Genomic DNA, 72089 nt, shown 5'->3' with positions numbered 1-72089 from the left:
ACCAGAGAATTCCGAACTGACTAGTTAAAACTACATTCTGGGGGGAGATTGAATCTGCAACTAGGTTAGGTATTAAGTTTCAGTTTGATGATGTAGGCTTAGCACAGGTGACTCAATTTGTGGCCTGTTGCCTCTTTTTTTAACAATCATATATAGTATATTTTTCATTAAAATTATTTCATAAGGTTTTTGCTCTTGTCTTCATAATCATGATTTTTAATGTCTCTCTAACAAACTAAACAGTAACTGCATCAAATTTCACAAAGCAATTGTTGCACACTGAGGCTGCTTTCTTTTTTGTTTTTGCTAAACAATAATGTTAAGTAATGATGTGATGTACATCTCTGAGATATAAGCTTTTTTCCACGTTTTATGTTATTTCTTTAGGATCTACATCTCCAAGAATGAGAATATTGAGGCAAAGAATATGAACATTTTTGTGTCTCTAAATACATATTCCTAAACTGCATTGCTAAAGAGCTGTGCCAATGTATAGTGCCACCAATAATGCATAAGAGAGCTGGAATCACAAAACCCTTATGTACATTGAATATTTTCACTTGCAACTTTTATTTTGCTAACTTAACAGGTAAGCACACTCCTCATTTTTATTTGATCTGTTCTTCTTTGATTACTATTACAGTTTCTATGTTTTACCGTACATTTGTTTACTAGTTGTACTTGCTGCCCAATTTCTGGCTTTCTAGTGAATCAGCTACTGGTCCCTAAAACTGCTGCTGAAATTGACCCTTAGGGGAATCCCTACTGAAACAGTTGAGCGTCATGGTGAAAAGACAGCGATATCAAAGGATAGAGGCTAATGAATTTCAAGCTAAGGGTTATTGTCTTAACAGCTACCTTTGGGGTAACTCTATCAGATTATAAGATTTATCCACCCCTCCCCTAGTATCCTCCTTGCCCTGTGTTCCACCATTTAAAAGAACTTTTTTTGCAAAACTAAATTCAGCCTGAATGACTGCAGTAATTAATCATGTTACTTTCTGGTTTTATTGGCAATATGATGATCCAGCATCTCTCCTGGGAGATATTGGGGGTAGCTGGCCTTGACTGACTGAGATACATGTGGGTCTATTATGGTATAGACCATCATCATAATCAATCATCATCATCTTCTCTCTTTCCTTACTTTACAGGCTATTTGAGGAAGTATCTTCCTTGACCCACCAAAATCCAGGGCAGTGAGGGGTTCTTTTTATGTCAGAGATTCTCAAACATTAGAAGAATCACCTATGACAGATCAGTAAAAACACAATCCCTTGCACCTCAATGTTGGAGATTCAGATTCAATAAATATGAGGTGAGCCCAGGAATCTACACTTTTTTAAATGATTGAGATGCAGGGGTGTCTAAGGACCACACTTTGTAAATAAAACACTGGTACAGATCCTTGGGATAGGAAGTGTATCTGTACTGAAAATAGTCAAGATAGAGGCAGAAACGAGTCTGGAAATGGGGAGGAGGGGGAATGTAGTCCAGTAAGAGGTCCTTCTGGGTCCATTCTCCAAAAGTGTCATTGTGGAGGAAACAGTTCAAATAAGACCAGAATTGGGTGGAGAAGGTAGTCAAAGTGTGGCAACTTTTTTATATTCAAGGGATTCAGTGGTCAACAAAACAACCTGTCCCTATCCTGTTGAAGGTTACCATACAGTGACACTTAATTCATTATTAACATCATTTGGTGATATTTAATTATATTTTCAGTATTACTCCTCCCTACACCCTATTTCCTAACATGCTAAAATGTATCTCTAAGCTTCTGCATCAATCCTACCTATGATCACAAAGTTTCAGATAACCAGTGGTCCTTGGTGTGCGCGCGCGCGCACACACACACACACACACACACACATTCCCTTTGTGAACAAAGTGTTTCTCTTCCACACAGCATTGACATCAGCATACTGGCCTGAGCAACTTTCAGAATTGCTGGATTGCTTAAGATTTCTTCTAGGTTTTATTCATGAAATGTCTGTGGTGGACAAGGATACCAGCCGACCACACTGTAGAGGTGCAGAGGCAAAGAAACAACCAGATCTGGATTCTTTTTGCAACATCACAGCAACTAACAAGTGCTTTTTTGGGGGGGGGGGGGGAACCCTTCTCCTACTACTAAGCCAAGGCTGCCATCTTGTGGCCATCTGAGGAATGGTGACACAAGCTTGCAGATTTTAAGAACTTTTTTTAAGGGAACCATGTGAATATATTGATGGAAGAAAAGTCTTAACACTTTCTTGTCATACCTTCCATCAATTTTTAGCTTAGATAGAACTTACTTTGGATAATTTTGAAAATAGAATAGAAAAAAATTCTACTCAGAGACGCACAGAAATTTAGAAAAGATCTTAGAAATCACCTTATAAAGAAATAGCCACACTTTTTGTAAAACTAGTTCACCAAAATGCCAAAGTCTTGACGTATCTACCACTCAGCCAAAATTGCTAGAAACCAGATTACACATTTTTCACACAGTAACTGTGCACTGTGAAATTCCCCTTTATCCTGAAATGAAACCACTCCTAAAGAAAGATCTCATTTGATACTCATTGCAGAAACCAACCTGCCTGTGTTTGAAGTGCTCTCCCTGACTCATTTTTCTTCAGGGCTTCAACAATACGTGCATATCTGCAGTTCTGATGTCTTCCGTTAAGCAAACAAACGTCCTTCTTTCCAAGCCCTTGTTAAACACCTACAGTACTGTGTCACTTTCTTGTTTCCTCTCTGAAACTAGTTGTAAGGCTTAACTCTCATCATTGAAAAGCACAAAACTTCAACCCAAAAAATATCTACCCTGGTGGCACAGTGGTTAAGAATCTGTCTGCCAATGCAGGGGACGCGGGTTTGATCCCTGGTCCGGGAAGATCCAACATGCCGCGGAGCAACTAAGCCCGTGTGCCACAACTACTGAGCCTGCGCGCCTAGAGCCCGTGCTCCGCAACAAGAGAAGCCACCGCAATGAGAAGCCCGTGCACCGCAACGAAGAGTAGCCCCTGCTCTCTGCAACTAGAGAAAGCCTGCATGTAGCAACAAAGACCCAGCGTAACCAAAAATTCAAAAAAAAAAAAAAAATCTACCCTGGGCAAGCACTTTAGTTGTCCTCAGCACAGTTTTGGGCATTGTACCAAATGCACAAGCAATGTCAGAGCTCAGTGAGGTGGAAGCCCCGGTGGGGAGGGAGGCTCTCAGAGACTGACTGCCAAATAGAAAATAGAAGATCAGTCCAGTCCCTAGCAGAACTCAGAGTAAAGAGTTAAAGAGTTACATGCAAACAAATGGCTTTTTCTCTAGTTCTCTGAAAGAGAATTTTTATCAGAGATTTGTATAAGATTATCACAAATACAGTGTCGTTGTACCAAGCTACTTTTGTTGGTCTACTGTGCATGAGGTCAGGGACTCAGTGAGGGGATCCAGTGGTGAACAAGACAGATCCTGTTTCAAGAAGTTCACAATCTTGTAGTAGCGATAGACAGTAACCAATAACAAGCAGGTGATGCACGCTACAGTAGGCACAGATTGGTTCAGATGATGTAGGAGCACCTGAGCCAATGTAGGGCAAGCAAGGAAGGCTTCCTGGTGTAACCCAACCCCCTCACTTTACTGAGAAGAAAATAAATCTTTTGTATTGAATGGCTCGCCCAATGTCTCTGAGTTAGAAAATGGCAGATCCAAGACCAAAAGCCAAGTCTGTGACCCCAGGAAGGAACTAACAGAGGCCCAGAGGACCTTGGCTTATTCAGGAAATTCTAGGGGTCTTGTGGGGCTGTGTAGTTTTGTGCGGTGGTTTATGCCTTTGTCTAGTTTTCTTCTAATCCCACCTTCCTTACTTCTACCTCAACCTCTCCCTCTTATTTAGATTTTCAGTTCTCTGTCATTGTCCTTATTCAAAGTAACAGAATATCATGTCCAAGATGGACCTATCTGAAGATGTTTAGATTATGATGTGGCAGAAGAGGAAGCAAAGAAGAAAAGAAGAGTTTAAGTTATGTAGTTACTATTTTAACTTTTTATTATGGAGTGCATTAGTTTCCTAGGGCTGCTAAAACAAAGAACTACAAACTGGGTAACTTGACCAACAAACATTTATTGCCCCATAGTTTCGGAGGCCAGAAATCAAGGTCTTGTTAGGATCATGTTCCCTGTGAAGACTCAAGAGGAGAATCCTTCCTCGCCTCTTACTAGTCTGGCGGTAGCCATCAATCCTTGGGTTTCTTGGCATCTAACCACTCTAGTCTCTGCCTCCGCCAGTCACATGGAACTTCCCCAGTGTGTCTCCGTCCAAATTCCCCCCTTCCTGTTTTATTCTACCTTCAGTGATATATAACTGACATATAACACTATGAAAGTTTAAGGTGTACAACATGTTGATTTGATACACTTATCTGCTGCAAAATGATTACCACCACACCATTAGCTAATATTGATACCTCCATTGCCTCACATACTAGCCATTTCTTTTCTGTGGTGAGAACATTTAAGATCTACTTTTGTATACTTTCAAGTATATAATACAGTATTATTAACTATAATCACCACGCTATACCTTGGGTCCTCAGAACTTATTTGTCGTATAGCTGGAAGTTTGTACCCTTTGACCAACATTTCCCTATTTCCCCTATCCTGGTAAACCACTATTCTATTCTCTGTTCTATGATTTTTGGCTTTTGGGGATTCCATGTAAAAGTGATACCATACAGCATTTGTCTTCCTCTGATTTATTTCGCTTAGCATAATGCCCTCAAGATGCATCCATGTTGACACAAATGACAGGACTTCCTTCTTTCTCGTGGCTGAATAGTATTCCACTGTGTATATATACCACATCTACTTTATCCATTCATCTGTTGACAGACACTTAGATTGTTTCCACATCTTGGCTATTATGAATAAATAGGTAATGAACATGGGAGTGCAGATATCTCTTCAAGATCCTGTTTTCGTTTCCTTTGGATATATACCCAGAAGTGCGATTGCTAGATTATATAGCAGTTCTATTTTTAATTTTTTGAGGAACCCCATACTGTTTTCCATAGTGGCTGCACAAATTTGCATTCCATTTACAGTGCACAAGCGTTCCCTTTTCTCTGCATCTTCACCAACACGTGTTATCTCGGGGTTTTGTTTGTTTTTTGATGATACTCATTCTAAAAGGTGTAAGGGTTGGCCATCTTTATGTCTTCTTTGGAAAAATGTCTATTCTGATCATCTGACCATTTTTTAATGGGATTATTTGGTTTTCTGCTGTAGAGTTGTATGAATTTTTTATATATTTTGGATATTAACCCCTTATCAGGTATATTATTTACAAATATTTTTCACCCACTCCATAGGTTGCCTTTTAATCTTGTTGATTGTTTCTTTTGCTGTGCATAAGCTTTTAAGTTTGTTTTTGTCCCACTTACTAATATTTGCTTTTGTTGCTTGTTCTTTTGGTGTCATATTCAAAAAATTATTGCCAAGACCAATGTCAAGGAGCTTACCACCTATGTTTTCTCCTAGGAGTTTTATGGTTTCAGGTCTTATGTTTTAGTCTTTAATCCATTTTAAATTAATCGTTTAAGCAGTATAAAATACAGGTCCAACTGTATTCTGCATGTGGTTAGCTAGTTTTCCCAACACGATTTATTTCAATAGATAAGACTATCCTTTTTCTGTTGAGTATTCTTGGCTCCCTTGTCAAATATTAGTTGACTGTTTAAATTTCCCCCTTCTTATAAAAACACCAGTCATACTGGATTAGGGCCCACCCTAATAACCTCATCTTAACTTGATTACATTTGAAAAGACCCTATTTCCAAATAAGGTCACATTCAGAGGTACCAGGAGTTAGGACTTCAGCATATCTTTTTGAAAGACACAATTCAACAAATAGCATGGAGTATTTTGAATATTATATATATGCAAGCATACAGAGAATTAGAGAGTCTAATATAATGAACCCTTATGTACCTATCACCCAGGTTCAACAATAACCAATTCATAGCCAATCTTGTTTCATCTGTACCTCAATTCCCCTCACTCCTATGTAATTTTGAAGCAAATCCCAGACTTCATATCAATTCATCTATAAATATCCGATGCATCTCTAAAGATGAAGACTTTCATTTTAACATGACCACAATACCATTATTACACCTAAAAATGTCAATCATTAATATCCAGTTAGTGTTCAAATTTCCAATCATCTCATAAATTGTCTCAGGTTGGATAAGCAACAAGGTCCTACTGTACAGCACAGAAAACTATATTCAATATCCTGAGATAAGCCATAATGGAAAAGAATATAAAAAAGAACATATATATATATGTGTATAATTGAGTCAATTTTCTATACAGCAGAAATTAACTCAACATCGTAAATCAACTATACTTCAAAAAAAATGTCTTAGGTTTCTAACACTTTGTTTAATCAGGATCCAAATAAAAACCTCAGAGTCATTGACATTTAAATGGATTAACAATCTCAGCATCTTTATTCTCCCTCTGGTTGGTTGAGCACCAGATGGTTTTGAATATGTAAAGGGCACTCTGAATTTTAAGTGGATGGAGAAAGATGTTGGCAGGAGGAAGAAGGGAGTAGAAAGACAGCAGGGGAGGGGAAAGGTGGAGGGTGAGGTTCTAGAAGCAGGTTGTAGATTCAGGGGTACAAGGCTGGGGTGAAAGGAGCCTGGGGGGTAGGAGGAAGTGGCTCAAATAGTGGCAGAGAGTGGCTAGCAGACAAACTTTTAAGAACAAGGAGGTCTAGTAAATCACTTTATATATAATACTTTACACATCAGCCACCCAGAAATTTTCTCGCTAAACACACAAAGTACTGTCAAGCCTCCAAGCTGTTTCTTCCACTAAAAATACCCTCTCCCACTTCTATCCCAGCCCTTCAACCTGGAAAACTCCTGCACATCCTTCAACACTCAGCTCAGATATCCCACATGTGTGAAGACCTCTCTGATCCCTCCCCCTCAAAGTTGGCTTACTCCATTATTTACCACTCCATAAGGCTTTGGACATACCTCTACTACAACACTCCTCAAATTGCACTCTCATTATCTATGCTCATAGCTGAGTCTCCCACGAAACTGTGGGCTCTTTGAGTGGACTGGCAATGTTGATTCATCTTTGTATCCTGAGTCTCTAACACCATGCCTGGCACAAAGACAGCATTCAATAAATGCTTACTGAATGAAAGAAAAATTAAAGGAGGAGAGAGAAAAGAAAAAAGGGAAGGGAAAGCAAAGAAAAGATCAAAAGAAGAGAAGAAAGAAGAAACAGGCAAGAAAGGAGGACATACACAAGGCAAACAACTGACCTTGAAAGGCAGAACTAGACAGCTTGATTTCAAGGTCACAACATCAAGGCCAAACGAGGCTTTCATGAATGTTTCCTTGGCTAGCACAGCATTTTTTAAATTTTGACTTAGTAATCAAAATTTAAGAATCACATAAAAATCCAGATGTCTAGCTTCTTAAACAAAAATAGAACAATCTATCCTAGGCTGGGCTTAGCCTCCTCCATGGTAACATTGGCTGTATCTAAACATGCTTTTCTCAGATTACCACAGTCACCAGCACTCCCAGTTGTCGTCCCAGCATGGACATGGAGTATCACTGGCCACTTACCATTGCCCTCGTGCTTTTGATTCTCTTATAACTGGTCTACTTCATTCACTTACTTCGCCTGCTTGCCTCATTTAAACGTTAGAGTCTATCAACCTTGTCCTAGGTAATCTGCTTCATCTAGATGCTCTGTGGTCACAAAAAAATAATTATAGTAATAATTATTCTAGAGCTGTACTGTCCAATAGAACCTTCTGAGATGGTAGAAATGTTCTGTAATCTGCAGTGTCCAATACTGTAACCACTAGGCACATGTGACTCTTGAGCTCTTGAAATACGGCTAGTGTGACTGAAGAACTGAATTTCTAATGTTATTTCATTTTAACTAATTTAGTTTTAATTTTAATAGCCACACATGGCTAGTGGCTACTAAATTAAAGATGCAGTTCTAGGGCAGTGCTTCTCAAGATTTAACGTACATAGAAATACCTGGGGATCTTGTTAAAACACAGATTACAATTTAGCACATCCAGAGTGAGGCCCAAGATTCTGAATGTCTAACAAATTCCCAGGAGATGCTGATGATTCTGGGGTTTGGACCACACTTTGGGGAGGAAGATTCTAGAACGGTGCTGCTCAAACTTTAGCATGCATAAGAATCCCCTAGAGATTCCAGAAAGATTCCAAAACAGATTCCTGGGCCTTGCCCCTCACAGTTTCTGATTGAGTAGGTTTGGGGTGGGGTCCAATAATTTGTAACAAGCACCTGGGTGATGCTGGAGTACCATTTTAGAGAATGGGATGCTGTTGGAAAAAAATCTTTTTATTCACCCTCTGATTTTCTTTCCCAATCGTTACTATTAATAGTTAATATTTGTGTCCTTTAATAAAGGTAGTTACTATCCCATTTTACTGATGAGGAAACTGAGGCACAGGGAGATTAATGAACTTACCTAAGGTTACCCTGATGGTAATTGCTGTCTCCAGAGCCACCTTCTTAACCACACACTTCACACCATGGAAGATGTCACCATGGATGTCTGCCAGTGTACTGTCCTTGCCTTGATGCAAAGACTCCCTAATTCCTTGAATTTAAACCAGAAGAGAAGAATCAAATCCAGAGCAGTCTGCTTTTCAGTCCCAATTTTCCTGCTTTTGTTTCACATCTCATTTTACAAGGCAGGAAATGGGTTCTGAAAAGTAGAAGTAAAGGACTTGCCTGAGGCCACATAGCTAATCATTTCACTTTAAGTATTATCTGGTAAACGACCTTCATGTGGGCTTCTTCCCCTCCCCCCCCCCAGCAAAAAGCTTTATTGTTTCCATTTGGTCGAAGGCTTGGGAGATGGCTGCAGGGTGTTTGAAAAGCTGTCTAGTGGTTGCAGAGAGGGGCTTCAGAGAGAAGCTCTGACACCAGAGGGACTCCTCAAAGGCCGCTGGGCTTCGGAGGCTCCTAGTGGTGCTTGAGGGTGAGCCTTTGGAAGAGATACTCGCCTAGCCCCGCCTGGAGACCAGCCACCCTGCAGAGGCTGGTCAGGTGGCTGCCATCTTCTTGATGAGTTTCACTTGCCCATCTAAGAGGCGGCTCTCCAAGAAGTCACAGAGGTGGAAGTCTGCGCGGGCAGACCATGAGTATGGTGGCTTCCATAGCGTCCTGGGTTTTACCCCATTCGTCTTGAGATGGCTTCTGCACATCCTGGAAGGGCTTGCGGCAGCCGCACTAGTTTTGTATTTTCAAGAGAGGCTTGACACCTCGCGCTTGTCCTCAGCCAATTCCTGGAAAAGGTGTCCCACGCCCTCCAGAGCCACATGGTGGAGGTGGAAATAGAAGCCCAGAGAGAGGTAGGTGTAGGAGGCACGCAGATGCATGTTGACCAGGCGGTTGACGACAGCCTCTACCTCCGCGGAATAATTCTGAAGAATATGGGCGCTCATGGTTGACAAGTAATAAAGAGTTAAGCTCAAAAAATGGTGTTGGCCAATCCCGGTGGCCGAGGATAGCTGAGGGCTGATTCTGAAGGTTGCAACTGGAAAAAAGTTTAGAGGATGGTTGGGGCCTGGAGCAAGGGGCGTCACCGGGTCGGTTCAGTCCAAACGCTGTTGAAGCAACCGACACATCCGCGGGACCTCAGAGCCCACTGCTGGGCTTCTATTTCTAAACGTCTCTATACCACATTTCTATTGCTTTAACACAGATGGAATTCCTAAAACTGAGCACTTTTAGCTAGTCGCTACTGGTGGAGACACATCACCCCCCTCCACACACTCAATCCCCAGAATCCTGTGCGTCATCAGTCCATGCGTTCCTCCGCAGCCCCGCCCCTCCAACCCGCCCCCAGTTGGCAGAAGAAAGGCGTTGGGGTGAGGCCAAAGTGAGAGAGGAGGTGGACGGGAGGAGAGAGGGAGGTCGGTGCTCCCAGTCAAGCCGGGAAGTCAGGATCTTTGACCACTAGGTTAGGGGGCGAGTCCTAGCCGCTGGGGAACTGTTGAAAACCGTGAAAACCAGCCTCGGAAACAGGACCCGGAAGAGGCCTTTCTTCCCGCCGACAGACGCTCAGCGCCCGTCAGCGGCAGCAGGGGGCGCTCCAAGCGGCCTCGTGGGCTGGAGATGAGAGCCAGAGAGAACGCTGGCGAAGGCAAGGCGGTGGCTGCCACTCATAGACCTGTTTGGGAGCCCAAATGAAGTTCTTCTGGGGCCGTGGGGAGCCCCAGAAATAACTGGTGGCACGGAAGGGAGAGCTCTGGTCTCCTGTATACAGGTAGAGACATCAAGACGTTAACCGTTTCACGTATAACCTATTTGTTTAAGCCACGTGGTCCTCAACCACATGGCACTTTAGTGTTACCTGGAGCTGTGAAAACCCAACGCCCTTGGGATTGACACAGAGGCCAATTAAATCAGAACCTCTGGGTTTGGGACCCAGTATCAGGGGTTTCATGTTCCCCAGGTGGATTCCAAGATTGAGAACACTGGTTTTAAAAAAGTGTTTTTTTTTAAATTAAATTTTAAAATCTGTTTTCCATTCTATTGTGGGTTTTAGGATGTAGCAAAAGGTACAAATTCCTCAAGAAAATGGAGTTAGTTGTGACAACAAGACAACAAGATACATGAGAAAATGCTTTGGACAACAAGATACATGAGAAAATCCTTTGGAAACTGGTAAAGGTAGGAGTTGTTGTTGTTATTATTTATTATCCCTGTTTTAGAGCCTCCCCTGATAGTCTAACAAGCTGGAAAGTATTTAAATATTGTACTATACTCCGAAAACAAATCGCCATTGTCGTCAGAGGCGGGATGCTATCAAGAATGATATCGAACTCAGCTGAATGTAAAAAAGATAATTGAGGTGTTTAAGGCTGTGCATCTAGTTATACATACTTAATTGTAATCTCTCGTTTTCTATCTCAGCCCTTTTACTTAAAAGAACAGTAAGAAAGGAAGAGTTATTAGAAAGAATGATGGGAAAATACACGTCTGCTTTCTCTGCCTTCTCTGTCGTCACTAACCCTTGACTTCTACTTCTGGACTACATACTCCTTATCAGTTTCCATGCTCTCCTGGCTCCCACCCAAGGCCCTAAACAGGCCAACTCTGGACCTGGTCCTGAGCCAAGAGCCTTTGTTCTATGAAGAGAAGATTCTTAATTTCAGCCACAGGTACAAGAAAGGGAATCAGAGAATTCAAGTGATTTGCCCTAAATCCCACCATCAGTTAGAACTGGAAAAAAAACCAGAAAAAACAGAAAAAGATCTAGTTCTCCATAAACCTAACCTAGATTCCACTGTGAAAACATTTACTCTTGGCTGCTAATTAATAAAAGAAATCATCATAGCAAAAAACATTGGAAGAAATGAAAGAGCCAGGGTGGGAGGAGAAAGGGTGAGGATGATCTTCCTGTTACAAAATGTTCTCCCACCATGAGGGTAAGAAGACACAGGGAGCTGAGAATAATACTAGAGACACAGCCACACTGATGCATATCACAAAACCTGAAATTGAAGGAAATTGAAGCCTTTCTTTGTGAGACATTTCATCATTTTCTCAGTAATTGCATCAGTTTTGTAATTTCTTCCATCACTGACTCCCCAGTAGCCCTGGCATCTTCTCGTCTGTGATATGGACGTGGCGGGTGATGGTGTTTGCCTCCAGGAAATTAAAGACCCCTCTCAATAACTGCATTAGTCATTGACACTTGCCACTGTGATTGGTCTTGTAACCACCATCAGAACTGGGCACGGAAAGGATATGAAAATTCACAAGCGGGAAAACAACCTTATCTTCCCCTGATGCAGCCTTCTCTTTACAAGAAATATCTGCAAAGTCTTTTTTGCATTTCTAATTTGCTCGTTAAAGGACATGTTTTTGACAGGCTGGTATATGTCCATGGGAGACTGGAAACTGTTTGGGATCATAGGAAATTGTGAATTCTGCCTGGGTTTTCCAGAGTTTCTCTACTGAGTTGCCCTTAACTTAAAAGAGCAAAAAATGTTTTAGAATTGTGTTTCAACATTTCGGGACACCCAGAAGACAAGAAGCCATAACACTGAAAAAACACCCTGATCTCGTCCTGTCTCTGTGGAAGGTACCAGAAGAAAAGTATACTCTGATTTTATTATTGCTTTATATCTTGGGCACTCCCTGGGATGACGGCAGTGGGGGCCAGCTGGGTAAATTTTTCCATAAGCATAGTGCTTCAAACTGAGCCACTCAACGGAGTCTATCCTAGAGTGAAAAAGACTAAAGACAAGAATCCCAATGAACGCACACTGTTTTCTGGGTTTTCCAATCCAATGGCCCTAAGATCTCTGAAACTTGCCAAATTGCATCTGTTGTTTGCTTAAGAATATGGTAATCAAATTCTAAATGTACATACATGCTCTTTGATTCATTCCAGTAAGAGGTATTTATCTTACAGGTATACTTCATATATAAGAATACTGTGTGTAAAGCTATTCACTACATTGCTATTTGTGTTTGAAAAAAAAATGCCTGTAAATAACCTGGAAAGGCTTCAATAGAAGACAAATTAAGTAAATTATGGTTCATCCACACAATGGAAAGCCATGTAGCAGATAAAAAGAACAAGGTAGCACTTCCATATTAAAAATGGAAAAATCTCCAGTACATAGTAACTGAATAAATGGGCGATGCGCAGCAGGGTACTGTTCCCATTTGGGTAAAGAAAAGAACAGAAACACATGTACGTGTGTAAAGCACAGGATATCTATGGAAGGATAGGCAAGAAACAGTGCCTCTGAGATGGAGAACTGGAGGAAAGGGATTGAGGAGGGAGGGAGGCCACAATTCTGTTAATTGATTATCACAAAGTTTAACACATAAGAATAGTAACTAGTACACGTAGTGCTTACTATGTGCCCAGCATGTTCTAAGCACATTACGTACTTAAACTAATGCAAAGTGCTCCTTTTAAACTATAAGATATTCAGATACCTGTCTTATTAAACTAAATTATCAACTACTTGAGAGCATAAACTTGACTTAAGCATTTTTTATATCCTACACAAACACTGGTACGATACATATCACATAATAATGTTCTCAAGAAGTATATGCTTCATTCATTCATTCAATATCAAATATGAGAGAAACTAATTATCTTTACCATTTAGAGCTGACTCAAGAGCTTAATCACCTTTATATAAAATTGTCTTTTCATAATCAGTTTGCTATGCCATGAAGTCAAGCCATAATCCAAAAATAAATGGCTTTGAAAATGTGCTATTACACATACATACAATTGTGGTTGTGCTGGACACACTGGGGCATTCAAACAAATTACTTAAGAAAAGTCCAGTTTTCTTCTTTCTTTTCATTCAAAGAGAAACACTATTTATCAAAGCACAGTCCCCTCCCTTTTTAAACTTTGAGTTCAGGAGAGTATTTAAGAATGAAAGGTCTGCTAAGTTAGACGGGATCAAGCAAATAAAGTGCTTAGCACAAGCCTGACCCATCAGAAACCCCTATTCAAGTGACACTATTTCTCATTTCTTATGTGTAGGCTTCAAACATCATGGGAGAGGAAAGTAAACAAGAGCAAGCGCTCAGTCTTGTCAACAATTGGGAAATATGTCTGCGACAAAAGCAGAGCAGATCATGGGAGTGGGAGTGTTTTTCCCCTTGACAAGTCATTAGAAGTCATCAGTGCTGTAAATCAGACAGACTGGGGAAAAAAAGAGAAAAAAATTAAAACCTTGATTCTTAGATTGAAAAATTCACTTATTCGATCTGGCATTTATTTGAGTGCCCGCTTGGGTCAGGCAGGCATTATGACAGGCAACTGTAGTCCTAAAGCTCATTTGATTCATTTAATGTGCTATCTCTTTTGCATTTACTTTCTATCTTTGAAATAAAATTTGCAGATATAGTAACAAATCCCATTTTACTGAAGTAGTAAAATGGTGGTAGAAAAATTCTCTAAATGTCTGGCCCTGACTTTTGGATTTGACAAAACAGCAGAACTTCAAATAATATTAAGGGGGCCTTCCCTGGTGGTGCAGTGGTTGAGAGTCCGCCTGCCAATGCAGGGGACACGAGTTTGTGTCCTGGTCTGGGAAGATCCCACATGCCGCGGAGCAGCTAGGCCTGTGAGCCATGGCCGCTGAGCCTGTGCGTCCGGAGCCTGTGCTCCGCAACGGGAGAGGCCACAACAGTGAGAAGCCCGCGTACCGCAAAAATAATAATAATAATAATAATAATATTAAGGGAACCAATACAGGGTTGTATTTGTTAAAAAAAAAAAAATGGTTTCATCTATTTTATGGACTGAATTGTGTTCCCCCAAAATTCATTTATTGAAGTCCCAACTCCCAGTACCTCAGAATGTAACCTTATTTGGAGATAAGGTCTTTAAAGAGATGAAGTTAAAGGAGCCTTTTAGGGTGGGGGCCTAATCCAATGTGACTGCTGTCCTTATAAGAAGAAAGGACTTTATGAGGAAAAAGTGGCCATCTGCAAAGCAAGGAGAGAGGCCTCAAAATAAACCAAATATGCACACACCTTGATCTTGGACTTCTAGCCTCCAGAACTATGAGAAGTATTGTTTAAGGCACCCAGTCTGTGGTATTTTGTTATGGCAGCCCAACAAACCAATACAATCTACTATGATACTCTTTCATAAAAGGAAGCACATTTTGGGGGACTTCCCTGGTGGCAAAGTGGTTAAGAATCTGCCTGCCAGTGCAGGGAACACAGGTTCGAGCCCTGGTCCAGGAAGATCCCACATGCCGCGGGGCAACTAAGCTCGTGCGCCACAACTACTAAGCCCATGTGCCACAACTACTGAAGCCCGCGCACCTAGAGCGTGTGCTCTGCAACAAGAGAAGCCACCGCAATGAGAAGCACATGCACTGCGATGAAGAGTAGCCCCTGCTCGCTGCAACTAGAGAAAGCCCACACGCAGCAATGAAGACCCGACAAAGCCAAAAATAAATAAATAGTTTTTTTTTTTTAAAAAAGGGACTTCCCTGGTGGTGCAGAGGTTAAGAATCTGCCTGCTAATGCAGGGGACACGAGTTCGAGCCCTGGTCCGGGAAGATCCCACATGCCGCGGAGCAACTAAGCCCGTGTGCCACAAGTACTGAGCCTATGCTCTAGAGCCCATGAGCCACAACTACTGAGCCGACAAGCCACAACTACTGAAGCCCACGTGCCTAGAGCCCGTGCTCCGCAACAAGAGAGGCCACCGCAATGAGAAGCCTGTGCACCACAACAAAGAGTAGCCACCGCTCACTGCAACTAAAGAAAGCCCATGCACAGCAACAAAGACCCAACACAGCCAAAAATAAATAAATAAATAATTTTTTTAAAAAAGCACATTTTAAACCACAAAGGTAGGAAGGACATAATTTTTGAATAATTTTGCTTTTTAAAGAAACTTCCTGGGACTTCACTGGTGGCGCAGTGGTTGAGAATCCGCCTGCCAGTGCAGGGGACACGAATTCGAGCCCTGGTCCGGGAAGATCCCACATGCCGTGGAGCAACTAAGCCCATACGCCACAGCTACTGACGCCTGCACTCCTAAAGCCCGTGCTCTGCAACAAAAGAAGCCACCGCAATGAGAAGCCCGCACACCACAACAGAGTAGCCCACGCTCGCCGCAACTAGAGAAAGCCCACGCACAGCAACGAAGACCCAACGCAGCCAATAAATAAATAAATAAATAGATTTATTTAAAAAAAAAAAACTTCCTATATTTGTATTTTTTTCATTTTGCTATAGGCCAGTGAAAACTCTGTTTTGACCAAGGAACCCCTGCTCTAAAATCATCTTTCTTCTTAATTTTTCATTCACTTGTTTCCAAACAAAAAATAACCATAGACTACACATGGCAAACCTAGTAATTCCAACCTAAAAAGGATGTGTTATGTAACAGGCCCATTTTCATAGTTAGAACATAGTTTATAAGTTTATCACCTGCTATATAATAAATCTTGTAAAAACATTTTCTCAAATGAATAATAACCTTTTAAATTTATAATTATTAAGATTGAAGTAGAAATACTTATTCAAATTATTTTCAAAATACAGTTGAATTATAAATTCATTATGAAGTTTGGGAAAATTATTTATTTTATTCAATGGAGTTTAGACAAGTAATTTCACATTTCATTTTAAATCCAGAGTCAGAAAACATTTCTTGTACATCTAGCACTCATAAAGATCATGGTATATCAATGAAATATTTAAATATAGAGATCGATTTTTAATGGATTTCTATAAATAACATTAACAGGAAAACGCACATAATACAATCTACTCTGGATCTAAGAGCCGTAATTTACTCAAATATTGAAAGAAACTAGTCTGAAAATTTTCTTGTTTAGAAAACATATTGAGAGAACAGGATCAAGGGTGGAGGAATTAATTTGTACTCAGCAATTCACAAACATGACATTTTTAAGATTTGAACAAAGGCTGTATGTTGGCAGCGCAGGGAATGATCTCTCTCTCTCTCTCTTTGTCTCTCTCCCTCCCTCCTTCTCCCTCTCCCCCCTGTGGAGCAGGGACATTTCATATTTCATAGTTTCTGAATTTCCTCAGGAGTTCTGAAGGAGCATCCCCAGACCAGCGGAAACGAAGGTGCCAACAGTTCACATCTGAAAAACCTGTAGAAGAGAGAAGAGAATATTTTAAAATCAGAGGTAGGAAAAGTCAAGCTTATTTATAATAGTAAAACAGCTTGTTGATTAGATTTCATTGCAATAAGTGAAATGTAAGGGTAAGTCTTTGGTATGAATTAGTAATATCTTACAGAAATGGATAAGCAGACTATTGAATCCTTATGAACAGGAATTGGTTTATATGGATGAGAGGGCCTTACGTGTTTAAATGCTTATTAATAAAAAGATATTTATAGATACTTCCAGTGGTGGGAATTTTGACAATTCATCTGCAAGCAAATTAGAAACTACTTTCAAACAGCTGTCAAAAGTAGCAGGTCAATGGAAAGGATCCCTGGAAATACAAATAATTTATTCCACAGTAGTAAGATTTTTTTTTTAATTCTAATAAACAACTTTGTGGAAAATTAGAGGAAAGGTCATTTTCATTCTCTACTGGAGGAAGTGTAAACTGGCAAAACTTCTAGCAGGCAATTTGGCAATATTTATCAAACTCATTAAAATATATAAACCTTTAAGCCAATAATTCTACTTCTAGAAATGTATCCTAATGAAATAATCATGATGTGCTCAAGGACTTAACTCTAAGGATGTTTATTATGATACCATTTGTAAATGTTTAAAAAATAAAGAAATAGTCTAAATCTTCAGTAATAGAAAATTGGTTAAAAGGCTTTGATATAATCATTAACAATGTTTTAATATTTATCATCATAGAAAAATGTTCGTAACATATTGCTAAGTAACTGGTAGTTACGAAACAGTTTAGACAGCATGATCTCATTCATAAATTCATATTTACATGGGTATTTATATAAAATTTTTTTAAGTCTCTAAGTAATTACCCCTAAATGTTAACAGTAACTATTCCTGAAGAGTTGGAATAGATATGATTTTCATTTTTTATACTCTTTTTTTGTTTATCTGTATTTTCCTATTTTTCTGCGATGAACAAGTATGCCTTGTATCATTTTTTACTTTTATAATATTGCTGATGTAAAAGCAGGTTACAGAATAATATATTAAATATGCCTCCATCGATATTTGAAATATTATCTAAATATGTAGTAGGAAAAATATACACAGAATAGTTGACAGTGATTCTCCCAGGAAAATAGGATCTGCACTTTCTTTAGAACTATCAGAGAAAAAAAATCTGAAGAATTGCCATTTGGGGAAAAAGCAAAAAGGAAATTGTTTCTGACAACCTGTAATTGAAACACACACACAAAATATGTACAGTAATATCCTTTTCATTTTAGGTATACTAACATATCTTAAAATATACCAAAATAACAATAATACATATTTCCCTAAGTGGTAAGACTACAAGTTATTGTATTTTCTTCCTTTTGCTTGACCATATTTTCTCACATTTCTACACTAAATACATGTTATTTCTGTAGTTTGAAAAGATGTTTTCGAGTTTGGGTCCACCTAGAAGTAGACCCCAGACAAGAACTTGAATTCAAGTGGCTAACTTGGGGAGTTAGTTGATCCCAGGAGACCCTGGTAGGGAAAGGAACCAAGTTTGTAAAGACCCCTGAGAGTTATTCCACTTGAGGGGTGAAGGCGCTGGGGAATTTAGCCTCCCACTCCCATTCATTACCATCCGATGGCTACACCCAGAGCGTGTTTACTCCCTGGTACTTAACTGCCCGCTCACTGCTGCCAAGCCGGACTCACTGCCGGAGAAAGCACTCTGGTGGGAGCCGTAGGGTTGGCAATGCCCAGAGGATATGTTAGCACATCAACAGCATCTGCTACATTTGTTTTTATTTTACTCCAGGATGTTTGATTCTAGAATTGTATTCATCAGAAGGCACATTTATTGCATATTTAAATGAAAAGAAAGTAAAAGTAAGATTGTCTCGCACATGGGTTTTCAGATGCCATGCTCCTTATTTTCCTGGTTGCAATGAAGAATCAGAAAATCATGGGGACTATTTAATAGAAGCTCATCACAGAAGAGGCATCAAAAGGCAAACTTCAAAGTAAATATCAAGCACTGCTTGAGGAAATTAACAAAAATGCTGAAAAGTTATGTGGGAAGCCACTCAGGGCTTGGTAAAGCTGACATGAATAATATTTCTTAAATGCTGATGTTATAAAAATTTACAGTGCAGTCAAATGAAATTATAAATAATCAGGCAACTGTGCTTTGGCATATGAAACCCTAACTTTAAGGCACTACTCAGAACAGCCAATAATCTCTTAAACAACATTAAGAAAATACTGGTAAATGCAGCTTTCAGCAAAATTGCGTAATTCTTATTCTCCAACAACAGCTTTCAAAACAGTGATCCTCCCTCCTCTCACCCCCTCTGCTTCATTCCTCAACCACAGTAAGAGAATACATTTCACAATGTGAGGGTATCAAAACTGGCATCACAATTTGTTCTGAGTAAATTACAATATATCTACACTGTGGAATATTTATCAGCTGTTCATTCTAATGAGTTCATTCTAAATATAAGGGTCTAAGGAGGAGTCCCATAGTAATAAAAGCTAACGTTAAAAAAGCAATGGCCAGGCTTCCCTGGTGGCACAGTGGTTGAGAGTCCGCCTGCCGATGCAGGGGACACGGGTTCGTGCCCCGGTCTGAGAAGATCCCACGTGCCACGGAGAGGCTGGGCCCGTGAGCCATGGCTGCTGAGCCTGCGCGTTCGGAGCCTGTGCTCCACAACGGGAGAGGCCACAGCAGTGAAAGGCCTACATACCGCAAAAAAAAAAAAAAAAAAAAGCAATGGCCATGTACCAGGTCTAAATATTTTACATATGTTATTTACTTCTCAGAAAGACCTTACAAAAAAAAAAAAAGGCTTCCCTGGTGGCGCAGTGGTTAAGAATCCACCTGCCAATGCAGGGCACACGGGTTCAATTCCTGGTCCGGGAAGACCCCACATGCCGCCAAGCAACTAATCCCATGCGCCACAACTACTGAGCCTGCGCTCTAGAGCCCGTGAGCCACAACTACTGAAGCCCGCACACCACAACTACTGAAGGCAGCATGCCTAGAGGCCGTGCTCTACAAGAGAAGACACCGCAATGAGAAGCCCCCGCACCGCAACCAGAGAAAGCCCACACGCAGCAACAAAGATCCAGCGCAGCCAAAAAAAAAAAAAAAAAGACTTTACAAGGTAGAGGTAGACACAAACATTTTAACTAATATATAGAGATAAGAAAATGCAAATACAGAGAGGTTATCTCACTTGCCCAAGGTCACACAACTCATCAGTGGGAAAAGCTAGGCTCTGGTTCCAGAGTCTGTGCTCTTAGCTACTGTATAACAGAGAGGAATGTGCACAGTATAACCCCATTCTTTATTTGTAAAGCCCTCACAAACGAACATATGCTTATACATGCCTTTGTTAGCATAGACAAACAAAGGCTATGGAAGGAGACACACCTGGGCATCTGCATTGGTTACTTCAGGAAGTAGAAGGAGAGAGGGATGAGACTAGGGTAGACACTAAATTGTTGTCTATATGTGATTCTTTGAATTTTTAATGATAAGCTCATATTACTTTGGGGTTTTTAAATATCTAAACAACTGTTTTTGAAAAGAAAGAGAATTTTATAGAATCTTATGAAAGGGATTTAAGTGGGGCCTCAGTGTGAGAATCTGACGTGATCAACCCCCTCAACTCTGGTGAACTCAGAATAGGTCTGAATCTGAAACATATAGTCACAGGGAGGCCCGAAGGGTTCCAGAAGCCCAGATCTGAACATTCCAAGGCTAAATGGAGAAACATTCACGTGTTTGCCTGTGAATGCCTGTGGGTGGGTGTTTGTATGTGTATGTTTGCCTAAAACACTGTTTTTAGGACATTCGAGCTTCTGCTTTGATTGGTTTGTTATATTATAACCACTGCCAGTTATGCGGCTGATGCAGTCAACTGCAGGCTCTATGAAAGGATCTCTTGGGTAACCAGCAGAGGCACCTGAAGGAAGCTCTAAGAATCTTTATTCCCAACAAGTAGTGAGCATGTAAAAGTTCTCCTCAGAGAGAGTTTTGAAGTGACTGTCTCTAGAAAGACTATAGTTCACCACAAACTATCGAATTATCTTCTTTTTTGTAAGAAGTGTTCGAGAACATTCAGGAACCTTTTACTTAAAGGCTAAATTCTAGTGGGGTGTTGTATCACAACCATGAGAATCAAGAATTTGGAGGACAGTTAACGTGTGTGTACATAACACACCTGTACAAGATAAATACAGTGGGATGGCCAGATAGACAAAGAAATGATAACAATAGCTAACAATTATCCAGGGCCTGCCGTAGGCAAATCACTGTGCTAAGCATTTTGCATGGATCGTCTCATTTAATCCTCATGGTAACTTTATGAGAAGGTACCATTCTGATCTCTATTTTGTAGATGAGAAAACTGACGTGTAGAGAAGTTAAGTAACTTTTACCCAGTAATACAGATAATAAATGGTAGAGCTAGGATATGAACCCAGGTAGTATAGCTGGGGAGCCAAGAGTTTAACCTCTGTAATACCCTGCTTCAATGGATATATACATGGGTCAGATGTCTATAAATCTACTTACAGGTAAGGTATCTTCTCAGGATAGTGCAATGCCTTAGAATGCAGACTCTGCAACCAAACTGCCTCAGTTCAGACCTCTCCCCTGCCACATACAAGCTGGATAACCTTGAGAACATTATTCAACCTCTCTAGGCTTCAGTTTTCTCATCTATACAATGAGAATAATATTGGTACCAACCTGGGCTTCCCTGCTGGTGCAGTGGTTGGGAGTCTGCCTGCCAATGCAGGGGACATGGGTTTGATCCCTGGCCCGGGAAAATCCCACATGCCATGGAGCAACTGGGCCCGTGCGCTATGGCTACTGAGCCTGCGCCCTAGAACCTGCGTGCCACAACTGCTGAGGCCCGCACGCCTGGAGCCCGTGCTCCGCAACAAGAGAGGCCACCGCAGTGAGGGGCCCGCTCACCACAACGAAGAGTGGCCACCACTGGCCGCAACTGGAGAGGGCCCGCGCACAGTAACGAAGACCCAACACAGCCAAAAATAAAAACAAATAAATAAATTTATAATATTGGTACCAACTTCACAAACTTGTAATGAGGATTAAATAAATTAATATATGTAAAATTAATATTAAACAAGATAATAGATGTAAAGTAATATATGTAAAGAACTACACATAGTAAATTCCTAACACGTGTTAGCTAGTACTGTTTTAGTAAAGCGATGACGATCCCAGAAATGTCTCAAGTTTTCCCTTGCAAGGAATGTGTTAAGGAATATATCTTCTAGTTTCTGTGTCAATGCTAGGTAAGTATCTTTTAAGGTGCTAAACCAGCCCTTATATTTGGCACTACTATGTAGCTGGAAAGGTTGAGAATAAATACAATATAAAATGAGCCTTTTAATTTCACACCTTCTCTGTTCTGCAAAGCTACATGACATGACTTACCTGGAGAATCTGGATTTTGTGAGGAGAATGATTTCTCCATGGATTTGGATTCTTTTTGCTCCATTTTCTCTGTGGTTGGACCGAACTCCTCATTCTTTATCTCTTTTTGCTCATTCAGTTCCTCATTTTCAATTTTATCGGTATGAGTCTGGTCAGATTCTTCCAACATCAGATCTTTTTTACCTCTGGTAGCCCAGTGCATTGACTACATTAATTGAAAGCAGATGTATAATATAAAATCAATATTATATAGTTTCTATATTTAAAGTTCAATATGTGGTAACACCTAACCTACTAGTATAGTGCTGATTAACAAAATGTTAGACTTGACTATTAGCCAGATATTAATTCAGATGTTAATCAATTAATCCTCACTGATTTGGAAAACTAATGATATAAGGAGAAATCCATATCCTGGTAGAAAGCAAAGGGACCAACATCAGAGAGATTCCAAGAATGAGATGTTTTCTTAGAAAGTTAGGCATAAAATTACCATATGACCCAGTAATTCAATTCCTAGACACAAAAGAATTGAAAACAAGTGTTCAAAGAAAAACTTAAACTCAAGTGTTCATAGCAGCACTAGTCACAAGAGCCAAAAGGTGGAAACAATCCAAATGTCCATCAATTCGTGAATGAATAAACAAAAATGTGGCATATTCATACAATGGAATATTATTTGGCCATAAAAAAGGAGGAAAGTACTACAAAGTGGATAAACCTTGAAAACACTATGCTTAGTAAAAGAAGCCAGAAATAAAATGCACATATTGTATAATTCCAGAATAGACAAATCCATACAGATAGAAAGCAGATTAGTGATTACCAGAAGCTGGAGAGAGGGGAATAGGGAGTGATGCTAACAGGTACAGGGTTTCCTTTTGGGGTGATGAAAAAGTTCTGGAACTAGATAGTGATGATGGGTAAACAACATTGGGAAGGTACTTAATGCCACTGAAATGTACACTTTAAAATGGTTAAAATGGTAAGTTTTCTGTGTATTTTACTATCAAAAAACAGACAATTGGGCTGTGTACCTTGAGCCATGCCAGAGATTAAACCTAACTACTGTTGTAACTACTATCCCCACTCTACTATTGTGACCTTCCATCCAGCCATGATCAATGAAGAGTTGGCAAATATTAGAATTCTGGGTTATACATCTTCTCTTTAAGAAAACTCATGGCACAAAGCAGAAAGTCAATCAATATTTACTGTGAAATATTTGTCCTAATTTTAAGTGGATTCACTTAAAGTCCAGTTATCATCAAAATAATGAGAACTTTCTAAATATCTTTCCATTTTTTAATAATAATATGAATGTGTATGTGTATACTGTATGGAAGGTTTCTGGAAGGAAACACAAGAAGCTGCAATGGTGGCTTTCTGAGAGAGGGGAGTAGAACTGGAGTCTGGAATAAGGATGGACTCACTTTTTATTACATATCCTATTGTACTATTTTGATTTTTTTTAACAAAAGTGTTGTTTTATTATATTTTTTTAATTTACAATTTTAAAAAATCAGGGACCATAAATCAAGTGTTGGGCATTGCCCACTAACTTCTGGTAAAACTTTTATATTTTTAGACAAACACAATATCCAAAACACTTGAAAACACCCCCCAGAAACCTGACATCCTAGAACTGCGTCCAATATACTTGGGTGGTGGTCCTTTGTCAAGTAACTTAATGGTGTAATTTTTCCAGCCTAGCTCTGGCTTCTGATGGTAGTGTCAGGAGTGAGGAAAAAATGAAAAATGGATCTTCAAAATGGAACAAAAGCACAAGACAATTACTTTTCTCCATACATCCTTTTGTACCTTTTTCACGTGTGTCCTGTATATGTATTTCCTTTGTCTTTTTTTTTTTTTTTTTTGGCTGCACTGTGCGGCTTGCAGAATCTTAGTTCCCTGACCAGGGATTGAACCTGGGCCACAACAGTGAAAGCACCACTCGTAACCACTGGACCGTCAGGAAACGCCCTGTGTTTCCTATTAAAATGTTTAAAATTGGATGGATGGGTAGATAAATGAAAAGACAAATAGATGAATACAGAGTAAGAAAGAGTGAGAGTTTGCTGTGTCAAGAATATTTCAAGTAGAATAATTAGCCCTGACATCAACCAAAATAATAAACATAACTGTTTCTTGAAACCTCATCTGGATATTGTGGGATGCTATTTCTGAAGCACTGCTGAACAGTAGCATACTACCTCTGTTGCTCAGAAACCCAAGAAAAACCCATAAGCCACATATTTGGGCAACTTTAAAACCCAGAATATATTATCCTCCTAATATCCAGGATATTCTTTTCCTGTGCTGCAAAAAAAAAACAGAATAAAAGCAAAGCAAAGAAACCAAACCAAATAAAACATTGATTTTTCTAAAGTCCAAGGCTTAGCGAATAAGCTCAGAAGTTGTGACATTTAAAAACTGTGCCACAAAAAAAAAAAAAACTGTGCCACAAACCATGGCAGGGGCCACTGCCTCTGCTACACACGTGCCCCATGTTGCAAGGGGCATCGGGCTTTTCATCTTTAGCGCACTGAGGTCTGAACTATCTCAAAATACTGCGATTGCCAGCTTCTCCCCAGAGCACCACTTTATTTGCTAGTTTAAACAAATCAACGTAGGCAGGCGGTGGCCCATTATGTGTGTATTTGGCCAAGTTCGCTACGTGGGGTGGAGGGAGGTGGGAAGTGGGAGGTGGCGGGGAAGGGGCAGAGATCACTAGCACCTTAAAGAGCTTAGAGAGATACCACAATTTCTTACCACCTGTCTCAGGAGCCTTAACACTGTGCACACAGGCAGGAGCCAGGAGAAGTACCTCACCATGAAGAAAGGGGTACAAAGAAAGTACAAAGGGGTAAAATGCCTTCTTGGACTCTTTTAAACAAATCTGTTCATCATCGTTTTTTAAGAGAATTGGGAAATGTTAATGACATGGTGTTTATAAATAATAGCCAATATGATCACAAATAGCATGATCTCAACTAAATTAAAAGCTGGAAAGATATATTCAAATATAGATATATAAATATATAGATAGATACATATACATAAAATATACAGACTGGCGGGCAATATAGCCTGTACACAGCCTAAAACCTTAAGTATATTCAAGCCTTCTGCCCTAATCCAACCTGAAAACTCACTTCTTCCCACATTCAACCTATCTCTCCCCAACTGCAAAGGAGCGTCATCCTGAATCCTCTTCCCCAAAAAAAGACCCCATAAAGCAGTTACTGCCACCATTCAGTGTAACCGGTTCTCACACTAACAAATGAAGGACAGAAAACACTGGAAGGAAATGTACCAAAATACAAATGGGGTTATCTTTGCATGGCAGCATTGTGAAGTTATTTTTTCTTTTCTTTCTTTTTATTTTTTGGTGTGTTCTAAATTTTCTATGACAAGATTATACATATGTACAACTAGAGTTTAAAAATTAGATTGAGTTGTGGTTGCCAAAATATACCAATATAAGGAGGGAGCTTCTCGGTGCCAGTAATATGTGTGTTGGGGTGAGGGGTGGTGTATACAGAGTGTACACTTCACAGCCACTTGCTAAACTGTAAATGCAGGTTTTAAGCATTTTTTTCTGTAGGTTTTATATTAAAATAAAAATGTTAATTTTAAAAAGAGTCAATGGCCTCAGCTAGTGTAAAATATAATCTGCTTGGTTTGGTTTGTTGTTTTGTTTGCTTAGTTTCTTGGGTTTTTTACAAGTGAGCGGAATAGAGGAGGCTGGCCAGTGGCTTCGTTTGTGGAGGGGGAAAGATACTGAGAAAGTTAGTGAAAAGAGCTGAAAACGTTAGATGTGTGTATCACAGGTCAGCTAGGTGGCCTGTATACAGTGTATCAAGAGCTGAAAACGTTAGATGTATGTATCACAGGTCAGCTAGGTGGCCTGTATACAATGTATCAACTCTTTTTTTTTTTTTTTTTTTTTTTTTGCGGTACGCGGGCCTCTCACTGTTGTGGCCTCTCCCGTTGCGGAGCACAGGCTCAGCGGCCATGGCTCACGGGCGCAACCGCTTCGCGGCATGTGGGATCTTCCCGGACCGGGGCACGAACCCGTGTACCCTGCATCGGCAGGCGGACTCTCAACCACCGCACCACCAGGGAAGCCCTCAATTCTTGCCTCAGTACTTTTCTTTTGGAATAAAAGTGCCTACAGCCTGCCTTAGATGGGTGGTGAGGGTTAATGACTGACCTATAGTAAACACTTTGAAAGCATTTGTAGCAATTGGTACAGCGTGGGACATTTTTAACGACTTATGAGAATTTTTTCTCAGAATTTTATTTTGACTGCAACCATTTTCCCACAAGCATCCTAAAGCCATATATTTTGGAGCAAGAGGGAGAGCCATTCATACCCTGGATCCCTTGGGGTAAAACCATTTAGCAAGACAATGATGATTTCTCTAAGATTCTTTGAGCTGGAAAGGTGTCTGTTTTCAAGTTATTACAAGATCCCAAAGGCCACAGTTACTGAAGTCCTCACTTCATAGTCCCTTTTTTTAAACCAACATCACATATCTAGACTTAAATTTCCAGCATATTCACTGACCTGAATGAATTCTTAAAATATTTTTACAAATTAGACTATCAGGAGGAACTTCTAAAATGGAAAAGAAAACTTAATAGCTAGTGAAGTGACAGGGACTTGGTGTGAGGAAAAAAAAATACCAATTAGAGTTTCATCACTCTTGGATGATAGAAATGTGTCCACCCTGAAGCTATGGTTCATTTGAGGAATTCTCCCAAGGAGATTCCTGTATTATGAACCTGTGTGATGCTGCAAAAGTACATTGTGATTTGTCCTGCACTTTTAGGGCAAGAGAACATGCAGATGTGTTTTAGATAAACGTCACCTAAAATTTCACCTATAATCCTAAATTATAACCATTTTATTGTCAGAATGACCTATGTAATATACCTAATCCAAACACCCTAATGGTGATGTTTATCTACAAAAAGATGGTGATCTAATAGGTGATGAGCAATACTAGGTATGGCAATTGTTATTAATTTCTCTAGAGTAGTGAGTGTGAAAGGATGGACAAATGAAATGCACACACACAAAAAAACAACAACTAAAATGTTATAGAGAGAGGTGAGGTTTTCACATGCAGAAGTCACTGTGAGGATTAGAACAGAAAGGAATGAAAGGAAGTTTCAGAAAATCTATCGAATGAGGTACAAAACACATGAAATTTGGTATAGGGGTTTCAAAGTTCACTGAGGAATAGAACAAAAGTAAGTCAGAAACGACAAGGTTGAGCCCAAAGAAGACTGCAAGGAAAAATATCACTGCTGATTTAAAATAGGAGGATATGCATCTCATCATTTTTGTACCACTAATAAAAATAAATCCTGAACCAAATGCTAGCCCAGCGTAATATTTCAAGTTTGCTGACAAGACTAATGATGCAGCCAGTAAGATCTGATATGTAATTATTGTAAGACCTCAAAGAGTTCATAGTTAAGCTAAATTCTAAGCAGAAACGATGTGTTTGGAGACAGGACATTAGTGTTTAATGGAAAGACGTCTGCAATATAAATTAGAGCAGGGGCTTGGAGAAGAGTTTTTGAAAAATCCACAGCTAACTTGATATTAGCAGTTAAAGTTAAGTAATAGAGTTCAGTGGATCATCAAGCAAAATGAACTATAAATCAAAAGGCATTAAAATAACAAGGGTCACTAATTCAGTAGCAGTTACAGTGTGTAACACTCAAGAGACTAGAAATAGTTATGTAGAGGTGGCAGGACAATGTTTATTTAGTCAGTGTTAACAAGGAATTTTGGATATACACAATGTAAAAGAAAAAAATCTTATTTTTGTGTATGTGAAGCTGTCACTATTTTTTTAGAGATTCTCTCTAGTTATTTTGTGTATATATTCAACCATCTTATGGTTAGTCCTTCATAAATACTTAACCCACCTTAAACCATTTGAATATACACTGCATTCCAAAATGAGATTAAGAAAACAGTTTACATGTTATGTAGAATGGCTTTAACTACATTCTTTGAGAGTTTTTCATTGTTCTTCCCCATTACTTCAAAGACCCTCCCTCATTGTTGCAGGTTTTTTATCAGTTACAAAACAATTTGCTCAAGTCTCCTTAAAATAAAAACTATCCAGAAGGAATCTAAATGTAACCTTGAAGAGCTATAATTCAAGAGATGTGAATCACTTTATACACTAATTCTAATATGTCCCTTAAGACTTCCTTATAAGGTAACTTATGCATTCTAAGTCTCATGTTATTGAAAAATGTCCCTGTAAAAAAAAAAGCCAGAAAATAAATCATATCTAAGAATGTAAAAACTGGGCTTCCCTGGTGGCGCAGAGGTTGAGAGTCCGCCTTCCGATGCAGGGGACGCGGGTTCGTGCCCCGGTCCGGGAAGATCCCACATGCCGCGGAGCGGCTAGGCCCGTGCGCCGTGGCTGCTGAGCCTGCGCGTTCGGAGTCTGTGCTCCGCAGTAGGAGAGGTCACGGCAGTGAGAGGCCCGCGTACCACACACACACACAAAAAAAAGAATGTAAAAACCTTTAAAATTATATTTTCTCTACAATCTACAAAGGTCCATGGAAGAACAAAATAAATACATAACAGTAATTACAGAGATTATTTTGTATTTAGCTTTTCTAATGCCATGAAGGAAAATAACACAATGGTTTAAAAAGTCTCTCTGCATCTATCCAACAATTCTTTCACCAGAATTAATAATGGGAATAATTTACAAATAATTTACAGCTTTCTTTGATTAATTAGGTCCTTTTTTTTTTTTTTTTTTCGGTACGCGGGCCTCTCACTGTCGTGGCCTCTCCTGTTGCGGAGCGCAGGCTCCGGACGCGCAGGCTCAGCGGCCATGGCTCACGGGACCAGCCGCTCCGCGGCATGTAGGATCTTCCCGGACCGGGGCACGAACCCGTGTCCGCTGCATCGGCAGGTGGACTCCCAACCACTGCACCACCAGGGAAGCCCAGGTCCTATTTTTTATTGAATTTGTTAAGCCTTGAGAAGAGAACAGGCTCATATGAACTAAAAAGATGGAGAATATGAATTTGCAATGGTTCAAGGTTCGGCAGTATTATATGAGCAACTTGAGAAGCACAGTTATCAGAATGTATAAAACAGTAAATGATAACGGGGAGCATATACATATACTGAATCAAACAGCCAAAGAGACTGACAAATGTAGTCAGAGGCTCTTCTGGCCCTGATGTACTGACTTTCCCTTCACAGGATTTTGTGGACACTGTGTTATATCTAGATACTACCAGCCTCTTGGTCTTCTCTCTCCTCTTGTCTGCTGACTCTTTAAGCTACTATGTGAGTCTAATCCAGGGGCAGCCTGAGCTTCATAAATTCAGTTAATCCCAGAGAGAAACATACCGTTTTCACCGAGTCACTCAAAGCTTCCCACTGCTGGAATGGCATCGATATCTGGCTCCTTCGCCAGTGGTCATAGCGGGCTCGACTTGCTCCATTAGTCAAAATCTCCTTTGCCTTCTGCAGTTTCTGAAAAGTCTCCACTAGAAAACAAATTTTAAAATGAGCACTACTTTCCCGGAAGAGTTATTTTTAAACTCCCATACAATCCAACTGATCTCACTGAAATATGTCTCTGTTATTTACCAGCTGTGTAACCTTGGGCCAGTTCACTTCATCAAGCTTTAGTTTCCTCATTTGTAAAGTGCATCATAAGGACAAGTGAGATTTTGTACGTAATGTACCTGGCTCACTGTTTATCCACTCCCTTTACTGAGCTCCAGTGATGTGCTAGGTGCTCTCCCAGGTGCTGATGACACAGATGTGAACAGTAGACATAATCTACCTCACAGGATAGACGTTTATAAACATTGGGAAAATTACAATCTTGTCTACTAGGAAGAAAACTACCTTTTCTAGCGGTAGTGTGATAGAGGGTAATGAGCAGGCTAGAGGAACAGTGTAAATGAAGACTCTAAGGCAAAAAAAAAAAAAAAAGCATGTTTATTTAGAGGAAGTAGAGGATGCCAGTTTGGCAGGAAGACACGGGCCAGGGGAAGAACAATGAGGGGTGGGCCTGTAGAGTAGACAAGGACCCGGTCACCCAGGACCTTAGAGGTTATGCTAAGGATTCTGGTCTGTTTTTTCTTGTAAGGGCAATGGGAAGCTCCTGGGAGGTTTTAAACACAGGAAATAACATGGTAGGTGGTTGATAAATGGTAGCTGTGTCACTGATCTATTTGACCAGATGGCATATAATAGGAACTTTTCAAGACCTGTTGGAAACACTTCCAATATGTCTTCTGCTCCTCAGTGAAGTTAAAACTTTCTGTAGAGCAGGATACAAGACCAATATACAAAACTCAATTGTGTTTCTATATATTAGCAATGAACAATCTGAAAATGAAATTAAGGAAACAATTCCATTTACAATAGCGTCAAAAAAATAAAATACGGGCTTCCCTGGTGGCGCAGTGGTTGAGAATCCGCCTGCCGATGCAGGGGACACGGGTTCGTGCCTCGGTCTGGGAAGATCCCACGTGCCGCGGAGCGGCTGGGCCCGTGAGCCGTGGCCGCTGAGCCTGCGCGTCCGGAGCCTGTGCTCCGCAATGGGAGAGGCCACAACAGTGAGAGGCCCGCGTACCGAAAAAAAAAAAAAAGATAATAACAAGTGTCGGTGAGGATGTGGAGAAATTGGAAGCCTCATACAGGTGGGACTGTAAAACAATGTTCCTCCTTTGAACCACAGTTTGGTAGTTCCTCAAAATGTTAAACATAGAATTACCATTTGACCCAAGAATTTCAACCCTAAGTATATACTCAAGAGAACTGAAAACATATGTCCACACATATAAAAACTTGTATATGAATGCCCATAGCAGCTTTATTCATACTAGCTAAAAAGTGGAAACAACTCAAATGTCTGTCAACCAACAGGTGGATAAACAAAATGTGGTATATGCTACAACATGGATGAACCTTGAAAACATTATGCTAAATGAAAGAAGATAGATAGTCACAAAAGGCCACTTACTGTGTGATGCCATTTATATGAAATAGTCAGAATAGACAAATCTATACAGTAATTAGATTCGTGATTGCCAGGGGCTGGGCAGGGGGAAATGGGAAGTGATTGCTAATGAATATAGAGTTTCTTTTTTGTTCACAACAATTTTATGAGGTGGATATTATTAGTATTATTCACATTTTACATAGTCTAAGGCTGAAGGAGGTTCATATAACTTGCCCCAAGTCCCTAAGCTACAAGTGATGGAGCCACAATTCAAACCCAAGCCTGCCAGGCTCCCCAACTGGGAAGGCTACACTTGACTACCTTCCTGCCCCTTCCATTTTCCTGCAATACATATGACCCTCTAATCTCCACTTTCTCCTTAATCTCCAGGGATAATAAAAATCTTCCTTGTTCATCACTAAGATCCACGTTGTACCCTTGAGAAACTCAGAGTCTAGTAAGGAAGCAGACATATAAGCAAATCATTTCAATACAGTGTGATAAAGAGAAATATAGAAGCAAGACTGGTTCTGCATGGGGAGTCAGGACATACTGTACTAGTTTTCTAAACACTTGGAGTCATCCTTGACTCTTCTCTTTCTCTTACATTTCATTTCTAATTCATTAGCAAATCCTGTTGGCTCTACTTTCAAATGTAGCCAAGACCTGACCTCTTGTCCCCGCCTCCACTGCCATCACTCTGGTCCAAGCCACCATCCTCTCTTGGCTGGATTATTATACTAGCTTCTCAACTGATCTCCCTGCCTTTGCCTCAGTCTGTGTTCTACACCGCAGTCAGAGTGATCTTTTTAAAAATAAGTCACATAGGGAATTCCCTGGCGTTCCAGTGGTTAGGACTCTACTTTCACTGCAGGGGGTGCGGGTTCAATCCCTAGTCAGGGAACTAAGATCCCACAAGCTGATCCCACAAGCCTCACAGCCCAAAAAAGAAAAAAAAAAGTCACATAATGTCACTCCTCTGCTCAAAATTACTTCCATTTTGACTTCTAATTTCTCTTAGAATTAAATTGAAAATTCTTACCGTGGCTACTAGGTCCGACATGCTCTGCCTGCCCTCTGCCCCTCTCTTCCTTCTCTGACCTCAGTTTTTTTTATATTTATTTATTTATTTATTTTTGGCTGTGTCAGGTCTTAGTTGCGGCATGTGGGATCTTTCATTGCAGCACACGGGCTCTTCATTGCAGTGCTCAGGCTTCTCTCTAGTTGTGGGACATGGGCTCAGGAGTTGTGGCACTCAGGCTCTCTAGTTGTGGTGCACGGGCTCAGTGGTTGTGGCACGTGGGCTTAGTTGCCCCACAGCATGTGGGATCTTAGTTCCCCAACCAGGGATCTAACCCACGTGCCCTGCATTGGAAGGCAGATTCTTAACCACTGGACCACCAGGAAAGTCCCCTCCTATTTCTCCTATTTTTCCCATCTCCCTTGCTACAGCCATAGTAGGTTCCCTGATGTTCCTTGAGTACCCAGGCACACTCCAGCCCCAGGACTTGGCACTTGCTGTCCTTTCTACCGAGAAGACTTTCACCCCAAGCACTCACATGACTTACTTCCTCCAGATGTCAGGTCAGATGTTGTCTTGTCGATGGAGTTTTCTCTGAGCATGCTACATAAAATAACTGCCCACTCCATCAGCCCCATTCCTTTATCTCCGTTGCCCTGCTTTACTTTTCTTCATAGTACCCCCTGACATTATATATAGTTATTTGTTTATGATCTATCTCCTCCATGAGAATACAAACCCCATGAAGGCAGAGACTTTGTTTTGTTTCTGCTGCACCCCTTGTACTAGAGCAGTGTCGTAGGTGCTCAAAAAGTATTTGTTCAATGAATGAATGAGTGAATGCTTCCAATTTGGATGTGAATATAAAGATATTCATATAATGCTATTCCCTGAGCTCTAAGCACCAAAGAAATGACACATGCCCTTAAAACATTTTGTGAATTAGGCACGTTTTAATAGTATAACTGGGAAAAGTAATTAAAATTATCCTGATGGTGCTTAAAAATACCTCACGGGAAGTAGTCAATATCCTCTGGTACAGAAGATGTTAGGGCAAATGTACACTCAATACTGATGGTACCACCATACCAATTGTGAAACTACTGAAATACTTCTGTACCTCAGTTGGTACAGAGCTGCTGTTCCTGAGCTTTAATCCCCCAAACACCACCACTTCAAGTGTTCCTCCAGCAGCCAGAGGAACTGCCAACCATGGCAGGGCACCTCCAGGACCCTGTCCAAAGCTGGGCAGCACAGGTACGTAATAGGTCATTGAATATTTAATATCACTGCTGGAGGTAGTAGCAATTAATAGATTAAAGGGAAGACCCTAAAGATGGGGTTATTAAAAGCTAAGGAAGGGGCTTCCCTGGTGGCGCAGTGGTTGAGAGTCCACGTGCCGATTCAGGGGTCACGGGTTCGTGCCCCGGTCCGGGAAGATCCCACATGCCGCGGAGCGGCCGGAGCCTGTGCTCCGCAACGGGAGAGGCCACAGCAGTGAGAGGCCTGCGTACCGCAAAAAAAACAAAAAAAAAAAGCTGAGGAAAACAAACACATAAAAAACATCTTGCAATAGCTGCTAGCTCCAGTGAGTAAAATCCTTCCTGTTGCTGACGACAGTGTAAATGTCCCGATGTATAAATGACGTGTCACTTTTTCCAACGGGATAAAAAGCTCATTAAATTATCACCATGGATGCACATGCCAGTTACTACTAGAGCAGAGGCTGTAAAGGTTTACATTTTTATCTATGATTTACCTTCTGTTTGCACATTATTGTTGGCCTCATTTTCCAGAGTTTCCAGAATGAAAGAATTATTCTAATATCAATCCCTCAACAGCAGTTGATAAGCAGAAAGCAAAAGAGACCTTACCTTTCCTGTTAGGTGGCCTTTTCCTTGTTCCATACCCTTCACCACATTTAATAAAAGTGAGTTTGGATTTATATTTGTCCTTTAATATATCCACTAATCAAATGAATCATACAAGATAAACATATACCAGTTCTGGGAAGAGAGATCTCATTTTATAAGCTTATACAAGCAAATGATGATGGAACCTTTAAGAGACATTCTGATTTAACTCCTAGGTCTACTTTGAAAATACGAGATTCTTTTAATTCATATTTCATAGTATAATTTGTATTATTATTATTATAGCCACAATTTAAATGTAGACCACTTACAATTACTTGAGAAATAATAATAATAATATGATATCAGGACATGCTTTGAAAACAATCTGGAGGAAAATACACCAACTGTTAATAGTGGTTCTCTAGCAAAAAGAGATAAGAGCAGACTTTCACTTTCAACATTATTTAACACTGTATGTTATTTTTATTCCAAGGGGGAAAAAGCAATAAAGAGATTTTAAAGTACAAAAACATTGAAATATTTCAGTCAGTAAGAGACAAAGAGTTCCCCTTCTTCACATATTCAAATGTATTTGAAGCCTGCAAATCAATAACAAAAATACCATTTCACGGGTCCTTAATTTAGTTTGAAATCCCTTTCTTCAGGCTCAAAGAGAAGTTAATAAAGCATTGGCCTGAAACCATTACTGTTATGTGCACATAGGACTGGCATGAGTACCAGCCAGAGGCTTTTGATCTCAGTGACACAATTTCTATAGCACAACCAGTCCTGCCTCCATCACCCACAACTGCAGAGCAAAGATCTCTAAAAGCCTTAGATTTAGATTTTTTTTTAATGAGAGTGAGAACGATCTAATGTTTACTTACAAAGAGAAAACTATCCCATTTTGTTAAATTTTTATCTTGGAATGCTGCATAAAAACAAGGAAAGAAAGTCCACTGACTCATAATTGCCAACATTCATTGAGTTCTTCCTACATGCAAGATACATCATTTAATCCTCACAGCAAACACATGAAGTAATAATATGCTATTAGTCTACCCATTCTACCTAGGAGTATGTTGAGGCTCAAAGAGGTTGCCCAAAATCAACTAGCTCATAAGTGGGAGCTAGGAGCAATCCAGACAGACAAACCTGTGTTCATATCTACTACTCCGTCATGCTACCAAATCAGTCATTTCAGTGGCAGCGGTTGAGACTACATTTAGCAAACCAAAAAAGTGTATATACAAGTTTAATTTCTTCTACCTGCAGTTGTTCTAAAGGCTTAGCCTTTCACCTTAATGAAATATGTTTCAAAATCTGTCCAATATATTCTGGATTTCAGTCAAGCTAAAATCAGCATCAGGGTGAATTTCTGTTTCACATTTTAAAATATTTTTATCAGTAACCTTAACCCTTCTCCAAGTGTGTAAAGAACCACTTAAACTTTCAGAAAGCCATATTAATCCAAATTAAGGAAATGGATGCTTAAACAGATTTCAAAGCAATTTCTACCCAAAGGTTGAATCATCTATCTACTGCAAGCCTTACAAGGGAAGATATTGATGTCTGTGTACCTTTTCATTTTAAACAATATTTACACAGTCCAGTGTTTCTCTGAACAAGAAGCCTTGTGGTAGCCCGTACATGAAAACTCCCAACACTATGGCAACTAGAATGGCAATGATTGCACAATGATTCATCATGCACCCTGAATAGAAATTGTTTGCTGGGGACAGAAAAACAACTCAAAGCCATGCTTTACTGGAGAGGAACCCAGTTAAAGAATAATCTGTGGTGGTGGGTTTTTTAAGTGTTTATCAAATTTTTATACTTTTATGCTAGGACATCTATCTTAATATTAACTCTAGTTTAGAGAGGTAATTCATATGTCTCCTACAGAAATGTTCACAAATTCATTCTTTCACTCATTCAAGAAATTATGTGCACAAAGTAGCTGTCCTCCACTGCAGGTGCTGTGCTCTGTGCAAGGCATACCACTTTGAAGGAGATAAGCAGGAAGCCAGGCTCACTGAGCTTCCAGTATGACTAATAAGCAAATTGTCAACAAGAGGACAATATGATACACAGCTGGCCACCTGACGTATACGCAGGGTGCTCTGGGTAGCTGGGGCACACATAAATCCCAGAGGAAGTGATGGCTAGGCTGAGACCTGACTCAGGAGCATGACCCAACCAATCAAAAGCAGGGCAGGGGGCTTTCCTGGTGGCGCAGTGCTTGAGAGTCCGTCTGCCGATGCAGGGGACACGGGTTCGTGCCCCGGTCCGGGAAGATCCCACGTGCCGCGGAGCGGCTGGGCCCGTGAGCCATGGCCGCTGAGCCTGCGCGTCCGGAGCCCGCAACGGGAGAGGTCACAACAGTGAGAGGCCCGCGTACCACAAAAAAAAAGAAAGAAAGAAAGACGGGGATCCGATATGAGTTAAAAGCATAGTAGGAACATTTAAATAAACCATTCGCCCATTCGTTTCCCTCCATTTAAAAAAGCAGGGCAGGGAGGTGGGCAGGCCTCAGGGATGTTCCAGGCAGAGAAAGCAATAGGTATAAAGGTCTAAAGAGTGGAGAGCAGGGCACATCAAGGAACCAAGGTAGTTGTGAGTGGCTGAAACATGGGGTTGTAAGCATGGTGGTGGAGAGAAAATGAGGATAGAGAGATAAGTGGGGGGAGCACAGCATGAAGGGGCTTGTACCTAAAGGCCCAGCAATGGCAAAGAATGAGCTATCGCTACACACACAATACGGGTAAATATCACAGACGTAAGGTAAAGCGAAAGAAGCTACATGCAAAAGAATACATACTGTATGATTCCATTTACATGAAATTCAAAACTAGGCAAAACTAATCAATGATGATAAGATCCAAAAATGGGAGAGGGTGCTGACACTGAACAGGATATGACTGAACAGGACATGGACTTTCCCTGGGGTGGTGGAAGTGTTCTACATCTTCATCTGGGCAGTGGTTAAACTGGTTATATGTGGACAAAAATTTATCAGGTTTACACTTATGATTTGTTCACATTGCCTTAATGAAAAAGGGGAGGGACTTCCCTGGTGGCCCAGTGATTAGGATTCTATGCTTCCACTGCAGGGGGCCTGGCTTCAATCCTTGGTCAGGGAACTAATATCCTGAAAGCCATGTGTCGTGGCCAAGAAAAAGGAGGAGGGTCAAATGAGCAGAAATAATAGTTAAGTATCTAACAAAAGATGACTTCATACATTGGAAAATGACTTGTGTATACAAATCAAAGGGATCAGTGATTTCTATAGAAAATTAAGAGATTTACGATAAGGTAAAAAATTTTTTTAATGAAGAGGGGTTGGGTCTTACCATTTGTGAAATATGGAGTTATAGACAGGTCTTAATCATAATATTTTCCTTATAGAAAAATCACATGTATACACATACTATACACATACCTATAGTATACACATATAGTAAACATAGTCATCAAATTTAAGATCGTATTACCTACCCTGAGGGTAAAATCAGGGTAGGAATACACAAGAGATTTCAACTGCACTGGTAAAGTTTTAAGCTGTGTGATACACACATGGGCATTTGTTATAGTATTCTTTGTACTGTTTTATACATATTAAATCTTTCATTTCTTACCATAACTAGAAAGAAAGACCACTATTTGCAGTGTGAAGCAATTAAAGGAGTCCTGTAAGGATTCAGGCATGAAATGATAGTGGCTTACCTACCGCAGTGGCTCTGAGGATGGAGGGAAGAGGACCTATGGGAGAGAGATGCGGAAGGCAAATCACCAGCATTTGGTAGTCAATCAGATGTAGATGTGAGGCAGAGGAAGGAGACAGGTTTTTGCCTGACCAACTGAATGAATGGTGGTGCCATTTATTGAGATGGGGAAACATAGAAAAATGAGCATGATTTTAAGAGGTGAGAGGAGGATGAATAACAAGTCCAGTTTTTCACAGAGTGACTTTGAATTGTCTCCAAAAGGAGATTTCCAAGAAGCAGGTGAAGCTACAGTCTGAAACTGAGGAATGAGAACTGAGTTAAGGATAGATTGGAGAGCCATCAACAAGTAGCTGATGATTGAAACCACAGACTTGGACAAAACTCCAGAGAAAAAATGGGGAGTAAACCCAGAAGAGAGTTTAGAAGGGAACCTTAGGACAGAAGGGAAGGAAGTCACAAAGGAGACAGAAAGAGCAGCCCAAGAAGTAGAAGGAAAAGCATAAGGGCGTACGTATCCTGGTAGCTAAGAAAAAGGAGTGTCAGGAAGGTAAGCATGGGGCTTCCCTAGTGGCGCAGTGGTTGGGAGTCCGCCTGCCGATGCAGGGGACACGGGTTTGTGCCCCGGTCCAGGAAGATCCCACATGCCGCGGAGCAGCTGGGCCCGTGAGCCATGGCCGCTGAGCCTGCGCGTCCGGAGCCTGTGCTCCGCAACGGGAGAGGCCACAACAGTGAGAGGCCTGCGTACCGCAAAAAAAAAAAAAAAAAAAAAGGTGATCATGGTCAATAGTGCCAAATTCTGATGCAAGCTCAGGGAAGGTAAGGACTGCAATGTAGGCCATTGAATTTGGCAGCCAGGAAGTCCTTAGTGACTATTACAAAAACTGTTTCCTAGAAAGGTGAGGAGGAAGACTGGGATAAATTGAAAAGGGCAAAAGGGAAGTAGAGATACCAACTGTGGACTTCTTTTTCAGGAAGTTTGGCTCTAAAGGGAAGGCAAGAGATAGGGAAGGAGCAGGAGGGCAACAGGTTAAGGAAGGATTATTGGTTTGCTTGTATTTTTTCAAGCTGAGATACACAAAAGCATTTATGCATAAATTTATGATCATGAAATGTAAAATATGATAAAGAAAAAACAAATGTGCGAATATATTATTATATAATATATATGGACCTATCCAGGTCTTCAAAATGAAGAAAACACAGCAAGGTTCTCATCAAGACAGCCACCTGGTTACAAACATATTTAAGTCATGTTAACATTTGAGAACTGGTGAAATAAAGCATAAACTGGGCAGATTTGAAACCATGAAGCAGAACATTATAGCAGAAAGATAAATGAATATCAAATGACTACTGTTAGAAAGATAGACCTTACTCAATTCCCTCCTCACCTTCCATCTGATAGTGCAAAAATATTCTTTGGCATTGAATGAAAGAATAATTTTGAGTGTAAATAGATAAAAGAAAATGAAGTTACTATTAAAGCCATCTTAGATCTCTATGCTCTACATTTTCATGAGAAACAGCCATTATTAAATACTTACCAGCTTTGGAGTTTTCAGGATGCTTGTCAGGGTGACATTCCAGGGCCCTGACCTTAAATTCTGCCAGGATTTGTTCAGCCTAAAAGAAAAATCAATGTTTAAAATAAGGAATCCAGGGCTCCCCTGGTGGCGCAGTGGTTGAGAGTCCACCTGCCGATGCAGGGGACACGGGTTCGTGCCCCGGTCCGGGAAGATCCCACATGCCGGGGAGCGGCTGGGCCCGTGAGCCACGGCCGCTGAGCCTGCGCTTCCGGAGCCTGTGCTCCGCAACGGGAGAAGCCACAACAGTGAGAGGCCCGCGTCCCGCAAAATAAATAAATAAATAAATAAATAAAATAAGGAATCCAATTTGAATGGAATGAAGGAAGAAGTTGGGTGTCAGTTTTTCCCAAAAAAGCCATGATCACCCAACTTTTTATTTTGATCCCTATATTTGTATTTTGACTTTTTACTCTTAAGAAATTATTTTCTCAATAACAAAATTCAGAAAGTATCCAGTAAAAGTTCCTATTCAAATAGTAGTCTGTGATGACAATTAAACTTGCTACTGTATTTAGATGATGGCCCAAGACATCTATGAGTTCAAATGTCAAAAATGGTCAGATAGGTTTATCCTAAGAATATATGAAAGGTGAGTTTACACATCCGAGTTCTTCTAAGGATGCTTAGCCACCAACCATTATTCAAGATGACTATCCAGGGACTTCCTTGGCATTCCAGTGATTAAGACTCTGAGCTTCCTTTGCAGGGGGCATGGGTTCAATCCCTGGTCGGGGAACTAAGATCCTGCATGCCATGTGATGTGGCCAAAAAAATTAAATTTAATTAAATTTTAAAAAATCAATTTAAAAAAAAGACTATCCAGTTTATAAATTACCCATTATAAAGTTCTTTCTGTCTGCCTTTTGGCCCTTTTCTTTTTTATTAAGAATTTCACAGTTGGGAATTAGGAGGTTAGATAAATGTAGTCAAAAGGTACAAACTTCCAGTTATAAAATAAGTACTAGAGATGCAATGTACAACATGATAAATATAATTAACACTACTGTATGTTATATATGAAGGGTGTTAAGAAAGTAAATCCTAAGAGTTCTCATCAGAAGGAAAAAAATTTCTATTTCTTTAATTTCATACTTATGTAGATGATGGATGTTCAATAAACTTACTGTGGTAATCATTTCATGATGTATGTAAGTCAAATACTATGCTGTACACTTCAAACTTATACAGTGCTATATGTCAATTATATCTCAATAAAATTGGAAGGAAAATTTTTTCACAATTTTTAAAAAAAGGATAAACCTGATAATTTTGTTACCAATAAACAGTTTGGTTAGAGATTTTGATTGGGAAAACAGAAACTTCAACCCAAACTAAAATGAGATTTGAGGGCCATTTATGATTTTATTTGATTTCACTCACCCATCTAATCCTTATTATCATGAATTATCAAGACTTGACTTCATTAATTATAATTGCAATGTCAACAGCAGGATACAACAGTGGTTATGTGGCTCTTGGATTCTGATTACTTTGTTTTAAATCCCAGTTCTGCCCTGAGATTTTAGGCAAGTTGTGTAATTTCTATGTGCCTAGGTTCCCTCATCTTTACGTTTCATGAATAAGTCGAGCACTTAACACAAAGCCCAATCACAGTAAGAACTCAATAATAGTAGCTATTATTAAATGTCAGTGGTTAAGTAACTTGAACTCATTTAGCTTATTACTATTACTCAGAAGCTGAGTTTTTTGTTAACTAAGCAGATGGAATTCGAATCTAATAATCGTAACCACTGTTTTATGTGGCCGAATTCTTCAGACTTAGGGACCTATTATCAAGTACTATATTTACTATACATGAATTAATGAAAGCAAATTGCCTCTTGTTTGAGAAATGAATTCTCAAGCAGTTCAGCTCAGTATTGTCAGAAGATTCATGGGAAAAACATTTTTATCAGCTCCACGTCATCCTTAATCAATCCTCATAAAAAAATCTTCACTTTTACAATCAAAGACAGGCTGTATTAGATATGAGTATGTTTAAAGCCCAGACTGATATCTCTACTCTTTTCCATGTTAAGCATGTACCGGGAAACACTTGGAATAACAGGAAGAGAAATATTTCCTAGTAAGAGCTGTAATTAATTATGTTTCCTCTTCCTGGGTGCTCCCTTTACCCCTTAGTCACCATAACCTGCTAATAGAATGAAGAAAATTGAGATTGGGGCTTGTTTTTATATTTTAAAAATTTTAAAGAATCTAGTAGTAAGCTTTTTTTTTTTTTTTTTTTTTTTTTGCGGTACGCGGACCTCTCACTGTCTTGGCCTCTCCTGTTGCGGAGCACAGGCTCCGGATGCGCAGGCTCCGCGGCATGTGGGATCTTCCCGGACCGGGGCACGACCCCGTGTCCCCTGCATCAGCAGGCGGACTGTCAACCACTGTGCCACCAGGGAAGCCGTAGTAGTAAGCATTTTTAATTAACAAGTAATTTATGAATACTCACGAACTCTCTTTGAAAAAATTTCTATCAATACAGAATTTTTTTAAAAAAACCTTTACTCCTTTTCCCCTAAGATAACAGAATCCTTCAAGACACATTTTCACACACTTATATACATATTTATGTATATATTTTGGGGGGATTTAATAATACAAATGGATAAAATTATACCTATCTATCAAAGGTAGAAAGTTTGGGGTTTTTGTTTTATTTTTTAATTCCTATCCCATCTTTAAAAATTAAGAATAATCCATATCTGTCTTTCATTGCTTTTCATAGTTTTATTGTCACAAAGTTTATTACAAATCTCCTATGTACGGCTGGTTCTGGGTAAACTAACCAGTAAAGAGGCTTAGTTTGTCTTGGGCATGTTCTATTTATCTCCTGGCATCACCACCCTAAGTGTGGCCCATGGACAAGTGAGGCTCTCCATGTCAAGGTCCTCTGAATCTTGCCTTCCAGACCCAATGTCCAATGGTCTGGAAAGCTGCCTACCCTATTGGCCAATAAATATACAAAAAAGTTTCAACTTTACACATAATTAAATAAATCAACACATCCATGGGATGATCATGACCAGTGTCACTGAGGGTGCAAAGAAATGAACTCTCTCATGCTTTCCTGGTGAGGACGTAAATGGTTCACATTTTCTGGAAATCAATTGCGATATACACATATATAAAAATCCTTGGGAATTCCCTGGCGGTCCAGTGGTTAGGACTCCACGCTTTCACTGCTGAGGGCCCAGGTTCGATGCCTGGTTGGGGAACTAAGAGCCCACAAGACAGGTAGCACGGCCAAGAAAATAAATTTTAAAAAATTTTTTAATCCTGTAATTTTTTTCATACTCTTTAGTTCAACAATTTCAATTCTAGGAATTTGGCTAAGAGGATAATCAGAGGTAGGAAATGGATTTAGTTATAAGAAAGTTCAATGAATTAAAAGTTGTACACTTTAGGGCTTCCCTGGTGATGCAGTGGTTAAGAATCCACCTGACAGGGCTTCCCTGGTGGCACATTGGTTGAGAGTCCGCCTGCCGATGCAGGGGACACAGGTTCATGCCCTAGTCCAGGAAGATCCCACATGCCGCGGAGCGGCTGGGCCCGTGAGCCACAACTACTGAGCCTGCACTCTAGAGCCGGCGAGCCACAACTACTGAGCCCACGTGCCACAAATACGGAAACCTGTGCACCTAGAACCCATGCTCTGCAACAAGAGAAGCCACCGCAATGAGAAGCCTGCACACCGCAACAAAGAGTAGCCCCTGCTTGCCGCAACTAGAGAAAACCCACACGCAGCAACAAAGACCCAATGCAGCCAAAAATAAATTCATTAAGTAATTAAATTAAAAAGTTATACATTTTAAACAAAAACCTATGTGCCTAGTAATAGGATATTTGTTAACGTTAATTGTAATATAGCTTTAAGATGGGATATTTTGCAGTCATTAAAAAAATCATCTTTTAGTAGAAGACAATAATCTGAGAAATTTTATATAATGCATTCTATGAGAAAAGGTAAGCTACAAAGTATTATGTACGATATAAAACCTTAATGTTTTCTCAAAAGGAATTACATAACATGTGAATATGTAAAATAAAGATAATGATAATAATAGCTAAGATTTATTGAGACCTACTCTGTGCCAGGCACTGTTCTAAGTACTTTATATATAGCATCTCATTTAATTCCCACAGCAATTCTATGAGGTGGGTACTATTATTATTCCCATTTTGCAGATTAGGAAACCAAGACATAGGAAAGTTAAGTAATTTTCCCAAAGTCACAGAGCTACTAAGTGGCAAAGCCAGGATTTCAACTCAGACAGTCTGACTCCAAACACATACAAAAAAATATATATAGGGCTTCCCTGGTGGCGCAGTGGTTGAGAGTCCGCCTGCCGATGCGGGGGACACAGGTTCGTGCCCCGGTCCGGGAGGATCCCACATGCCACAGAGCGGCTGTGCCCGTGAGCCATGGCCGCTGGGCCTGCGCGTCCGGAGCCTGTTGCTCCGCGGCGGGAGGGGCCGCGGCGGTGGCAGGCCCATGTACCGCAAAAAAAAAAAAAAAATATATATATATATATATTTATACATATACACATGTACTTATTACATAATACATAAATACAGCATATATGTACGCATAATTGGCATGCCTATGTCATACTCCCAAACATTAAGCATTTTTCTCTGTGCTCTCTTCATACTCCTCATTTCTTTATTGAACATACATTAATTTTAGAAATTAAATTTTAAAACTTAAAAACTTATCTTTTCCATATCCTAATAGCACAGTATTTTGCTCTGTGCCAGGAAATACTCATGTGCAATAAGGAGTAATTTGATTCCCACTTGAACAGATCTTCTCCAGCTTTTCCCTGGCCACACAAATGCCCTCTGACTCTCCCTCCATGCATTTAAATTTTAACCAAGTAAGATCGTTTCATGCCCCATCTCTTCTCTGAAGTCTTCTCAGATATTCTTTCCTTAATTCCTGTTGCACTTATAAACAGTACCGCACAGCACAGTACTTATTTGTCCTGGAATTGTTTCCTGTGTATGAGCTTTGATTCTTCGACTGGATGCCAATTTCCTTATACACTCGCACCATGTCTCACTTTTTTGTTTTGTTCTCCCCCCATCACGTCTAGTACTGGACCAATGCCAAGTGTTGAATGAATACTTGATTATAGACTGACAGATATTCTTCAAATAACATGACTGTAGTGTAATAGGAGCATTCTGAAAATGTGATTTATTCATTAAAAGAATACATTGATTCATGTGCTGGAAATGTATATGCTACAGAATATGTTGCAGAAAAGACAAGACCCATTTTAATAAGTGGGTTAACATCCATCATTTCGATTTACTTAGTTTGAAACTGGATTTTTCCCACAAAACGCCCGATATTAGTAATATCCCTGAAATAGATTTCATGAGAGATCATCTTACATCATTCTAATGAAATGATAATTAATTAACATGAGCTATAGAAGTGATTTGAGCCATAAAATATACAATGGTAATACTGGGTTAAAATCCATAAAATACAATAACTATCTATTAATCCACAGTGACAAAAATAGTTGAATAAGTAAGTAAATGTGGGAGAAGGGGTAGCTTTTCTTTACAGAAGAATTCCAAGTAATAAATGTAAACGGATGAGGAAAATAGAAAGTCACCATTAGGCAAACACCATAACAGTAACTCTTATAGGCAAGATTCCCTAAAGGATGCTAAAATCAGTGGGTGAACGTTTGAGGAGAAACACTGTGGTCTCAAAGAACTGTCACCAATATATTTGTTAACTACAAAAGGGAAAATAGTAACCCTACACTGCAAAAACCTGGCAGAAGAAAACTGACAGACACATCTTAACCAAATGATCAAGGTTAATAAGACATATTACATCAGGTACCCCTGAAATGATGCACTGGGAAAGGCACACCATCACTTCTGTGGTGTTCTTTCCAAAAACACATAAACTCACTCTAATCATGGGAAAAGATCAAGCAAAGCAAAATTGAGGGACATTCTACAAAACAACTCACCACTACTCTTCAAAGTGTCCAGGTCTTGAAAGACAAGGAAGATATGAAAAACTGTCATTTTGGAGGAAATTAAGGGAACCAGACAACTAAGTACAATAAAGGATCCTGGCTTGGATCTTGGAAGAGAAAAAGGGCATTAGTAGAAAAATTGATGAAATTGAAAGGAGCCCTATACTTTAGGTCAGGGGTTGACTAACTCTGGCCCACAGCCCACGTCTGGCCTACCACATGTTGTTTTTTCTTTGTTGTTTTTTTTGGGTTTTGTTTTGTTTTTGTTTTTTTGTGTTTGCTGTGCGCGGGCCTCTCACTGTTGTGGCCTCTCCCGTTGCGGAGCACAGGCTCCGGACGCGCAGGCTCAGCGGCCATGGCTCACGGGCCTAGCGGCTCCGTGGCATGTAGGATGTTCCCAGGCTGGGGCACGAACCCGTGTCCCCTGCATCGGCAGGCAGACTCTCAACCACTGCGCCACCAGGGAAGCCCCCACCTGTTTTTAAAATAAAGTTTTATTGGAAGACAGCCATGGTCATTCATTTACATGTTATCTATAGCTACTTTCTCACAATGGCCAAATTGAGTGGTTGTGGCAGAGACCATAAATCCTGCAAAATCTAAAATATTTGCTATCTCAGGGTCAGCACCAAGAGGACACACACAGGGACTTCCGTGGCGGTCCAGCAGTTAAGACTCTGCGTTCCCAATGCAGGGGACATGGGTTCGATCCCTGGTCAGGGAACAAAGATCCCGCTTGCCACACACGCAAAAAAAAAAAAAAAAAAAGACAAGCAGGACACCTGGGTTTAAGGAAGTACTCACTCTCTCTCAGGTCTCTGCACTTGCAGAAACCCTGAGAGTTAGTGCCTCCTTAAATTTTGCATCATAAGCACTCTGCTTGCCTCATCCTAGTGCTGACCCTGTCTATCTGGTCCTTTACAAAAAATGCTTGATGACCACTGGTTGAGTTAATACTATTGTACCAATGTTAATTTTCTGATTTTGATAATGGTACTACCATTAAATATGATGTTAACATTAAGGAAGCTGGGTGAAGTGTATACAAGAACTCTATTATGTTTGCAACTTTTCTGTAAGCCAAAAATTATTCCAGTATAGATGGCGCACAGAGGATTTTTGGAGCAGAGAAACTACTCTCTATGATACACTATGATAAGGTGGATAAATGTCATTATACACTTGTCCAAACCCACAGAAAGTACAAACCCAAGAGTGAACCATAATGTAAACTATAGACTTTGGGTGATGATGATGTGTCAATGTAGGTTCATCAGTTGTAACTCTGGTGGGAATGTGGATAATGGGAGAAGCTATGCATCAGTGGAGGGGGCAGGTATATAGGAAATCTCTGTATCTTGCCCTCCATTTTGCTATGAACCTAAAATTGCTCTTCAAAAACTTCTATTAAAAATCATTTCAAAATAAAATATTTTAAAAATAATGCGAATTATAGAATAGAATGGGGACTTCCCTGGTGGTGCAGTGGTTAAGAATCCGCCTGCCAATGCAGGGGACACAGGTTCGAGCCCTGGAAGATCCCACATGCCTCGGAGCAACTAAGCCCGTGAACCACAACTACTGAGCCTGTGCTCTAGAGCCCGCGAGCTACAACTACTGAAGCCTGCACACCTAGAGCCCGTGCTCTGCAACAAGAGAAGCCACTGCAATGAGAAGCTCGTGCACCACAAGGAAGAGTAGCCCCCTCCTGCAGCAACTAGAGAGAGCCCATGCGCAGCAACGAAGACCCAACGCAGCCAAAAATAAATTAATTAATTGATTTTAAAAAAATAGAATAGAATGAATTTATGAAGTTCCAAGTGTACAGTATTACTGTGAGGCCAAAACAACTCCCTCAACCACGACAACTTACTATATGCCAGGCACCATTCTAAGCACCTTATGTATCATGTCTCATTTAATCCCAACAACACCTCCATGAGGTGAGTACTATTATTATCCCCATTTGCAGATTAGGAAACCCAGCCATAGGAAAGTGAAATAATTTTCCCAAGGTCACATAGCCAATAAATGGTTAAGATTTAAACCCAAGTGGTCTGAAGTCAATAAGAAAGAGAACTAGAAAAAAAATAGGTGTTTCTATTTATTGAGTTTATGCTCAGTTTTCAAGTCCATGAAATCTTGAAATGAGAAAGTCTTATTACTACTGAAATGTTGACCAGATATTAAAAAATTAATTAAGATCCACACCCAAGAGGCTGCCTTACACCACTAGTGTGTGGTATATGCATCAATAAGGACTTCAGAAGATTTCATAGCATGCGTCTATGTAAAATCTGATTTAGGGAGAAAGAGCTAACTGATTTGGGCTCAAATTTCAGTAAATGTTTTTGAACAGGGGGTATTTGTTTCCTACTCAGCAGCATGGAAATCCTCCCATGGCCTCATATATGTCATTTAATTAATTTCCAACACACGCTTTAAAATGTAAGAACTGTATACTAAAGCAAAGAATTATGTGTGTATCTAACTCAATTGTTGTAAGTGGAATCAAAATATCAAGCTGCTTTGAAATTATAACTGCTAAATTGCTCTTGGATAGGAACAGTTCTGGTTAATTTTTTTAGAGCATCAGATCAAGGAATATTTGAAGTAAAGAAAATCCATGCAACACAATTTAAGTAAAGGAAATGTCATAGTAATACTCAAAAAAAGGCATTAAAATATTTTTCAGTGAGAAGGATACATATAAAAAGAGGGGAGAGGGGAATTCCCTGGAAGTCCAGTGGTCAGGACTCCGCCCTTCCACTGCAGGGGGCACGGGTTTGATCCCTGGTCAGGGAACTAAGATCCCGCAAGCCGAGCGGTGTGGCCAAAACAAACAAAAAAAAAGGTGGGGCACGGGGGAAGATATATATAAAAAGAATCGACAAAATTGTGACAGGTCATTGCATTTTAAATAAATGACTGTTACCTACACATGCTATGCCATTGACAGGATTAGTAAAATACATCCGGAAGAAGGAATGTCAAGACAATGCTTTTATTCTCCTTTTAATATATGCTACGGTATACACCGTAGTCTATTCAAGACTAATCTTTCTTTGTGGAAAGATTGAAAAGACAATAACATAACTACAAAAGACTGACTAAAGGGTCAAGAGATTTATTAAGGGGCTATTACAACCTTTATAACCTAGCATGACAATATTTTTTATAAATCCAAATCGTGAAACTTTTCAAATTAAATTATGTTCCTTTGATTCAGATAGTTCCTTCAAAAATTATCTGGCAAGAGTATAATCCAAAGTATGAATAACACACAATAAGCTTTCTCAGTTGCTCTAAGTGTGTTTAACTACAAGGAACCTAAGATAACTTCCTCAGGGTGACGAAATTAGAGATAATCCCTTGTGTCCAATATTATTCTATTCTCCAAACAAAATGAAGTACATTTTATTACTTAACTCCAGCCTTATGAAACAGATGAATAGAAAAATAATTTGCTTTAAAATATTTTAATATTAATGGCTATATTTTAGTAATAAAATAAAATAAATATTTTAATACTTGTTATATAAATATAAAATAATATGAACATATTTAATAATATAATTGAAATATATTTCATATTCATCTCAATATTTAAAATATTAAAAAACTGTAAATAAATGAAATGTTTAACAATAAGAGAATAACCAATTGTGGTACAATAGTAAAATGAAATATGCAATCATTAACACATATATGAAGAATCTTTAGTAGCCTGGAGAAATCCTTGTTATAATGTTAACAGATAAAAAGCGAACTTGTCTTCAAAAATATATATATAGGAAAAAGACTGGTGATTAATATACCAGACATTAATAGTGTTACCCTTGGGAGGTAGAATTATAAATGAGCTTTCCATAATTTAAAAAACTTTTACAACCTTTATAATTATCTACGGGGACCTTTAAAAACATTGTTCCATTATAGATCAAGTGAACAATTATAGAGTTTTCACACATTTTGTTTCAGAAGCCAGACTTTAAAGAAGTAATTCCTCTCACACAATTTGAAATATTAACATAAAACGATGTTTCTTGGTTTATATAATTTAACTACTCACATAAAAGTACATATTTTAATAAAAGATTTTAAAATCACTAATTGCTAGAAAATTACATCTCATCTCAATTACAGTGTAAATTGCCATAATAAAGAAATAGCTTATGTATACTATGAAACACGCCAATAGCAATTAGAATTAAATTTCAAATATGTATTTTTAGTATATTTGAAATAGAGTCTATGGCCATGTGACAGAATACACATATTCAATCAGAAGCTTCCATAAAACTGAAAAAGGACATTATTCAAGTAAAGACCCAGCACATATTTAAGTCCTTAACTTTCTCTGAGCCAAAAGTGCTTTAAAATAATACAAGATTAGATTTTTAGGCAACGTAAGTTCCAAATTAAAACCTTAAATAAAAACTTGAAATACTGTTGTGAAAAAGAACGGCATTATTCACTGCCTTACCGAAGACAGTTCATCACATCCCAGTAACGTGTAGTAATCTTCACTGTCTTCCAACCTGTAATTCAGTATCGCGTCCATTTAGATTACTAAATCAGCTTTTCTTCCCTCTGAAACAAGAGGCACAATGAACTGCGAATTAACAGGAAAAGCCCTATGAGGTCTGGTTTACAGCTGCGCGTTCCAAACGACAATAACTAGATTTAAGTCTGGCCACAGTCAACACACCAGATGTCATCCTAGACCTTTGTAAACTCTACCTTTCATTGGCTGTTTATACAAGAGAAAAGAATAGCCCACGAGCAGAACTGTTGCAGTGCTGCCTGGGATCTGTAGTTTGAATTTATGTAAGCGACGTAGATGAACCATTTCTCTCATGAGTCGACAAAGACTGTCCATTTTTACACACTGCCCAAATTGGCCATCTCTTCATCTCCTATATATTTTTATCTTTTTCCATTTTTTTTAAGGGATAGAAAAAAAATTGAAGCATTATGGTAAAATCTTAGGATTTGTTAAACATGAGTAGTAGGCGCTTTTCTGAGTGTTTACAGTATTTCATAAGTTTTAAAATAGTTTAAGAGTAGAAAGAAATAGACTAAGAAAGCAAGTTTGTATTCATTTGACAATCTATTCATTCAATAAATATTTATTGAGGACCTATTTTATATTCAGCACAATTGTAGAAAAAGGTGTGGTAAACAAGTCTCTGTTTTTAGGGAGCTTACATTCTGACAGAGGGAGGCAGACAAGACACATGCAAACAAAGAGGATTATTTAAAATAGTGATTTGTGTCACAAAGGAAATAAAATGTGCCAGTGGGAAGGAGAACTGTATGATGACTGGGGTCTGATCACTGTGCCATTTCTCCTGGGCTGGCTCTCTCCACACTCAGGAGTGTGTCTGGCCTAGGGTGGGTCCAGGGTGCCTGTATTTCAGCTCACTGTGGCCCTAAGAAATGCAGGATTTAGAGAAGACAGTGAGTGGTCAGGGATACATTTTAACTGCCTTAACCCTTTAAATGCCTCCATAAACTATTGCCTTAAAGAAATACTTTTTCATTGAGCTCACCAATATACATTTTTTAAGGTTTATTTCTAAAGAGAAATCACTGAAGTCCCATTTTTACTAATCCGTCATTATATATCATTTCTTGCTGAAAGTTTGGTGTGGAATTTTAAAACGAAGTACAAATTTTGTTTTGGAAATTTCACAACCCTTGAGGTATTTGGAGGCCCATTTGGGCATCCCAAAATCCTGACCAGAATAACTAACAAATGGCCTTAAAAGGATATGAAGTTACAGCTGTGAAAAACAGTGGTGATTCCTCAACAAATTAAACATAGAATTACCATATGATCCAGCAATTCCACTTCTGGTATACCCAAAAGAATTGAAAAAAGGAACTCAAACAGATATTTGTACACCCATAATCATAGCATCACTATTCACGATAGCCAAGACGTAGAAGCAACCGAAGTGTCCATTAACAGAAGAATAAACAAAATGTGGTATATACATACAATAGGATATTATTCAGCCTTAAAAGGGAAGGAAATTCTGACACATGCTACATGGATGAACCTTGAAGACATGCTAAGTGAAATAAACCAATCACAAAAGACAAATTCTGTATGGTTTCACTTATATGAGATACATAGAGTAGTCAAATTCATAGAAACAGAAAGAAAAAGAGAGGTTACCAGGAGGCTGGGGGGAGGGACAAATGGGGAGTTACTGTTTAATGGGTATGGAGTTTCAGTTTGGGAAGATGAAAAATGTCCTGGAGTTGGATGGGCATGATGGTTGCACAACAGTGTGAATGTTCTTAATGCCATTGAACTGTACGCTTAAAATGGTAAATTTTTTGTTATATATACTTTACCACAATCAAAAAGAAAAGTTATATCCCTCGAACACTAGACAACCTTGCCCAGAAAAAAAAGTTTGCTGCCATTACTCTCTATCCTGAGAACAGGCAGGACAATGCTTTGATGTTGTTCTAAAGAACAAAGAGAAAAGATGATTAAGAAAGGAATTTTGGTAAAGCAGCCACTCATGTTTTATTAAATGCAATGGAAGGCTCTTTTCCTAGACCAATATTGTTCTCACCTTCTGCATATTAAAGTTAGTAAAGAGTCCTAGACACATTCAACATCTGCTGGCAACAGGGGACTTCCCTGGTGGTTCAGTGACTAAGTCTCCGCACTCCCAATGCAGGGAGCCTGGGTCTGATCCCTGGTCAGGGAGCTAGATCCCACATTCCTCAACTAAGATCCCGCATGCCAAAACGAAGATCACACGTGCTGCAACTAAGAACAGGCACAGACAAATAAATAAATGAATATTTAAAAGAAAAATCTACTGGCAGCAGAAGAAACTGGTACATCCTTTCTGAAATGGAAATTGGCTTTCAAAAGTCAGAATTTTACATAATATTGTCTAGGCAATTCCATACCTAGGAATTTATGCAAAGATTATAATCAAGAATGTGTACAAAGATACAGCTGGTTATCTTTACCAAAACACAGTTACAATAATGAAAATTTTTTAGGAAAATTAAATGTCCAACAATCATTTAAATAATGATCCACAGTAGTACACCGTGTAGTCATTTTAAATGATATAGAAAAATATTTAATGCCTGGGAAACGTTCACACATTGTCAGATGAATAAAAAGGTTACAAACAATATGCATTATTGTAAACATTCACTGAGCATTGAGACTTATGCACATGATTGGGTATAATTTAAAAAGGAAGAAAATATAAAAGTTAAGTTTTAGAAGTATGGTATGATTCCTGTTTTGTAAATATACAGATCTTCCTTGACCCCTTACCGTGGGGTTACAACACGATAAACCCATCCTAAGTCAAAAATGCTTTTAACCCACCTAAATTGCTGAACACCATAACTTAGCCTAGCCTACCTTAAATGTGCTCAAAACACTTACATTAGCCTACAGTTGGGAAAAATCACCTAACAGAAGCCTATTTTATAATAAAGTGTTGAATATTTCATGTAACTTATTAAATACTTATTGAGTATCATACCACATGTCGCTAGCCTGGGAAAAGATCCAAATTCAAAGTTCAAAGCACGGTTTCTACTGTACGCATATCTCTTTTACACCATTGTTAACTTGAAAAATCCTAAACTGAACCATTGTAAGTCAGGGACCATCTGTATATGGTATGTATATTTATAAAATATGCAAAAGCATATACACCAAAATAGACCAATTGTCACTAGGTAACAGGGTCACCTATTTTTATATATTTCATTCTTTTTGCTTATCTATATTTGCTAAGATAAACATATAATATTCGAGTAATAAGAAAAAAGCAATAAAAAACAAGTCAGTTCATGTATACACTACCAAATGTAAAATGGACGGTTAGTGGGAAGCTGCTGCATAGCACAGGGAGATCAGCTTGATGCTTTGTGACCCCCTAGAGGGGTGGGATAGGGAGGGTGGGAGGGAGGCTCAAGAGGGAGGGGATATGGGGATATATGTATACATAGAGCTGATTCACTTTGTTGTACAGCAGAAACTAACAACACTGTAAAGCAATTATAATCCAATAAAGATATAAAGAAATAAGTCAATAAAAACTACAAAACACCAAACATCACATAGCTATTTACTGACTTAGTAGAGATGACAATTCAGAGGGCGCTATTCAAGAATTTGTTCTTCAGTTGGTTTGGTTTGGTTTGTTGCATGCTCTACTGCATGTAATAAGCCAATTTATTCACCCTTCGAAGCAGCTAACACTGTGCAGTGGGTTGAACATAGAAGAACGAAATGAATCCTGCCATCGCAGAGCTTCCCCTCTCACAGGGGTCTTGGCCACTGGCAGGTCCAATTGTTGTCTCCTCTGAGTGATCCCTTGCTTACAGGAATCACAGTGCAATGGAAACAATGCTGAACCCTGCTCCTTATTCCTTGACTAAGACTATGCTTTAATCACCACACCTCACATACCAGAAAATTAATTTCGTTGAGAACACAAGATTAACTCAAATTAAGCTTTAGCACATTACATAATCAAATGCTAAATTGTGTGGTTTTGAGGGAAAATTTAAAAGAAATTCATAGACGCATTCACAAATTACATGGAAAAAAGGAGGAAGGGGCAAAATGCAAAAGCTGTCGAAGAGAGATGAAAATGTCCATAGCATGTTCAGGGAAAGGTGAGGAAAACAACTTTACAGCAGAATGTGTTGAAAAGCCTTTAAGACTAGTGTTGAAGATGAGCCCTGGGCCAGAATGTTGAGAGCCTTGATGATCAGGCCAAGAACACTGAGCGAGTGTGGAGGTAACAGGGAACTGCTGTAGTTTCTCAAGCATGTGACATGTTAAAAGTGAAATTTTATGAAGATTAAATCTGGTGGCTGTGTGCATTTGAAGGAAGGAATAGCTGGAAAACAATGACAAATGTGGTTTAACCCTGAATTTGAATTTTATTTTAAATTTTATTTTTTAATGGGCACTACATTCACATAGAACAAAATTTTTTTTTTGTTCTCTCTCTCTCTCTCTCTCTCTCTCTCTCTCTCTATCTATCTATCTCTGTCTCTATCCACACACAAATCTTATTGGTTCGGTTTCTCTGGAGAACCCTGACTAATACACCTGCAATTCTTTCTTTTTTTTTTTTTTATGTCTCATGACTTATTTTTCGCTTTTTTTATTTTTAATTTTTTATCAGAGTAATTTGATTACAATATTGCTTGTTCTAGGAATATACAATCTGATTCATTTGTACATATACATACCTATTCATCTACAGATCCTCTTCCCATTTAGGTTATTACAGAGTGTTGAATAGACTTCCCATGTTATACTGTCGCTTTTTTCTTTTTTGAATTTTATTTTATTTATTTTTTTATACAGCAGGTTCTTATTAGTCTTCCATTTTATACACATCAGTGTATACATGTCAATCCCAATCTCCCAGTTCATCACACCACCATACCCACCACCCCACCGCCTTCCCCCCTTGGTGTCCATACGTTTGTTCTCTACATCTGTGTCTCAATTTCTGCCCTGAAAACCAGTTCATCTGTACCATTTTTCTAAGTTCCACATATATATGCGTTAATATACGATATTTGTTTTTCTCTTTCTAACTTACTTCACTCTGTATGGCAGTCTCTAGATCCATTCACGTCTCAACAAATGACCCAATTTTGTTCCTTTTTATGGCTGAGTAATATTCCGTTGTATATATGTACCACTTCTTTATCCATTCATCTGTCAATAGGCATTTAGGTTGCTTCCATGACCTGGCTATTGTAAATAGTGCTGAAATGAACATTGGGGTGCATGTGTCTTTTTGAATTATGGTTTTCTCTGGGTATATGCCTAGTGGTGGGATTGCTGGATCATATGGTAATTCTATTTTTAGTTTTTTAAGGAACCTCCATACTGTTCTCCATAGTGGATGTATCAATTTACATTCCCACCAACAGTGTAAGACGGTTCCCTTTTCTCCACACCCTCTCCAGCATTTGTTGTTTGTAGATTTTCTGATGATGCCCATTCTTTTTTTTTTTTTTTTTTTGCGGTACGCGGGCCTCTCACTGTTGTGGCCTCTCCCATTGCGGAGCACAGGCTCCGGACGCGCAGGCTCAGTGGCCATGGCTCACGGGCCTAGCCTCTCCACGGGATGTGGGATCTTCCCAGACCGGGGCACGAACCCATGTCCCCTGCATCGGCAGACGGACTCTCAACCACTACGCCACCAGGGAAGCCCTGATGATGCCCATTCTAACTGGCGTGAGGTAATACCTCATTGTAGTTTTGATTTGCATTTCTCTAATAATTAGTGATGTTGAGCAGCTTTTCATGTGCTTCTTGGCCATCCGTATGTCTTCTTTGGAGAAATCTCTGTTTACATCTTCTGCCCATTTTTGGATTGGGTTGTTTGTTTTTTTAATATTGAGCTGCATGAGCTGTTTATGTACTTTGGAGATTAATCCTTTGTTCATTGATTCGTTTGCAAATATTTTCTCCCATTCTGAGGGTTGTCTTTTCGTCTTGTTTATGGTTTCCTTTGCTGTGCAAAAGATTTGAAGTTTCATTAGGGCCCATTTGTTTATTTTTGTTTTTATTTCCATTACTCTAGGAGGTGGATCAAAAAAGATCTTGCTGTGATTTATGTCAAAGAGTGTTCTTCCTATGTTTTCCTCCAAGAGTTTTATAGTGTCCGGTCTAACATTTAGGTCTCTAATCCATTTTCAGTTTATTTTTGCATACGGTGTTAGGGATTGTTCTAATTTCATTCTTTTACATGTAGCTGTCCAGTTTTCCCACCACCACTTATTGAAGAGACTGTCTTTTCTCCATTGTATATCCCTGCCTCCTTTGTCATAGATTAGTTGACCATAGGTGCATGGGTTTATCTTTGGGCTTTCTATCTTGTGCCATTGATCTATGTTTCTGTTTTTGTGCCAGTACCATATTGTCTTGATTACTGTAGCTTTATACTATAGTCTGAAGTCAGGGAGTCTGGTTCCTCCAGCTCCGTTTTTTTCCCTCAAGACTGCTTTGGCTATTCGGGGTCTTTTGTGTCTCCATACAAATTTTAAGATTTTTTGTTCTAGTTCCGTAAAAAATGCCATTGGTAATTTGATAGGGATTGCATTGAATCTGTAGATTGCTTTGGGTAGTATAGTCATTTCCACAATATTGATTCTTCCAATCCAAGAATATGGTATATCTCTCCATCGGTTTGTATCATCTTTCATTTCTTTCATTAGTGTCTTATAGTTTTCTGCATACAGGTCATTTGTCTCCCTAGGTATGTTTATTCCTAGGTATTTTATTCTTTTTGTTGCAGTGGTAAATGGGAGTGTTTCCTTAATTTCTCTTTCAGATTTTTCATCATTAGTGTATAGGAATGCAAGAGATTTCTGTGCATTAATTTTGTATCCTGCAAGTTTACCAAATTCATTGATTAGCTCTAGTAGTTTTCTGGTGGCATCTTTAGGATTCTCTATGTATAGTATCATGTCATCTGCAAAGAGTGACAGTGTTACTTCTTCTTTTCCAATTTGTATTCCTTTTATTTCTTTTGCTTCTCTGATTGCTGTGGCTAGGAGTTCCAAAACTATGTTGAATAATAGTGGCGAGAGTGGACATCCTTGTCTTGTTCCTAATCTTAGAGGAAATGCTTTCAGTTTTTCACCATTGAGAATGATGTTTGCTGTGGGTTTGTCATATATGGCCTTTATTATGTTGAGGTAGGTTCTCTCTATGCCCACTTTCTGGAGAGTTTTTATCATAAATGGGTGTTGAATTTTGTCAAAAGCTTTTTCTGCATCTACTGAGATGATCATATGGTTTTCATTCTTCAATTTGTTAATATGGTGTATCACATTGATTGATTTGCATATATTGAAGAATCCTTGCATCCCTGGGATAAATCCCACTTGATCATGGTGTATGATCCTTTTAATGTGTTGTTGGATTCTGTTTGCTAGTATTTTGTTGAGGATTTTTGCATCTATGTTCATCAGTGATATTGGTCTGCAATTTTTTGTTTTGTAGTATCTTTGTCTGCTTTTGGTATCAGGGCGATGGTGGCCTCATAGAATGAGTTTGGGAGTGTTCCTTCCTCCATAATTTTTTGGAAGAGTTTCAGAAGGCTGAATGTTAACTCTTCTCTAAATGTTTGATAGAATTCACCTGTGAAGCCATCTGGTCCTGGACTTTTGTTTGTTGGAAGATTTGTAATCACAGTTTCAATTTCATTCCTTGTGATTGGTCTGTTCATATTTTCTGTTTCTTCCTGGTTCAGTCTTGGAAGGTTATACCTTTCTAAGAATTTGTCCATTTCTTCCTGGTTGTCCATTTTATTGGCATAGAGTTGTTTGTAGTAGTCTCTTAGGATGCTTTGTATTTCTGCAGTGTCTGTTGTAACTTCTCTTTTTGCATTTCTAATTTTATTGATTTGAGTTCTCTCCCTCTTTTTCTTGATGAGTCTGGCTTATGGTTTATCAATTCTGTTTATCTTCTCAAAGAACCAGCTTTTAGTTTTATTGATCTTTGCTATTGTTTTCTTTGTTTCTATTTCATTTATTTCTGCTCTGATCTTTATGATTTCTTTCCTTCTGCTACCTTTGGGTTTTGCTTGTTCTTTCTCTAGTTCCTTTAGGTGTAAGGTTAAATTGTTTATTTGAGATTTTTATTGTTTCTTGAGGTAGGCTTGTATAGCTATAAACTTCTCTCTTAGAACTGCTTTTGCTGCATCCCATAGGTTTTGGATCATTGTGTTTTCATTGTCATTTGTCTCTAGGTATTTTTTGATTTCCTCTTTGATTTCTTCAGTGATCTCTTGGTAATTTAGCAACATATTGTTTAGCCTCCATGTGTTTGTGTTTTTTACGTTTTTTTCCCTGTAATTCATTTCTAATCTCATAGCGTTGTGGTCAGAAAAGATGCTTGATATAATTTCAATTTTGTTAAATTTCCTGAGGCTTGATTTGTGCCCCAAGATGTGATCTATCCTGGAGAGTGTTCCATGTGCACTTGAGAAGAAAGTGTAATCTGCTGGTTTTGGATGGAATGTCTTATAAATATCAATTAAATCTATCTGGTCTATTGTGTCATTTAAAGCTTGTGTTTCCTTATTTATTTTCATTTTGGATGATCTGTTCATTGGTGTAAGTGCGGTGTTAAAGGCCCCCACTCTTACTGTGTTACTGTCGATTTTCTCTTTTATAGCTGTTAGCAGTTGCCTTATGTATTGAGGTGCACCTATGTTGGGTGCATATATATATATATATATAATTGTTATATCTTCTTCTTGGATTGATCCCTTGATCATTACGTAGTGTCCTTGTCTCTTGTAGCATTCTTTATTTTAAAGTCTATTTTATCTGATACAAGGATTGCTACTCCAGCTTTCTTTTTTTTTTTAAACATTTATTTATTTATTTATTTTTGGCTGTGTTGGGTCTTCGTTTCTGTGCGAGGGCTTTCTCTAGTTGCGGCGAGCGGGGGCCATTCTTCATCGCAGTGCGCGGACCTCTCACTATCGCGGCCTCTCTTGTTGCGGAGCACAGGCTCCAGACGCGCAGGCTCAGTAGTTGTGGCTCACGGGCCTAGTTGCTCCGCGGCATGTGAGATCTTCCCAGACCAGGGCTCGAACCCGTGTCCCCTGCATTGGCAGGCAGATTCTCAACCACTGCGCCACCAGGGAAGCCCTCCAGCTTTCTTTTGATTTACATTTGCATGGAATATCTTTTTCCATTCCCTCACTTTCAGTCTGTATGTGTCTCTAGGTCTGAAGTGGGTCTCTTGTAGACAGCATATATATGGGTCTTGTTTTTGTATCCATTCAGCAAACCTGTGTCTTTTGGTTGGAGCATTTAATCCATTCACGTTTAAGGTAATTATCAATATGTATGTTCCTATGACCATTTTCTTAATTGTTTTGGGTTTGTTTTTGTAGGTCCTTTTCCTTTCTTTCTTTTTTTTTTTTTTTTTTGTGGTACGTGGGCCTCTCACTGTTGTGGCCTCTCCTGCTCCAGACGCGCAGGCTCAGCAGCCATGGCTCACGGGCCCAGCCGCTCCACGGCACGCGGGATCCTCCCGGACCGGGGCACAAACCCGTGTCCCCTGCATCGGCAGGTGGACCCTCAACCACTGCACCACCAGGGAAGCCCCCTTTTCCTTTCTTGTTTGTCCCACTTAGAGAAGTTCCTTTAGCATTTGTTGTAAAGCTGGTTTGGCGGTGCTGAATTCTCATCTTTTGCTTGTCTGTAAAGCTTTTGATTTCTCCATCGAATCTGAATGAGATTCTTGCCGGGTAGAGTAATCTTGGTTGTAGGTTCTTTCCTTTCATCACTTTAAGTATATCATGCCACTCCCTTCTGGCTTGTAGAGTTTCTGGTGAGAAATCAGCTGTTAACCTTATAGGAGTTCCCTTGTATGTTATTTGTCGTTTTTCCCTTGCTGCTTTTAATAATTTTTCCTTGTCTTTAATTTTTGCCAATTTGATTATTATGTGTCTCGGCATGTTTCTCTTTGGATTTTTCCTGTATGGGTCTCGCTGTGCTTCCTGGACTTGGGTGGCTCTATCCTTTCCCATGTTAGGGAAATTTTCGACTATAATCTCTTCAAATATTTTCTCTGGTCCTTTCTCTCTTCTCCTCCTGGGACCCCTATAATGCTAATGTTGCGTTTAATGTTGTCCCAGAGGTCTCTTAGGCTGTCTTCATTTCTTTTTATTCTTTTTTCTTTAGTCTGTTCTGCAGCAGTGAATTCCACCATTCTGTCTTCCAGGTCACTTATCCGTTCTTCTGCCTCAGTTTTTCTTCTATTGATTCCTTCTAGTGTAGTTTTCATTTCAGTTATTGTATTGTTCATCTCTGTTTGTTTGTTCTTTAATTCTTCTAGGTCTTTGTTAAATATTTCTTGCATCTTCTCGGTCTTTGCCTCCATTCTTTTTCCGAGGTCCTGGATCATCTTCACTATCATTATTCTGAATTCTTTTTCTGGAAAACTGCCTATCTCCACTTCATTTAGTTGTTTTTCTGAGGTTTTATCTCGTTCCTTCACCTGGTACATAGCCCTCTGCCTTTTCATCTTGTCTACATTTCTGTGAATGTGGATTTTTTTCCACAGGCTTCAGGACTGTAGTCAGAACAAAATTTTAAGGGTACAAAACGGTAAGCATGAAAGGTAAGTGTCCCTCCACCCTTGGTCTTCCAGCCCCCAGTTTTCTTCCCAAGGTAACTGAGGTAACCACTGCTAACAGAGTTTCATTTTTGCAGTCATTGCATTTACAAGTATATTTACATATATATATGTGTGTGTGTGTGTGTGTGTGTATCTCAGTTCCTTAGTGTCAGACACTTCCAATCTTCGGCTCTTACAGAGAATACTGCACTGAATCCTCTTGTTCTTATGGTCTTTCACTAATGTTGGCACATGTTTTAGAAAAGAAACTTAACATGTGTAAGTCAGTAGGGATTTACTGAGAGCCTATTGAATATATACTCACAAAGTACCTGTAGTTTTTGCTTCTTTAAAAAAATAAAGAATTCTGATAATTTCCTTTGCTCCCCCTACATCTTGTAACTGAGTTTTACCAAAGTTATTATTCCATGTAGGTATAATGTATGTGACAGAATAAAATCAACTAAAGGTTTCATTCCTTTCCTCAGAAATCTGGAATTAGGCAATTCTAGTAATAGACTACACCTGCATCATATTGTATTATCTATCATATTATTTACTAAACTGTGGCTTACATATCTGACACCTTGGCTCTGAATGGCTCCTCCCTCCTTAGTGCCCCCGATTCACAGCACCCCTTGGGATACAGGTAAGGATTAAAGAGAAAGAGCTCACAATTCAATAAGCACCCAGTTGAAGGTGTCCTTTATATTGTGATGTTACAGGTTTACACAGCATTACTGGTTATTTTCCTCATTTTGATATCTCCACATGTATTGTCACTATCAGAATTCAGTAAAACTCTCCTTCTCAACTTGTTTTAAGCCTTTGAGGTTTTGTTATTTTTTAATAATAGTACTGACTGGCTTACTTACAAGATCACATCCCCCAAATAAAAATATAAATTGTAACAACTTTGCATGGTAATGGATGGTAACTGGACTTATTGTGGTGATTATTTTATAATGTATAAAAATATCGAGGGACTTCTCTGGTGGTGCAGTAGGTAGGACTCCGTTCTCCCAATGCAGGGAGCCTAGGTTTGATCCCTGGTCAAGGAACTAGATCCCACATGCATGCCGCAACTAATAGTTTGCCTGCCACAACTAAGGAGCCCCCAAGCCGCAACTAAGGAACACACGTGCTGCAACTAAGACTTGGCGCAATAGTCAAATGCCTACATGTAATACTTAAATTTCATTATTTAGTTATATATAAAATGATCAAATGACATGTAATATTCAACTTTTTAAATTTACTTAAACATACATATTTAAAATACTATATTATGAAAAACTGTATTAATTTAAGAATAGTGCTATTCTTCCATTGTATGAGAAACTTTGTAAGGATACAAGTATGAGGCATCTACATGTTTTTCTAAAGGATGATCTGGGGAAAAACTTTGCTTTATATTTGAACATACATAATACTTCCTCAATTTGGGAATTCTTCAATCATTTTAATTTTTTAAATCATTTTCACAATTTATTCTCTTTTTTAAGTTGTATATTGATTAGAAAAGTCTTCATTACTTATTTTAATAAATATTAGCACCTTTTTGGAGTATTATTTAATACAGGTAAGCATGTGTTTTGAGAAAAGTAGAATGCACTTATTTATTTCTACTCTTTTCCCCAAAACTAACCTTTAAACTTGCTGCAGGACTTCCCTGGTGGTGCAGTGGTTAAGAATACGCCTGGCAATGCAGGGGACACGCGTTCGATCCCTGGTCCGGGAAGATACCACGTGCCTCAGAGTAACTAAGCCCATGCACCACGACTACTGAGCCTGTGCTCTAGAGCCCACGAGCCACAACTACTGAAGCCCGCGTGCTGCAACTACTGAAGCCCACGCACCTAGAGCCCATGCTCTGCAACAAGAGAAGCCCCCGCTCCCCACAACTAGAGAAAGCCCACGTGCAGAAACGAAGGCCCAACGCAGCCAAAAATAAATAATTAATTAATTAATTTAAAAAATTTAAACTTGTTGCAGCACCTTATGATAGGGTGTATTTTTAATGTTCCCTGGGTTTTTCCCTCTAATGGTAAAGGTAATAAAAATCATGTTGGGACCACTGTCTCGTATTTTGAAGAAATGATAAATGATAAAGCTACAGCCATTCCTCCTTATATCAAAATAAATTATACATAACCAAATAACTCAGCAGCCATAGAAAAAAATTAATAAACATGACTATGCAAAAATTAAGCACATGTGGGCCTCTCACCTTCTGAGATGGCCTACACTCTCTCCGTGGAGTGTTTCTCTCTAAATAAATCAACTTCTTACCTTAAAAGGAAGAGAAAAAGGACTTCCCTGGTGATCCAGTGGTTAAGAATCCCCCTTCCAATGCAAGGGACGTGGGTTCGATCCCTGGTTGTATTAATATCCCACATGCCAAGGAGCAACTAAGACCACACACTCTAGAGCCCATGCGCCACAACCAGAGAGACCGTGCGCCGCAACAAAAGATCCCGTGTGCCACAACTAAGACCTGACACAGCCAAATAAATAAATAAATATTTAAAAATAATAATAATAAAGAAAGGATTTTCTCTAAAAAAACATTAAGCACATGTGTGTGGCATAAAAATACAAAAGCAAAATCAGGAGATAAATAATGTACAAGGAATAAAATTTCACAATTCCCGTAACAGACAAAAGGCTGACTTCCCCAGTTTAAAAAAAGTGCAAACAAATCAGTAAGTAAAAGATTAACAGGACTTCCTTGGTGGCACAGTGGTTAAGAATCCACCTGCCAATGCAGGGGCACGGGTTCGAGCCCTGGTCCGGGAAGATCCCACATACCGTGGAGCAACTAAACCCATGTTCCACAACGACTGAGCCTGCTCTCTAGAGCCCACGTACCACAACTACTGAAGCCTGTGCACCTAGAGCTCGTGCTCTGCAACAATAGAAGCCACCACAATGAGAAGCCACGCACCACAACTAAGAGTAGCCCCCACTCGCCACAGCTAGGGAAAGCCCGAATGCAGCAATGAAGACCCAATGCAGCCAAAAATAAATAAATAAATATATTAAAAAATAATATTAACAACCCAACAGAAAATTGGGTCAAGAATATGACTACCTTCAGAAACATAAATAACCAATAAACATATAACTATAAGTGCAACCTCAGTCATAATTATGAAACTGCTAATCACTCAAAGGAAGATAAATTGTTCACCTCTCAGAGAAGCAAAATGTCTAAAGTTTGATAATACCTGGTGCTAGAACAGAAGTGGGAAAGTAAACACCTTCATACATTGTCGGATATGAGTGTAAATTGGTACAATTTAGCAATTTGGTGGTATTTATCAACTTTTATAAAACTTATATCTTGTTGACTGGACAATTTTTCTCTACAAATTTACCCTATGATGTACACCAAAATATGTTCAAGGAGGCCATTGCAAAATTCTTTGCAACAGAAAAAAATTGGAAACAACCAAAATGTCCCTCAATGGGATGGAGAAGAAGAGATCAGTGGATGAATAAAGTACGGTATTTGTGTTATGAACTACTACTATAAAGCCATTAAAAAAAAGAGTAAGATAACTCTTTTTGTGCAGTATGGAGAGATCTCTATGATGGATTATCACATGAAAAAGGAAGGTTGAGAAGAGTATGATAGCATTATCTCTTCTGGGCAGTTTTTCATAATTCATATATTTATTGAAAAAAAAATCCCTGTAAAAGTGGACCCCTGCATTTCAAATCCGTTTTGTTCAAGGGTCAACTGTATGTACATTTGCACCTGATTTTTTTCTTTAAAAATCATATATGTGGATTCCTTTTCAGAGAGGGAGCTGGGCAGGTACAGAAGAAAGGCTTTTAGCTTCAACTAACATCTTTCTGAACTGTTTGTACGAAGTCAATATAGTGATCTCACCACTTTTGTTTTCTTCTTTATGCTTTTTTGGTATGCTTTTTAAAAGAGCAAATATAATTTAACTTACAAATGCTGGTTTTAAAAAAAAACGCTTTAAAAATACATAGTACAAAATATAGCATAGAAATCTTATAGAACTTTTTAACATCGCTGAAGTTCTTTGCACCTCAAGACGCGCAGCGTCAGGGCCCCAACCTCAGGACCAGAAAAACCGCCCAGTCTCCTCGGCCCCTGGCCTACAACTCCCACAAGGCATCGCGAAAACTACGTATAAAGGAGCGACAGGAGACAGCCCAGTTACTTCCGGTCTCCAGGAAACGTCCCTCCGGAAGTGCTTTTTTTTTCTTAACGTCACAGGTCGTAGGCTTTAAGTGGGAAGAAGAAAGCTAACTCTGCTGAAAAGAAAAGGAAAAAGGCTGGAAGGTAAGAGTTTACAAGCCCTAGAAACTCCGAACGAGGACAGAAATTAGGCAGCCCATAGGTGAGCTCTGCGCGGCTAGCTACCAGAGTCGTTCTCAGATGTGCAGCTCTCCTCCTGCTTCTCCCTTTTCCTTCCAGTCTCACGCTAAGTTCTGGTGTGCAGGGCAAAATCGGCACCTTTCCCTTGCGGTTCTTCGGAACCCGAGCTTCCAAGGCGCCAAACCCCAAGTTCCAGAAAGTACCTGCAACCATTCGTTCTGATTTCCCTGCTCCCGGCTCAGGCTGGGATTTTGGACACCAGCTGAGCTCTCTGATAAAAAGGCCTAGTTTCCGATTTAGCTCCTACCTCCCAACGTCTTTTCCTCAGAACCTGCTGCTCTGTTCCAACATAAGATCCAGTGGAAAGAAAACGGAACCTGCCAGGACCTTAGCCTCCCTATGTTTTAGTCCCTGCATTTTATTAGGCTGCCTGATAAAATCCCTCCCGGACTGCCAGAGTAAAACAGCATTCTGAGACAAGAACAGGATATATTTAAAATTTTTTTTAAAAGTCTTTCTGTTAAGTCAGACATAGAATCTGTAAATGATTCGTTAAAGGCTGTCGAAACATTGCTTTGAGGTTTTAATCAAGTGCAAAGTGCAATGACAAATGCTAGTAATTCACTTGTTAATGTGTGCGAATAGCGATAGTGGGGGACGGGAGTAAATGGGAACTCTGCTTAGTTTGGCTGTGAACCTAAAACTGCTCTGAAAAATTCTTTATTTTTTAAAGATAATGGTAATAACAGGAAGTATAATCACCATTATTGAGGTCCTACTCTGTTCCATTGGTAAAGCTAGCATTTGAACCGTGCTGTGTCTGACTCCAAAGCTCATAGTGAATAAAATGCATTAAAACACTGCACCAGATTATCTGGCCAGAATTTAGGCATTTCAGAAAATGCACTTGACAAGGCTGTTAGGAGACCTGATTTGTCGTATCAGCTCTCTACTGGCACCTTGTTGACCCACACTTCCTTGATTTGAGAAGGAGGATGTCAGATCAGAGCAATGATTCTCAAACTTAAAACTGCACACGAATCACCTGGTGATTTGGTGAAGCTAAAACATCTGCTTCAGGATGTCTAGGTGAGGTCTGAGATTCTGCATTTCTGACAAGCCCCCAGGTGAAGTCCCTGTTAATCCAGGAGCCACACTTGGAATAGCAGAGGGCAGGGTGATCTCTGAGATCCTTTCAAGTTCTAACACTCTCACAGTGGATCGTTCTTTCCCCCCTCTAACCTTAGCACCTTTGCTCTTAAGGAAATATTGAAGGATCAGTCAAAAAAAGAGAGTGACAGGGGCTTCCCTGGTGGCGCAGTGGTTGAGAGTCCGCCTGCCGATGCAGGGGACATGGGTTCGTGCCCCGGTCCGGGAAGATCCCACATGCCGCGGAGCAGCTGGGCCCGTGAGCCATGGCCGCTGAGCCTGCGCACCCGGAGCCTGTGCTCCGCAATGGGAGAGGCCACAACAGTGAGAGGCCCGCGTACCGCAAAAAAAAAAAAGAGTTACAGAAGTAAAGATTCCTAACTGAAGCCAAAATATGAAAATAAAAAATAACTTTATAATGTCTCTGGAAAGATACCCAGGAAACCCATAAGAGTAGCTGCCTTCAGGGAGGCAGACTTGATGGCTCAAGGACAGGAATGGCAGGTAAACTTTACGGTGTACTTTTATACCTTTCTCATTTTTACTATGTGTGTGTGTGTTCTCTCCTTTTAAAAAATAATTCATTTTTGTGCTCGCTTCGGCAGCACATGTACTAAAATTGGAATGATACAGAGAAGATTACCACGACCCCTGTGCGAGGATGACACGCAAATTCGTGAAGTGTTCCATATTTTTAGTCATGTACCACAATGTTCATTGCAGCTCTATTTACAATAGCCAGGACATGGAAGCAACCTAAGTGTCCATGGACAGATGAATGGATAAAGAAGATGTAGCACATGTATACAATGGAATATTACTCAGCCGTGAAAAGGAACAAAATTGAGTTATTTGTAGTGAGGTGGATGTACCTAGAGTCTGTCATAGAGAGTGAAGTAAGTCAGAAAGAGAAAAATACCATATGCTAACACATATATATGGAATCTAAAAAAAAAGGTCATGAAGAACCTGGGCCAAGATGGGAATAAAGACACAGACCTACTAGAGAATGGACTTGAGGACACTGGGAGGGGGAAGGGTAAGCTGGGACAAAGTGCGAGAGTGACATGGACATATATACACTACCAAACGTAAAATAGATAGCTAGTGGGAAGCAGTCGCATAGCACAGGGAGATCAGCTGGGTGCTTTGTGACCAGCTAGAAGGGTGGGATAGGGAGGGTGGGAGGGAGGGAGACGCAAGAGGGAAGAGATGGGGATATATGTATATGTATAACTGATTCACTTTGTTATAAAGCAGAAACTAACACACCATTGTAAAGCAATTATACTCCAATAAAAATGTTAAAAAAATAATTCATTTTTAATTATCATGGAAAAGTGGTTAATATGCCACTCGTTAGTGAGGCAGAAGTCACTGAGTTATTAGTTTGGACCTACTATTACTGTAACAGATTTCTTTTAAACAGAAAGAAATTACTTTAACAGGCACTTGATTATGTTTGGGAAACAAGCACTTGAATATCTCCCTGACATTTCAGCTTTCTTCCTCTCTTCTCAAATAGAATTGCAGTGGAGTATATTGGTAATATAGTCGTCAAATCAGATATGATGGTAGTTTTAGGAAAATAGTGACTTAAGTGCATGAAACTGGGCCAAATAACTCATGAGATAACTTCTGGCATTAAGATCTGAGATTATCTGGTCCTATGAGTTCTGATTCCCAGAACCTAGACCAGTGATCCTCTAGTCTGGCTACACATTAAAATCACTTGGTGGGGAATTCCCTGGCAGTCCAGTGGTTAGAACTCCGGGCTTCCACTGCAAGGGGCCCAGGTTTGATCCCACAAGCTGGTGGCCCAGCCAAAAAAAAATCACTTGGTGCGTATACGTATACACACACACACATGTACATACACATATATGTATATACATATATACACACCAGTGTACACATGTGTACACTGTACACACCAGTGTACACATGTGTGTACACTGGTACACACATACCAGTGCCAGGACCCTTCTGTAGGTCAATTAAAATGGAGTTTCTAGGGGCGGGGCATGGATTTTTTTTTTTTTAAGCTATGGCCAGTGATTATAATGTGCATCAAGGTATAACCTAGACCAAGGATATTAATCTGATACTCAGGAAATATGAATGGAATAAAAACAAGAAACTTGGCCTTCCCTGGTGGCGCAGTGGTTAAGAATCCGCCTGCCAATGCAGAGGACACGAGTTCAAGCCCTGGTCCAGGAAGATCCCACATGCCACGGAGCAACTAAGCCCGTGTGCCACAACTACTGAGCCTGCGCTCTAGAGCCCGTGTGCCACAACTATTGAAGCCTGTGCATCTAGAGCCCATGCTCCACAACAAGAGAAGCCACCACAATGAGAAGACCGCATACTGCAGCGAAGAGTTAGACCCATCTCGCTGCAACTAGAGAAAGCCCGCCTGCAGCAACAAAGACCCAATGCAGCCAGAAAAATTATGATAATAATAAAATAAAATAAATAAATTTATTTAAAAAAAACAAACTTTTAATGAATACTTTCTGTGTCGTAGGCCCCATTGTTCTCTTTAGTAAATTCAGAGAATCCATTTGATTCAGCGATAAGTTCACAGATACTGTGATTCTGTAAAAGCCCACACTTGCCAGATAAATGTTTGCCAAAAGGAATTGAAATCTAAATATAGAATAATACTCATGAGCAGCTTCACGGCTGAGCAAAAAATCTCTGAGTACTTGGTTTGTGCCTAGCACTGTGAGAGATGTAAATGAAATCTGTTTTAGCAGTTCCTCACAAGGAACTTGCATTGCAATTAAAGAGACAAGATTGAACTTGTGACCCACTGATCAAATCAAAATTTAGTCCTACCAAACCATGTTCCTAAAATGTTGTGAAATCATTGCCAACATTTTTTTTAGCATCTTTATTGGAGTATAATTGCTTTACATTATTGTGTTAGTTGCTGGTATAACAAAGTGAATCAGCTCTATGTATACATATATCCCCATATCCCCTCCCTCTTGCATCTCCCTCCCACTCTCCCTATCCCACCCCTCTAGGTGGTCACAAAGCACCGAGCTGATCTCCCTGTGCAACATTTTTAAATTGGGAGGTTTTGCATAAAATTCCAGACTTCTACCTTCTCTTGAAAAATTGAAAGATCTGATGATTTGGGATTCAATTACCATTCCCAACGGCAGCATTTGTCTGGAGCTGAGCTGGGAACACCCCCTTTAGATGGGGCCCATGCTGTTGAGTTTGTCACAGTCTCCTAACTCTGTTGCTCTCTGATACTGAGGCCAAGTGTCAGTTGCCAGGCATTATCACAAATCTTTATAAGAGGAAAGTGAAATATTTTTGATCCCTATTTTATCAAATGTAGAACAAAAAATAGAGCACAAAAGCCACATGTTTCAAGAAAAACAAGGGAGGACATATCCCTTTGAGAAAATAAAGACAATTATGGGCCTTCCCTGGTGGCGCAGTGGTTAAGAATCTGCCTGCCAATGCAGGGGACACGGGTTCGAGCCCTGGTCTGGGAAGATCCCACATACTGCGGAGCATCTAAGCCCATGTGCCACAACTACTGAGCCCGTGTGCCACAACTACTGAAGCCTGTGCACCTAAAGCCTGTGCTCTTCAACAAGAGAAGCCACTGCAATGAGAAGCCCATGCACCACAACGAAGAGTAGCCCCTGCTCGCCGCATCTAGAGAAAGCCCACACGCAGCAACGAAGACCCAATGCAGCCAATAAATAAATAATTTATATATATATATAAAAGACTTATGTCAGGTTCTCTGTACTCACATCCTTGTCCCTATATACATCTGAATTTATGCCCTGTGATCTACACTTGATTATATAGTCACTATCTATCCAAATAAAAAACTATATTCGAGTATCGATTGCTGGCTAAATGCCTGTGGTCTAGAGTCAGACGGATTCAATTTCAAGCCACCACTTAGCAGCCCTGATCCTACTTTATGCCCCGATGCCTCAGGTCTACCTTCTCCATCTGTATAAGGCAGGTAATAACAGGACCACCTCACAGGATTGATTTGAGGATTGAACAAGGTAACATTAATTAACAGTGTCTGGTACCCAGTGACAGCTCCCTAAATGTCAGCTATTTTTATCCTTGTCAGGAAATGCCAAGGGATGAGTTGAGGGGGAAAGCAAGTTGTCGGGGGAAGCTATGTAGAAGGGGTGAGCTGACCAAGAGGGGTGGGAGACGTAGCTCGTCCAGGTGGAGAGAAGACAGGGCAGTATAGGCCTGAGGAAAGGCTCAGAAGAGATGGTGTGACCAGGGCCTGGATGTTTAAGCCACACAGTTGTGAGACTACTGCACTGGAGCGTTTTCCTCATGTTTTGATTTTAAAATCTGAAGACTTTGCTGGCCCCTGCTTTATGGTATACAGTAGAAATTTTTGGATTTTTCCCACTCACCATGTGGCAAGGATTGCACGATTTCAAGAATTCAAACTTTTGAGTATTTCAGAGTTCATTAACTTTAGCATCTCACCATGGGATGCTTGTGCTTAGACACTGTCACCAGCACTGCCCCAGAGCCGCCACTAGAGGGACTAAGACCAAAGGAATCATCAAGCTTCTAGGTACAAAATTGACTTTCCTAGATTCCTACTTCAACACTATTAACATTTTTTTCCTTTGAAGCATATTTCTTTTATGCACTTTAAAATACTTTTAAAAATCCAAATCCTGCTGGAGTGTAGGAAATTAGAGTACTACTAACCATTATCCCCATAAAATAGCCACTTAATAATGTTAATAAGATTTTGTGTGTCCTTCCAGATATTTTCAATATATATACAAACATACGTATTATTCTTTTATTTAAACCCATGATTTGTCCCCTGACTACCATTCTGACTTCATCTCCTACCACTCTCTGCCTGCTCTACAGACTATATTCTAGATCTTCAAACTTGCCAACTTGTTCCATTCTCAAGACCTTTGCACTCGCTACATTATCTTCCTGGACCACTCTCTTCTCCCAGGTTATCCTCACTCAGGGGTTAGTTCATAGGTTATTTCCTCAGAGAGATCTTCATGACACCCATCAAGTAACTATTCCCCAACCCAAGTCACTCCCCACCACCATGTTTTATTTTCTTCCATCACTGTTTGAAGTTACCTTGTTTATTTATGTGCTTGCCTACCTACTCATTACTAAAATGTAATCTCCATGATAGCAGGAACCTTGGCTGCCTTATTTTCTTCGATATCACTAGTATCTAGAGCATAAATTAAGGACCTAAAAGTATTTGTTAATTGAATAAGTACATGAAAGAGTGCTGTACTTACTATTCTGTAACTTTTTCATTTCACTTAAAGTATCTTGAGATGATAAGGTTTATAGAGAATTCAGAACAAATGGAAGCATGTCCCCAAAAATGAAATAGATGGGAAAAATGAAAACTAGAAAACTAGAGAGGGGATGTAAAAAAAAAAAAAAAAAAAAAAATCTTATATAAGTTGTATTTTACTTACTGTAGATAAGCTTATTCTTTTATTTCAGTCATATCCTTAATTTTTAAATTTATTTTATTCTGGTTAGATATTCAAAAGCCTCAAAAATAAAACAATGTAAGATGTATTCAGTGGAAAGTCTGACATCCATTTCTGCCTAATAGCTACTTAGTTCCTACTCAACCTGGTAACCATTTATATTATATTAGTTTTTGTGTATCCTTCTTTATGCAAACACACACATAATATATATTTTTATTTATTTATGTATTATTATTATTTTTTTTTGCGGTACGTGGGCCTCTCACTGTTGTGGCCTCTCCCGTTGCGGAGCACAGGCTCCAGATGCGCAGGCTCAGCGGCCATGGCTCACGGGCCCAGCCGCTCCGTGGCATGTGGGATCTTCCCGGACCGGGGCACGAACCCGTATCCCCTGCATCGGCAGGCGGACTCTCAACCACTGCGCCACCAGGGAAGCCCACATGTATTTTTTTATTCTTATTTTCATCCCTTTTTTGCACAAAACAGTAGCATATTATATATATACTGTT

General features: G+C 39.5%; 1 protein-coding gene, 1 non-coding gene and 1 pseudogene across 2 annotated transcripts; 1 reads left to right on the top strand and 2 right to left on the bottom strand.

Moving 5' to 3' along the window:
- Nucleotides 1-8901: 8901 nt before the first annotated feature.
- Nucleotides 8902-9566, bottom strand: LOC137208539 (ferritin light chain pseudogene; annotated as a pseudogene).
- A 6990-nt stretch (nucleotides 9567-16556) lies between these two features.
- DNAJC12 (DnaJ heat shock protein family (Hsp40) member C12) lies at nucleotides 16557-50137 on the bottom strand. Its single transcript, XM_067710817.1, has 5 exons — nucleotides 49876-50137; nucleotides 39325-39403; nucleotides 29567-29706; nucleotides 22156-22360; nucleotides 16557-16694 (listed from the first exon to the last, which is right to left on the bottom strand). The coding sequence occupies exons 1-5, from the start codon at nucleotides 49951-49953 to the stop codon at nucleotides 16600-16602; spliced, it is 597 nt and encodes a 198-aa protein (XP_067566918.1). The 5' UTR covers nucleotides 49954-50137; the 3' UTR covers nucleotides 16557-16599.
- Nucleotides 50138-66662: 16525 nt separating this feature from the next.
- Nucleotides 66663-66769, top strand: LOC137209525 (U6 spliceosomal RNA). Its single transcript, XR_010936081.1, has one exon. It is a non-coding gene; the product is annotated as a U6 spliceosomal RNA (small nuclear RNA).
- Nucleotides 66770-72089: the final 5320 nt, after the last annotated feature.

This window comes from Pseudorca crassidens, chromosome 16 (assembly GCF_039906515.1).
Source record: "Pseudorca crassidens isolate mPseCra1 chromosome 16, mPseCra1.hap1, whole genome shotgun sequence".
In the NCBI taxonomy this organism is placed as follows: Eukaryota; Metazoa; Chordata; class Mammalia; order Artiodactyla; family Delphinidae; genus Pseudorca; species Pseudorca crassidens.
The sequence above is the reverse complement of the archived record's forward strand: the minus strand, read 5'-3'. Positions and strand labels throughout refer to the sequence as shown.

Coding starts and splice junctions, on each gene's coding strand:
- DNAJC12 (XM_067710817.1), bottom strand. CDS start 49,953: ATGGACGCGATACTGAATTACAGGTTGGAAGACAGTGAAGATTACTAC. Junction 29,707..39,324: donor TCCTGAAAACTCCAAAGCTG/GTAAGTATTTAA, acceptor TTTGTTTTCTAG/TGGAGACTTTTCAGAAACTG. Junction 22,361..29,566: donor TGAGTGACTCGGTGAAAACG/GTATGTTTCTCT, acceptor CAATTAATGTAG/TCAATGCACTGGGCTACCAG.